Below are 72,089 nucleotides of genomic sequence, written 5' to 3'. Positions count from 1 at the left end.
AAGGTTTTTGAGAAAAAGTTGAAAGTATCAATTTTCCTTGAAAATCAAAGTTTCCAAAAAATATTTTTGGGAAAAAGTTGAAAGTATCAATTTTCCTTAAAAATAAATTTTCAAAAAAAAAAATTTTTGAGGAAAAGTTGAAAGTATCAATTTTCCTCAAAATTAAAATTTCAAAAAAATAAATTTTTGAGAAAAAGTTGAAAGTATCAATTTTTCCTGCACAAAAAGCAATCATTTTTTTCTTTTTTTGAATTTTCCTTAATATCAAATAATCCGACGATGGAGCCTCTGCAAGTGAAACAGTAGTTTTCTTGCATACTCCTGAGGTGAGCGAATTTTTTCAATTTTCTGCTAAAAGTATTAGAGTCAATTGAGAATAATTTTCAATAGTTAATTACTTGGTAAAACTTTAAAGCTTATTGGATAACATAAAATTATGCTGGTACCATTTTTTGATGGGCGTTGTGATGGTGTTATAACCTTTCTCACACTTAACCGAACTCCCAAACTCTGTTCTGGTTAGTAGACCCGAACCTATTCTTTTAAGGACCCTTAAACTTAGGTGTTCCTTGAAAGGATAGATTCCTTAGGTGGCCAATCGCACCTAGATAAAAAAGATTGGTGGCGACTCCTTAAAAGTCAATGTCTAGCGATAGATCTCCGGATTTATACGTTATGACACTTACATGAATATTTTAGCATGATCTAGACATGATATTATTACATTATATTTGATATAATTTATTATATATTTGCATGATAATATTTCATGGTTTGATTTTTTTAATATTTATTTCATGATTGCATGATTGCTTGATATTCTAGATAGAATTTTGTGTATCACCATGTTATGACTTTGATTTGCATGATAAAAACTATATTTAATTAAGGCTTAGGCAAGATAACACAAAATTAATGTAGTACCAATTTTGGGCATAAAAGGATATTAATACATTCCCTGCATGTAACCAACTCTCAAACCTTAGTTCTGATAATGTAGACCAGAATCTATTCTTTTTAAGGACCCTTTGTTTATACTTAGGATAACCTTAAAAAGAATAGATTCACATAGGTGGCCAATCACACCTAACTAAAAAGATTGGTGATGACTCTATGATTTTTGTGTCCAATAGGTAGGTTTTTCCAACCTAGACGTTATGATACATATATGCGAACTTCATTATGCATATTAAACTTGAATACATAAACTCATTATGCTTTGAATTGAAAATATTTCTTGTAATTATTTGCTTTTAAATTTTGCCCTATGTCTTAAATTGATCACCTTTTTGCTATGACAAAAAAAAGAAATATTTTGTGGACAAATTTGCTTACATATACATATATGTGCGTGTTCTTATTAGATATATATGCTTTAACATATATGTATCTTGGATTATGAGTGTTGAATTAGGATGAATAATGCATTAGTTAATGGAGAGTTTTATTAGGAAACATGAATGGTTTAAGGGGAAGTTTTTCAAAATAGTTTTAAAAAATCCTAAATATTTCAAAGAAAAATTTTCATCAAGCAAATTTATCTTTAAATTTTGTTATATCAAAAATGGAAAGATTGTTAGTCTTGAATTGATCCTTATTTTAAAATGATAAAACATTAAACTAAATAAATTTGATTAAAATTTTGAAAAAAAAAATTATTTAGTACATGCTTTTAAGTTTTGTTATTTTTTGTACTAAATAAATAATATGCTTTTCAAAGTGATATTTGATTTGAAAAATATCTTGGTAATTATTCTAAAATATTGGTCTTAATGTTTATATCAAAAATACAAAATTCCAATATTGACAATTCTTTGTAAAGTGTTTTTCAAAGTTAACACAAACTTTTCTTAATGTTTTTGTATTCATCAAATCAAAACTATCTTTAAAAATTATTTATTTGAGCTTAAATGAAAGTCTAATTGTTATTTTAAAGTGAACTTATTCGTCTTGGATTCAATACAATTTTGATAATATTGGTTATGAGAAAAGAATTTACTAAAAGAAAGATGTATTGTGATAACAAAGTTTTTCAACATTGAATTTGTTTTATTATTCTATATTAATTTATAAATTTTTAATATTTGAATTTTACATAGATGAAAAGCCTTTCGAGTCTACTTTCTAAGGATTAAACATAATCTAAATCTAAATTTTCTAAGAAAAGATTTTGAATTTTTACTTAAGATTATGCATTTGTCTAACAATTGCACAAAGGGGTAGTTTTGAAAATTCACTATAATTTTTATACATTGAATTAGATGAAGAATTTTAAATGGATAGAAATTCTCTTAAGTCTAGTTTCTAAATCTTCAAACAGATCTTGATTTGAAATTGTATAACTTAAGACATAGTCAAATTAGTGAGTAGAGTGTAAAATAAGAGACAACCAATGACACTCTTTATCCAGAATCTCCCTGTATGCAAAATCTACAAAAACCAATCAATTGGGTGCCAAAAGGGATCAATCTATTCTATTGTAATAGTCAATTTTTGATTGAAATTCAAGAACCAATTAATCCTTTCGACTAAAAAAGTCTCCAACAGCTAGTTTTTAAGAAATAAACGTTTATTTTCTTCTCTAAACAATTCTTAAAGACTCTAAAAATTGAATTTGAGAATTGTGGAGAAGTTTTTCATTCATTGCACTCATTCATTGCATATGTTTAGAAAGCAGGAAGAAAAACCTAGATGAGGAAATAATTTTAAAAAAAGACATTAGAAGACAATCAATAATGATTTAAATGAGATGCAAAACTTAATTTAAGGTAAGATTTTTTTAAGTTTCAATGCCTCTATTAGGGGCTTTTTCGAAGGTAAGAACAAGCTCATTTTATTTTTTAAAAGTTTCAAAGCCTCAGTTGCACAAGAACATTTTATTTTTAAAAGTTTCAAAGCCTCAGTTGTGGGAGAGTATTTTATTTGCAAAAGTTTCAAAGTCTCAGTTGTGGGTGAGCATTTTATTTTTCAAAAGTTCTAAAGCTTCAGTTATGGGAAAGTGTTTCATTTTAAAAAGTTTCAAAGCCTCAGTTATAGAGGAACATTTTATTTTTCAAATGTTTCAAAACGTCAGTTATGAGGGAACATTTTTCAAAAAAAAAGCTTTAAACCTTTAAGGAGGAGCTGTTGAGATTTTTTTTTATTTTCTTGACCCGAACAAAATAGATGTCTTTTGTCTTTGTACAATTCCTGTTTCATAGAAAATGCACAAAAAAGGATTATTATAGATATCTCATCTTGTCCAAAAATTTTTGAAATTCATTGGGCTTCAAATTTTAATTTTGATTGTGCAATTGAGCCTTAATCGAAAATGTGAATTTTGGCCCAAAGATTAAACTTTAAATTTTATTTGTATTTTAATTTTTTAGTTTAATTTTTTGTTTAGTTTTTATTTTTTTAGTCAAAAAAGTCAAAGTCAATCGGTAAAAAAAGCAAAAAAAGGATAAAAATAAAAAAAAAGGTGAGATTTTGCATGAAAAATCTTGGATTCAATTCAACTCTTAGATTTTATCTCAAATTTTAACTTTAATAATTGAATAATTTTGGAAAGACTTTAGGCTTAATCTATTGAAAAAAAGAAAATTACTAAGAGAATAAAATTAGGAGAGAAATCTTAGATTTGATTGAATTAATTTCTTCTAAATTGAAAGGGATTCAATCCCCATATAAGAACCTTGAATTTGTGATCAAAAGGGGGCTAACAACAATTGACTTCAAAATCAAACAGAGGTCATTGAAAAGAGAAAAAATTTGGACAAAATTTTGAATCAACAAAAAAGAAGCAATCAAACAAAAAAAAATTTTGCAAGAAGATTCAGTTTGAGTCTTTTGAAAGGAAGGCTAAAATTTATAGTAGAAAGTATTAGTTTTTTAAAGGTTAAAATTGTTAAAACCGGTGATCCGTTGGTAATGTTTACTTTTTTTTTGTGATTTTTGCATAATTTTTATAATATTTAATTGCTTAGTCTTATTTTTATATTTCTTGCATGGTATGTATTTTTACATGAATTTTCATGACTAATATTATATTTGCATAATGATTTATTTGCCTAATATATTTGTTTGCATGATTAATATATTTATTTGTGTGATTTATTAATATATTTGCATGATTATTAATATATTTAATTTGATTGCATGATTATTAATATATTTAATTACTTAATTATTAATATATTTATTTGCATGATTATATATTTAATTCTTGTTTATTTGCGTGATTATATATTTATTGCATATTTTGAATGGTTTTTATATTATTATTTACATGATTGCATGATTTATATATTATTGTTTGCATGATTATATATTTAATTGCACATTTATTTGCATGATTATTAATATTATTATTTGTATGATGATATATTTAATTGCACGTCTAATTGCATGATTATTAATTTATTTATTTGTGTGATTGCATGATTATATATTTAATTGTATATTTATTTGCATGATTTATATATTTAATTATATGCTTATTTGCATGATTTACATTATTAATTACATGATTATATATTTAATTGTATATTTATTTGCATGATTTATATATTTAATTATATGCTTATTTGCATGATTTACATTGTTAATTACATGATTATATATTTAATTGCATGATTACTAATTTATTTATTAATGTGATTGAAGTTATTAATATATTTATTTTCATAGTTATTTATTTATTTATTATTATTGAATGATTTTATATTTATTGCATGATGTGATATTATATGTTATTGCATGATTAATATTATATCTGAATGAAATTTAATTGCATGTTTCTATATTTATTGTGTGAATAATTGCATGATTACACATAATATATCTATGTGATTATATTTAATTTCATGATTGTATATTTGCATGAATGGTTATTAAGATATTTGCATGGCAATTTATATTATTGCACGATATTATATATTTACATGACTATTATTATTATTGCATGATAATTAATATATTTGCATTACATTCTTGAATTAATATTTTAGCATGATCTAGACATGATATTATTATATGATATTTGGTATGATTTATAATATTATATTTGCATGATAATTTTTGCGTAATATGATTTAATATTTATTACATGATTGCTTGATGTTCTTGATAGAATTTTTATATCACCATGTGTTGTAAATAAATAAAAAAATTAAAATTAATTAATTTACATGATAAAAATCATTTTTGATAAGGCTTAAATCATATAACATATAATTAACTCGATACCAATTTTGAATATAAAAGAATGCTAATATTTTTTTTACATGTAATTGACTCCTAAATTTAATTTTAATTCTGATAATGTAGGTCAAAACTTATTTTTTTTAAAGACCTTTAGCTTAAGCTTAAGATAATTTTAAAAAAGATAAAGTCACGTAAATGATTAATTACACCTATCTAAAAATGATTGATAATGATTTCATAGTTTTTGTACTCTCTCATCCTGAACGTTATTACAATCATAACACTCAGAGCACAAATAAACCAAATAGCCCTTTTCTCCACCGAAAATCACTCACGCCAACCCCTTATCACCATTTTTGGACCCCCCAACAGAAACCACCCAAAACCATTTACCCATCGAGGCCACACCCCTTTTAAACCCACCATCAATAGCCACTACCATTAGCTTCACACGCCCTGCAATTACCACTGCAAAGCTTGTAGTACACAACAACTCAGTTTTAATAATATAGATCAGAACTTTTTTTTTAGGACTCTTAGCTTAGGTTTAAGATAATTTTAAAAAAAATAGATTCGCATAGATGATCAATCACATCTAACTAAAAATAATTATTAATTACATGATTTATATTGTTAATTACATGATTATATATTTAATTGCATGATTGCTATTTCATTTATTAATGTGATTGTAAGATTATTAATATATTTATTTTCATAGTTATTTATTTATTTATTATTATTGAATGATTTTATATTTATTGCATGATGTGATATTATATGTTATTACATGATTAATATTATATTTAAATGAAATTTAATTACATGTTTCTATATTTATTGTGTGAATAATTGCATGATTACACATAATATGTCTATGTGATTATATTTAATTTCATGATTGTATATTTGCATGAATGGTTATTAAAATATTTGCATGATAATTTATATTATTGTATGATATTATATATTTATATAACTATTATTATTATTATATGATAATTAAAATATTTGTATGACATTTTTGAATGAATATTTTAGCATGATCTAAGCATGATATGATTATATGATATTTAGTATGATTTATAGTATTATACTTGCATGATAATTTTTGTATAATATGATTTAATATTTATTATATGATTACTTGATATTCTTGATAGAATTTTTATATCACAATGTGTTGTAAATAAATAAAAAAATTAAAATTAATTAATTTACATGATAAAAATTATTTTTGATAAGGCTTAAATCATATAACATATAATTAACTCGATACCAATTTTAAATATAAAAAAATACTAATATTTTTTTTACATGTAATCGATTCTTAAATTTAATTTTAATTTTGATAATGTAGGTCAAAACTTATTTTTTTAAAGACCTTTTAACTCAGGCTTAAGATAATTTTGATGATGATTTCATAGTTTTTGTACTCTCTCATCCTGAACGTTATTACACTCATAACACTCAGAGCACCAATAAACCAAATAGCCCTTTTCTCCACCGAAAATCACTCACGCCAACCCCTTATCACCATTTTTGGACCCCCCAACAGAAACCACCCAAAACCATTTACCCATCGAGGCCACCCCCCTTTTAAACCCACCATCAATAGCCACTACCATTAGCTTCACACGCCCTGCCATTACCACTGCAAAGCTTGTGGTACCCAACAACCCAGTTTTTAAAAAAATCCACCCACTTGGCCCCATTCTCCCTATTCACTTAAACAGACCGAAAACTCCTTTGCCAACCAAGAACAACCCTTTGCCACCCTTGTTCACTACCCTCAAACCCATTCCAAACCCAAACAACCACCATCACAACAGTGAACCACCACTGTTAACAACAAAAAAACTCGTCCCCAAAGGGTACCACAATCAACACAAATCAAGAAAACAGCAACCATGACAACACAAAAAGAAAATCCAAATGTGGAAGTGGGGTTTAGTTTTGGGTGTAAAATGGTTTTTATTTTTTTTTATGATATCTTTTGGGGCTTAGATAAAAGGACAGAGAGAAGAAGAGGAGAAGAAAAAGCAGAAGAAAAAAAAAAGAAAGGAAGCTCCGACAGATGACGGCGAGGAAAAATGGTGGCGCAGTGGCAAGACCACTAAGATCTGAAGGGGGCGGCTCGCATTTGTTTGGAAAAGATGAAAAAAAATTTTAAAAAGAAGGAAATGAAATGAATAAAAAATACTTAAGGTTTTATAAGGTAAAAAAAAGAGGATGTCGAGTCAAACCTGACTCGAGTGAAACCAGATCTGAAACCCGCTAAAGCTAACCCAACCGACCTGTGCACCTGGTGGCCCATGACTCAAGCCCAACTCAGCCTGTATTTGGGTCTGATCTACACCTATTGGAGTCCCCTTTTAATCAGGCCACAAACCACGCCCAAGGTTCAACCCACTTGCTGTGGGCTTTTCAATTGAATTAGGTTTGGACCCAACTTGTGATAAATTTATTTTAATTTAACGTAGTTACTTGTTACGTTTCATTCATTTTTTTAATATAGATATATATATATATATATATTTAACTATTTGAAAATGTTGAGAATAAAAAATAAATGTTATTGTTTATTTTAATATATAAAATGGTTAAGATTATAATTTTAATTTAATCTTGTGAAATTATATTTATAAATGTAACAAAATTTAAATTGAATGATAACCCCCGACAATGGAATTTTGGAAAGTTCGAGATCGATTCTTGAGAATTCTGTAGGTGAAAAAATACTTTTGAAAATTGTCAAAGTATTGAATATTTAAAAACTCTTTTCAATACAAAAATTTTCAACTTTCCCTTTAATTTGATATTTTTTAAAAAATAGAGAATAAAATATTTATAAAAATATGCATTTTTAAGAAATAAATTTATTTATGGATAATTATATTATGAACTAAATTTTAAGGTGAAGTAATAATAACAATTTAACAAAAATTTTAGGAATTTTTAATAATGGGATCTTAGAGAAGTCCGAGTAATAATTATTTAGAAATTTTTATATGAAATATTTTTTTTAAAATATTACCAAAGTATTAGAACATTTAAAATAATTTTTCATAAAAATTATTAATCATTTTTATTTAATAATAAATATGAAAATTTTTATAAAAAAGAAATACTACCCAAGTTAAATTATAAACATTATTTTATTATATACATTATAAATTTTGAGTTCAAAAAAAAAAATGAATAACTGACGATGGGATTTTTAAGAAGTCTAAGTAATAGTTCTTAAAAAATCCTTATGTGAGAAAATTTCACTTAATATTACAAAAATATTGAAGTATTTTTTCAAATTTTTCAATATACAATGTTTTTATTTATTTTTCTAGCAAACAACTAAAAAATAATAAACATTTTTTCTACAATAAGAGAAATTATGGAGATTATTTTTAAATATCAAAAGTAAGTCCATTTTCATCAATATTAAGGATAATACATAATTATTTTGTATCGTTTTTAAAATGAGCACTGTGAGATACTAATCATTTCTCACGCATAATTATACTTCTGAATCTTATTTTATTTTTTTAGACAAAAAATTATATTTTTAATAAAGTTTTAATCAATCTGAAGATTTTATTAAAAAAATAAATTTTAATAGGTAACCAATCACTCATAATCAAAAAATTTTTTAATGACTCATTGTGTTTTTAAATTTGTTTAACGGCTTTAAAATCGTTACGATAATCGTTCCAATAAAAAATAAAAATGAAATCTCATTTAAAATTAACATGAGTATCTTTTATTTAAAACATGTGGGTATTCTTTATCTTGCATTTAAACTATATAAGTACACTATAAAACAATTTTCAAGTTTTGGATTTCATTTATTTATTTATTATTATGTGTTTATGTAATATGTGGATATATTTAAATATTAAGCTCTTATTATTACATTCGTAATATATGTTTTCAATATTTTTCATCTTAAATTAATTGATTTTTGTATAATAGTCAATAAAACTAAATGCATACATAATATAATTTTATCATATACAGTAAATATTTAACCAACTTTCACTTTAAATTATTTTTTAATGTATAAATAAGACTTTTTTTAATAAGTTAAATAAGGTCATAGGTCCATAATAACATATAATACTCATAGCTATTTTCTATTTGCATTACAATAATATTTTTTTAATGTTTTCATGTGTCTTATGATATATATATATATATATATATATTTATACACACACACAATAATAGTAATCATCTATAAAATTCCTTAAGAAAATCATTTAGACTAAAATAGGTGAAAAATATTTTTTATAGTTATTTTCTATTTGCAGTACAATAATACTTTTTTAATGTTTTCATATGTCCTATGATATATATATATATATATATATAGAGAGAGAGAGAGAGAGAATAATAGTAATCATCTATAAAATTCCTTAAGAAAATAATTTAGACTAAAATAGGTGAAAAAGTATTTTTTTTTATATAGATGGTGAATTTAAACTTTGGTGTGAGATTAGATTGAAATTATGTAGATAAGAAAATAATAATATATGACAAAACGTTAATTAACCAAATAATTAATTTTTAATTAAAATATTGATAAATTTAAAAAAAAATTAAATTATTGATTTTTTATCATAAATATGCAAAAAAATTATTAAAACAAAAATGTTCTCTTTAAATTTAAAATCACATATATCTTTTCTATTTTTTTCAACTTTCAAATACTTTATTATTAATTTCTTTTTAAATTAAAAAACACATATCACTTTAAGTCTATTAATAATTAATAATATGTACTATGTCATATTTTTTAGTACTAAATTTTCTTTTAAGATTTATATTGTTTTCGTAATTTTATTGTTTATTTTATTTAAATGATTTCTTCTTTTGACATTATTTTTATTCAATTCTTTTTTGTTTGTCACATATTTCTTAATTGATATTTTTAAGTATTTTGGTCAAAATCATAATTTAGTAAAGGTATGTCAATACTTCTTTTATTATTTAATTGATCATTCAATATTTGTGTTCTCCTAAAAAACCAATATTATATTTATATTCTTTTTTTTTTTACTTTTTATCCATACCTAATATCTTTTATTTTTTATATTTATTTTCAACATTTTAATCATAAAAATAATAGTAAAGTTTAATTTTCTTATGACATGTTAATTGAATATATATTTATATTTTATGTGTCGTAAAATTTTAAACTTAGATATAATTGTAAGAAAAATACAAATTTTACATAGTAAACACATATTTAAATAAATAAAATAATCTGTGCATTGCATTGGTTAAAAATTAGTTTTTTAATATCAAAAGCTATTAAAATTTTAAAAGTTAAGTTCAAAAAATATCAAATAAAAAATTTTTTGGTGCATATATCAAATAAAATTTTAAGAATAAAAATCTATATTTAAATTCATACTTAAAAGATAATTTTAAAGATAAAATAAAATAAAATATCAATAATCAAAATGAATAATACTTCATACATATCGGTTTCAATTGTTATTATAGAAATCTATTTTATCTAAGATCATTTGAAAATGATTTGATGTAAATCGTAATCAATCCAATTTCTTTCATGAATTTTCAAGTTTAGTTCACGTTTTTTGAGTTTGTTATTTGATTCAGGTTTAGAGATTTCAATTTTATTTATATTTAATGAAAATTTTGATTTTTTGTCTAAATGAAGATGGGGATTAGTATTAAATTTTTTAGATAAAGATGGGTATGATTTTAAATTTTGCATCAGATACAAGGATAGAGACAAGTAATATAGTACTCACCCCTTATTTGTATCTTATATATATATAGTAAATAGATTCTTATCAAATAATATAAAATTTTTATTTTAGATTAACTAAAACTAATATTTTTATTCAAAAGTATATATTAATATATATTTATATAAAATCACATGATCGTACAAGATAAAAAAAATTAAAAAATATATTTTTATTTTTATTTAAAAAAAATCTAAGGATACTAAGATTACTGATGCGCATTAAATACCCATAGGAATGGGGATAGAGATAAATTTTGGAATATTCATTGTATGTGAATATATGATGGATATAATATAAAAATCTAAGGATAAGGATGAAAAATGTCTTACCCATCTTATATTTTATCTATTGATATCTCTATTCAAATATGAAGCTAAACTCAGTTCTCTTATTTATAATCAAAATATAGTTAATGGAGTTTAGAGTTTAATTTTCGAGTATAAAGTTCAATTTTCTTATTAGGCCTAGGAATCGGAATATTGGTAGGCTTGTACAAAACATTTAACAATTTTTTTTTTTATTTTCATTCATTTTATTTCACATATTTCCCTTATTCTAAATTTACAATAAAATAAAATTACAAAATTCACAAAATTACAAAATAAGGTCGTGTTTGGTTTGAGAAAATGTTTTTTATTTTTATTTTTATTTTCTAGTTTTTGTTTTCTAAAAATGTATTTGGTAGATGAAAAAAATCATTTTCTAAAATGCAAAAATAAGAAAATAAATAAAATATTCAATGATATTATTACTAATGGCATATAATTATAAATATAATACATATTTATTAATTAATGACATTAAAAAGTGTTCAAATATGGTAACTTACAAAACACAAGAAAAAAAAAGTAATGTACAACCTTTATTTTCTCAATTGAAAATATCTTTTTTTTTTGTTTTCATATTTCAATCCATTTTTATTTTTTCTTCTAAAAATTTGTGTTCATTTTTAATTACTAAACACGTTTTTGCTCATATTTTTCATTTTTCAAAAAAATGAAAACAAAAAATAACTTTATGAAACCAAACATTACTTAAATTATTCTGAAAAATAAAAAAATCAATAATAAAATCTTTGAAAAAAGGGAAAAACCATAAAATTTAAAAAAAAAAAATCTTTCACTTCATTTATATATTAACAATTAACCACTTAATTTTCTTCACACCACCAAAAAGAATTGTATATAATGGTTTAAAATTAGACATGGAATTAGATACAACAATCCTTTACTCATCTCTTTCTTTAATGATCCTTCTTTTCCTATGTTTCAATCACTCCCTCCAAGCTTATTTTCTCTTCGCATTCTTGGCCATGCACTTTCACCTCCAAAAATTCACTATCCATTGTCTCTACTAAGGGTGTAATGGAGCTGAGTCAAATAATATAGTGAAAAGCTTGAGCTCGAGCTTAACTCTTAACTCACGACTTGATATTTGACTCGAACACGATCGAGTTTCATTTTTCTAGTTTGAGCTTGATTTGTGATTAAAATCGAGCTACTCGTGCTCGCTCGATTAAGCTCGTTTATCCATAAAAAATAAATTTGATTCCATACTTGATTTTAAGCTTGATTATTAGTACTCGAGTTTGAGCTCAAATTAAGATTTTTCAATACAAATATTTTGTATCAATTAAATTTAATATATTTCAAAATAATATCATAAAAATAAATAAATAACCTAATACAACAATCAATCCAACTTGAATCAGTGAATGAAATATAAAATGATAAAGTTCAAAGTAGCCAAAAGCATAACCCATAAAGCAATCAACTTCCATTCAAATTACATCCAAATAAACCATTATCCAAAAACATAAAAGTGATAAAAGTAGCTATAACAAGGAGATTAGATATGATGAAAATAAAATTAAAAAAAAAAACAGCAATGTGATGAAATGAAACCCTAAGTCAAATTGAAAGAAACGAAAAAAACCCTAAGTCTAAAAAATGGGAAACTGGGGGAACTAATTATGTTAGTTTACAAGGATATGAATAAAAGAAAAAAGAAAGGAGAGATTATGTGTAGGTTTTGATGAGAGGGGCGAGGAGTAGAGTAGCGCTAATCCAATTCTCAAAAATCTTGTAGGAGATCTTTCGAGCAGATCCTTCCATAGATCACTCATTAGCTTCTGTTGCTAGTATTGGGATAAGATTAGGAGAGTGATGTAAGGGTGCTGCTAGGATAGGGAAAAGGATGAAGCAAATATGTTATAAATGTTGGGTTAAAAGATTAGGAATTTAGGGTTTTTAAATATGTATATATATATATATATATATATTTAAGGGTAAAAAAGAAAATTAATAATAAAATATTAAAAATATATATTAAAAATAAAAAACTCAATTAGACGCATGAGCCATTCGAATTCGGTATTAAAATATTTGAATTCGGCTTGTTTGATAACTTAAGCTGCTCAAATTTGAACTTGGCTTGACAACAATCGAATATAATTTAATTTTTTTCTAAATCGAGTCTAAATAGCTTACGAGCATATATGTCCCATTTACACCTCTAGCCTCTACCAAAGTTTTTCGTAGAATAAGTCCAATCTTTTCTTTCAAGCTTGCGGCTAGCCTCATTACTACATAGGTCAAATTATCATATGTTTCCAAGGTAAATTACTTTTAAGGTATCATATAATGAAACCCTTAGATTATGCAGCCCACTTTTGATTCCACATTTTTCATCTAGAAATTGCACTATTTGAGGCTACAATTACAATGTGCCAAGAGAAACAATGGTAAATGGTTAGTGCATGGGCGATTCAAAGGGATCCAAATTTATGGGATGATCCAACAAGTTTTACGCATGAGAGGAAAGGAGGGCTTTTGGTTGATGCCGTTTGTGTTGGAAAGGAGGGCTTGTCCTAGGGCTGGGTTGGCTCAAAGGGTGGTGGGCTTGACTAGTCTAGGATATACCATTGATCCATTGCTTTGGGTGCAAAAGGTTGGGGAGAAAAACTTGATATGAGTGAAGCAGATGGAGCTGCCAAGTGTAAAGGCCTAGGCCATTGGAGGCCATAGGTAAAGCTTGACCCATGGCGAATAAGATCCCTTTATCATTGTATTTTTATTTTATTGAATTTTGTTGATTATTAAATTAAAATATTTTATAGTATTCTGTTAATGTAAATGATATATTTACATCTATTTCATTACTTTTCTATTTATTAAACAAAATTAAAAGTACAATAATAAAATCCAACGAAATTGAACTATGATAACAAATTTAATATTAACCCATAGGATAAAGTTTGAATTTAGTCATTTTATTATTTCAATTATGTCGTTTTAGTAGTCAATTTTAATTAATTTAGTCCATATACTATTATTAAATGAAATTTAAAGACAATTGATAACATAATTAAAAATTTACCTTTAATTTTGATGACAAAAATTTAAATGATTACTTGATATGTTGAGATGGATTAATACGAGAAACATACCAGTTTAAAATCTCTTAAGATTTTACTTTAATTAAATTAAAATTAAAATTTTTAAATTTTTTTAATCAAGATTTTAACAAGTGGTGTGTTCTTTCTAGGAACAAAATTAAAAATATTTTTTTTATTTTTATTAAAAATAAAGTTTTGTTTACACTTATTAGGCCACATGGTTAAAAAAATTAAATTAGCACGTTAATCATTAGGTAAAAATATTACATAGTTGAGTTTTACTACAGAAGTTTAACATTATTATAATTATCCTTAAATCGATTATTTATAAAAATACAAGGATGGAATGCATTAAAATTAGAGTAGAGGAACCAAAATCACATAATTGAAATAGTAGAGAAACTAAATTCAAACTTTGACCTAACCATAGTATAATAACATATTTAACCAAAATCTCAAATTATAATGAGTTGAATAGTTCCATTTAGACCCATAAAATTTTATATTATTTACACATACTACAATTAATTTTATCTCCCTTCAAATTTGGATTATGTAACACAATCCTAATTCAATTTTTTTTTTTCAATAAAATTAAGATTAGTTTGGAAGAAGTCATATTACTTTGGGTAATCTAACTCCCTTTACAAAATTATCAACACATTTTGTATAGTTTTAATTTCTTCGCTTTTGAATCATCTATTTAGAATGAAATATTTATATATTTGATTTAAGGGAATGCAAAATTATCTAATGACATATTTTACTAAATTATTTTTTAAAATGAAAAGTGAAGTTACGTTCAAAGATGATTGATCGATTGTGTAAAAAAATGGCAATAATTGGTCAATTAATTAGCTTAACTTTAATAATTAAATACTTTAGAAAACCATGATATCTTAAAAACTAAAATAGTATTGATTTAGTTTGAATATTTAATCATTTGACATTAACTAAATAAACTTGGATAAAGACCTATTGAATTTGATCAAAGTACATTAAAAATCATTTTGAAGGTTTTAATTTAAAAAGAATAAGTGTGAAGAAGTAAAATGAAGTGAATGGAGGTCAAAGAATTCAAGAAAAACACAAATGAAGCAAAATAAGGAATGAGCATTCAATTAGAGATGATACTGATTCAGATTATATTGGTTTTAATTTGGTTTTTTGAATAATTTATAAGATTATAAATTTTTTAAATTTGATCCAAATTTTAATTATTTTTTTCTTGTAACAAATTAGATATGAACCGAATTTTAATGGTTTGATTTGATTCATCAATTTTTTAAATTTATTTTTTATATATTATTTTAATATAATTTTAATATATTTAAATAGATTTAAATGTAAAATGATTATTTTTGTTTTACAAAAATTTAAAATATATAAACTAATAAAAATATTGGGTTAAATATAAAAATGACTCATGTATTATACATTTTCTTATAGTGGTATTTAAAAATATAAAATTCTCATTTTGATACTCAAATTTCCATTTCATCAAATATCTTGATATTTTAAACTAACACCATTAATCAAGTTATTTACATGACATTAATACCTAAAAAAAAATGGCCCATGGCATAATTTTCTAGTCATGTCACATTATTTATTTTTCACATTATTTTTTTGAATTCTTTTTTATTTAAAAAATTTAGATTTTTTTTTTATTTTTGTTGACGTGGTAATAGTTGACATTGTAATAATTAAATATTTATGACACATGATATAATCTTATTGAGTATTCATGTCATGTCATTCATTTAATTGACAGTAAAAATGCAAGGTACCAAAGTCGTTGATGAAATGAAAATTAAAGCAGTAAAGTGAGAATTTTATTTCTTTAGATACTAAATTTATAGAAAATGAATAGTATATGAGTTATTTTACATATTAACCCAAAAAATTATAATTTAGTTTAGTTTATTTTTTTTAATTTTTTACTTTCTGATTCAAAATTTGATCAAAATATAATATATGCATTTAATATCTAAATTTAATCCAAATTAAATAAAAAATAAATTCAAATCAAATTAAATATTACGATTTTAAATTTATTTTTTATTTTTTGACTTTTTTCTCACGGCATTCAACTATCATATGCATGGCACTCGATTGCCCCGTTTAGAAATGGGTTCTTGGATCAAAAATTTTAAGGCACTAGAAATTTTGCCCGCACCGAAGTGTGGGACAAAAATTTTTATTTTAAAAAGAATTTCTTTTGTATATTTTAATTGATATAATTAATTAAATTTTTTTAGAGTTTACTTGGACAAATAAAATATAATATAAAAAATTAAATTAATACTTAAACATAAATATTAGACCCATTTTTATCTTAAAAAACTCACAATGTAATTCCAAAAGTTCATAATTCATACTCAATACCCATTGAAAGAAAATTTGTATACAAAATAATCTGCACATACAATGTGACAGAAGCCGAAAAATTACTCCAAACTTCTACAAATACTTTTGTATTCTTTACATCATAGCGAAAAACTCCAATGCCTTTACTCGTGGACCTCCAAAGGTGAATTTTTGGGACATGACCCTCCTCCGGCTCTTTAAGCCCAGTCTTTCAACACTCTACTGCAACTATCGCTACTATGAATTCAAATTATTACCGATAAACATATTAAGCAGTCGGAATAATAAACAATGGTTAAATTCAACCAAAGTATTTATAAAATGTTTCCTTACCGTATATAAACCACTGCAAAATAAATTTGCATTTTGCATATACATTCTCAACCTTTTCAAGTGCTATGTACTCACCCTGTGCCAACTTAAATGTCTTTTTCTGTAATGAATTAACAACCATGCTTGTCAAAAGGTTCAGCAGAAAGTTTTAACAATATGGATGAAAACCGTTAAGAGGAGTGAGGTCCAACCGCATTGGTTTTAGTTAATTTAAAGGCTTAATTTTTTTTTTTTTTTTTTTTTATCTTTGACTTAAAAGAGCTTTAATTATATAAAGCCTTAAATAATAAAAAGGGCTGTGTAATAAAAAAACAAAACGTAGTGGCACTGAAACCAAGAGAAAAAAGAAAAGTAAAAAAAAATAGAGAAAAAAGAAAGAAGAGAAAGTTGGTTGAACAAAAGTCAATTCATAATCTGATTAAACTAAAATTTTATCAGTAGATTTATAATTCAAAGTTTTATATTCTAAACGGTGAATATTGGATTTGAAGCTCTCTAGAAACAAATTTATGGTATATTTATTGAATTACCAATTTTATAAGATTTCTCTAATTATTTCTTTAATTGTTGATTAGCCCTAGTTTTAGCTATAGAAGAACTTTATATATCCATTATTTTATAATAGAGATTTTTTTAGTGGTTCGTGATTTTTTCCTTCTACACTAGAAGATTTTTCACATAAATTTTGATGTACTTTATTTTTTTTGTGTTGTTGATTATTGATTGTTGTCTATTATTATGAGTTTATTATGATATATTACTTCTGTGTTATTGTGTTTATTGCTTCAAGCCTAATAAGTGGTATTAGAGCAAGAGTTATTTTGAGATATCGATATAGAAGCAGCCCAAAACAAAAGTAAATTTTGTTTGAGATCATGGAGAGTGATACAAGTTTATTATGATATATTACTTCTGTGTTATTGTGTTTATTGCTTCAAGCCTAATAAGTGGTATTAGAGCAAGAGTTATTTTGAGATATCGATATAGAAGCAGCCCAAAACAAAAGTAAATTTTGTTTGAGATCATGGAGAGTGATACAAGTTTCATGATAAAACTGATAGCATCAAATTATTCAATTTGAAAACTTATGATGGACGACCATTTATACTATAAAGATTTGTATGAATCAATATTGGATGATTTGACTAAACTAGCAAATATAAAAAATGAAAACTAAAAAAAGTTAGGCAAAAAGATGTTGGCTACAATAAAAAAATGAGTTGATATCAGTATGTTTCATCATGTAGTGCAAGAGACAAATACCCACACTGTTTGAAAAAAATTGATAGCATTGTATGAGAAAAAAACAAATATGAATAAAGTTATACTTGTTAAAAAGCTTGCAGCTTTATAATACAAGGATAGACGATCGATTACAAAACATTTGAGTAATTTTTAAGATATATTTAATGAGATTATTACTATGGAGCTTAAGATAGATGATGAAATGAAGGCGTTGTTTCTTTTGAATTCATTACCAGATAGCTAGAATATTCTAGTTGTGACTGTTTTTAATTCAACTCTTGATTGTAAGGTAACATTAGAAATGGTAAAGGACAATATGCTTAATAGAAAAGCAAGGTGAAAGATTTAGACCATGGGAATTAAGCTCTAATCACAAAAAACATGGGTAGAAACATTGACAGAGGTCAGAACTCAAAAGATCATAGTAAGTCTAAACATAGATCCAAGTCTAGAGATAAAGTAAAGTATTTCTATTGTGGTAAAGCAGGCCATATAAAGCGATACTACAAAATCTTGAAGTAATAGTGGAAAGATGAGAAAAGAAAGAGTTTAAATGATAATAATGTTATAGCAGTGAATTCAGATAGTGATTCAGTTATTTTAATTTGTACAAATGGTGATTATAATTATATTGGTGATCCCGGCGTTAAGTGGATAGTTGACATAGGAGCGACTTATCATTATACTTTTAAGAGGGAGTTGTTTACAATTTACAAAGCAGGAGACTTTAGTTGCACTAAGATGAAAAACAAAAGTGTCATAGATTATTAGGATTTGTGATATTATTATACAAACTAGTACATGTTACATGTTGACTTTAAGGGATGTCAAACATATTTTGGATATAAAAATGAACTTGCTTGTTATTAATATCCTTGATAAGAAAGAATATGAGAGTTGATAAAAGAATGGGCATTAAAAGCTTCTTAAAAGATCTATGGTAATTGTAAAGAAAAAACTATACTGCACCATATATAAGATATAGATGTTATTAAACGGCAACCAAATAAATACCGTTGAAGATGATGCTTTAATAAACTTGTGGCACAAAAGGCTAGCACATATGAGTGAAAAGAGGTTACAGGTTTTGGTAAGGTAGTCTCTCATTCCCTTGACTAAAGGTATGTCTTTCGATTCATGTGATTATTGTTTGTGTGGCAAGCATCGTAGAGTTTTTTTTTTAAGTTCTTAGAGAAAAAAATAAATTGAAATTGATTTATTCTGATGTATGTAATCTTATTGAGGTTGAATCATTGGGTGGTAATAGGTATTTTTTACTTTTATTGATAATACTTCACATAAAAACTTGGGTGTATATGTTGAAAACAAAATTCAAGTATTATAATATTTTCAAAAATTTCATACCATTGTATAAAAGATGACAGGGTTACCCTTGAAGTATATTCAGATTGATTGGGAATACACATCTAAAGACTTTAAGAGTGCTATTCAAAACATGAGATAAGGCATGAGATAATAAAACCTGAACCATCGCAACATAATAGGGTAGTTGAAATGATGAACCGTACCATTATGAAAAAAGTTATATGTATGTTGAGGATGGTAAAATTATCAAAGCCATTATAGGATGAAGTAGTCAACACAACTTGTTATTTATTTAATAGATTACCATCAGTTCTTTTGGGCTTTGACATTCTAAAAAAAGTGTGGACAGGGAAAGATATGTCATACTCTCACTTAAAAATTTTCGGGTGTAAAACATTCGTGCATGTGTTAAAAAAGCTGAGGTTAAAACTTAACAGTAAAGTCACACAGTGTGTATTTATAAGATATAGTGATGAAAAATTTATCTATAAGGTGTGAAATCTAGTAAAAAGAAAGATAATTAGAAGTAGAAATGTAGTCTTCCATGAAAAAAAAATCATAATAGACCTCAAGAAAAATGATAAAACTACATGGATTACTATTGAGTGTGATGTTTCAACACTGACAGGGATTTTATAAGAAAAAATCACAAATGATGAAAATGAGCAAGAAACAAAAGTTAAGGATATGAATGAGTTAGCCACAATTAGTGATAAGCTAGATGCAATAAGTTTTGAATAGGAGAAACAATCCTCTCTACCTAAAAGTGTTGAATAGGGTGAACAGTCCTCTTCAACAGAGAATGTTAAGCAAAATGAGCTATTTTTAACATCAGATGATATAGAGTCTCAGCCTATAAGATCTACTAGAGAGCACGGGCCATCTACCAGGTATCCAAGTTTAGATTTTATTTTAGTTACTAATGAAAAATAGTTAAAAAACTTTCAAGATGTACAAATTACTCCAGACAAAGAGTACTGGTTAAAAACAATAAAAAAATAAAATTATTGTGAAAAAATAGTACATATGATCTTGTTAAACTTTCAAAATGGAGAAGACTATTGAAGAATAAATGAATGTTCAAGTTGAAAAAGAATGGTGATAAACTAACAAGGTACAAAGCTCAATTTGTGATAAAAGATTTTTTTCAGAGACCAATCATCGATTTGGATGAGATATTTTTTCTAGTTGTAAAGATAAGTTTCATTTGAGAGGAACTGAGATTAGCAACTAATTTGAATCTTAAACTTGAACAACTTGATGTCAAAATTGCATTCTTGCATGGTGACTTATAAGAGAACATTTATATAAATTAGCTTGAGGTTTTTGAAGTGAAAGGGAAAAAACACTTAGTTTACAAATTAAAAAAAAAAAAAAACTTGTATGGCTCGAAACAAGCTCTGTGATAGTAGTACAAAAAGTTTGATTCTTTTATGGTAAGCCACAACTATAGAAAAAAGGCAACGGATCCTTGTGTGTATGTCAAAAAAATTTTTATTGTAACTTCATTATTGTCTTATTATATGTTGATGATATGTTGATTGTGGGATAAGATACTAGTATGGTTCGTAGGTTAAAAGAAAAATTATCTAAGTCTTTTGACATGAATGATTTAGGTCTAGCAAAGTAGATTCTCGGTGTAGACAATATCTGAGATTAAAAAGCTGAAAAGCTGTAGTTGTCATAAGAAAAGTATGTTGAACATGTGCTTAATAGATTCAATATGCAACATGCTAAATCAATTAGTAGTCCACTTGCCAACCATTTTCATCTACGTAAGAAATCTTGTCCAATGACTAAGAAAGAGCAACTAGCTATGTCTAGTATTTCTTATTCTTCTACAATCAGTTCTTTAATATATTTTATGGTTTGTACATGGCCTAAGCTTGCTCATGCAGCTGGTATAATGAGCAAATTTCTTTTTAATCCAGAAAAGGTTCATTGGGAAGTAGTAAAATAGATTTTCAAATATTTGAAGGGCATTTTAAAAATGTACTTGAGTTATGGAGTTTCACAATCAATTCTAAAAAGGTTTAGTGATGCTGATATAGTAGATGATCTTGATGGTAAGAAATTTATTTCAGGGTATTTATTCATTTTTGTAAGAGGAGCTATTTTTTGACAATCTAAGTTATAGAAGTGTGTTACTTTGTTAACTATAAAAGCTGAGTATATTGCAGCAACCGAAGTAGGTAAAAAAATACTTTGGATGAAATATTTTTTTCTTGAATTAGAGTTAAATAAAAAAAAGTATGTGACGTTTTGTGATAGTCAGAGTGCTTTTAGATTTGAGTAAGAATGCCATGTACCATGTTAGAATGAAACACATTAATGTTATATATCACTGATTACATTTGGTGATTGAAGAACAATAAATGCTATTACAAAAAATTCATACTGATGAAAATGTAATAGATATGTTGATTAAGACACTTCTCAAGGAAAAACTTGAGCTTTGTAGTAACTTGGTCGAAATGGGTTCCTTGGTTAAGGTAAATTCTAAATAAAACTGTTATGGTGATGAATCTTTTCCTAATAGGGCTAGAGGGGGAGATTGTTAGGAAAAATGAGGTCCATCCCTATTGGTTTTGGCCAATTAAATGGCCTAAAGCCTTTTTCTTTTTTTTTTGTCTTTGACCTAAAAGAGCCCTACTTATATAAAGCCTTAAACAATAAAAGATGGGCTTGTGTAATAGAGAAATAAAAGGTGGTGGCATTGAAACCAAGAGAAATAAGAAAAGCTAGGGAAATAGAAAAAAAATGGAGAAGGGAGAGTTGGTTTAACGGAAGTCGATTCGTAGTTCGATTAAGCTAAAATTTTATTAGTAGGTTTATGATTCAAACTTTTATATTCTGAACAATGAAGATTAAATTTGAAACTCTCTAAGAACAAATTCAGAGTATATTTGTTGAATTATCTATTTGGTGAGATTTCTTCAATTATCTCTTTAATTATTGATTAGCTCTAGTTTTAGCTAGAGAAGAATATTGTATATTAATTATTTGATAATAAAAATTTTTTTAGTTATCCGTGATTTTTTTCTTTTACATTGAAAAATTTTTCACGTAAATTTTAATATGCTTTATTTTTCCTGCATTGTTAGTTGGGTTTATTATGATATATTACTCTTACGTTGTTGTATTTATTGCTTTAGGTTCAACAAAAATAATCTATGCAAATGATTCATTACCAAAGATAAAAAATCTTAAGAAAATAAGAACATCATTCTCAAATGTTTGAAAAGGTTCTGAATGCAGCTAACACACCCAAAACACGCACACACATTAAAACCCATTTAAAAGGAAAAAACCCATTAAATTAAACTACTTCCTAAACTGAATTAGTTCAATTAAGAGCATAATCAAAATAAAAATAACTACAATTACAATTACTATTTCACTTCAATCAATAGTAAAACTTCTTGTCACAGAAGTTAAAACCATAAATACCCATCGTTGTCCCAAAAAGCTTCTGGATCTAATAAAGGGTGTTGTTTTGCTAACTACCGTTAACAGTTAAACTTATGTGACAACAATGAAGAAGCATTGAAGCAAACTCAAAACAACAACCAAACTCAATAATTCAAACCCAAAGAAAAGTAAAGAGGGAAGAGAGAGAGTGAGAGATTAAAGTTCGAACCTGTACAGGCAGCATAAAGGAGAGGTGAATCAAGACTTGTTCTTGCTTCCTTCTTCTGTTTCCCTTTCTTTTTCCCATTGCATGAGTCAGAGACTGGCATTGTTACTGGAGCTGGAGATAGGGTTTGAAGTTGAGAAAGTGATGCGTTAAAGAGAGAAATTGAAAGCAAAAGGAAGGTGAAGGTGAAGATGATGATGGGATGGAGTTTGTCAACTGCCTTAGCCATGGTTGATGGGTTATGTAAGAGAAATTTGTTGAAATGGGGTTCGAGAGTTGGTATTTTTAAGGAGATGAGTTTAAATAAATGGCAATGGTGAAATTGTTAGAATAAAAGCAAATGAAGTTTATGGAAAAACTTTTTTTAAGTCAAAATTTATCTTTTAATTTTTTCTTTTCACGTTGCTAGGCTGTCTTTTTAATACAAATAGGGAACATCTCTTGTATTAGGTCATAGATTTGACTGCATCATCAAGCCATTCTGCCATGAAGAATTTTTAAGCAGAATAAAAAAACCTATAAGGCATTCGTCTATCCACCTCCTGACATTCAACTGCCCATGAAAATTTTCAAACAGAATTAAAATGTCTGCCGGGCATGTGAACAAAATTCATGCAAAGGTATAGGCTCTCGTAACATGCTTTCCATTGTTTAATTTGGTTCAAAGTCTGAACCATCTACGTCTCTTTATCCTATTCTGAGACACAAACCATCAACAGCAAACATGCAGATGTGCAGCATTCGGTTTGGTTAAGAACAGTGCACACAACTTCATTAAAAACCCAATATAACGAAAACGGCACAAAATAAGTTCTAAACCCATAAATTCCCCACGAAAACAATCCAAATAAAGCTAAGAACACATAGAATCGATATATAGAGACAATGGCAGAACAAAATCATTGTTTGGGGAACAAGCTTCTGTCAAATCCTTTACTCAACCCCTACGCTCTAGATTTGTTTCTAAACGCAAACCCCACCCCCTTTTTTTTTCCCCTAAGATTCTCTTTACTTATTAGGCATCATCTAGTTCAATTATATTTTAGTATTTTTTTTGCCAGATTATATTTTGGTTTTTTTTTTTTTGGCCAGATTATATTTTAGTACTTCAGTAAACCAATTTTTTATTAATCCATCAAAAATCTTGATTATAGAAACAAATTGTGTTGAAAAATAAGGCCAAAGACACGATTTATTGACAGGTTTGCTTATGGAAACAGATAAGATTTTATTCTCATAATGTTATTACCAAAATGAAATCAGATTAATAAAAAAAATTACTCTCTTTACAAATAAAACTAATTCCAAATACAAATTCAGATTATAATCGTTATAAATAGAGTTAAATAAAAAAAATTAAAGATAAAAAATAAAAGATAAATCGATTGGTGTCTAATGGGTACCTTTACACTTGTCACGTATACAAGCGCTTAGAACCTCCTCATCTATAGCAACATTCTCAATTTTATTTTACTCAACGGAAACCCATTTCCCAGCAGAAGGCAGAAAACAAATAAAAAAAAAATGGCGACAGCCACAGCTCTGTCTTCCTCATTCAAGCTCCACTTAGCCTTGGGCCTTCGATTCCCTCAAAGCTGCCGTAATGGAGCCAGAATATCAAGTTTTAGAAGCTTCACAGTTACAATGGCGGCCATGTCCACAACTCCTCTTGAAGTCTGCGTCAAAGCTTCTGTTACCACTCCCAACAAAGTCGGAGACTGTAAAATATCTTTCTCTGTTTTGGGTTTTCTTTCTTTTTTCTTTCCATGACTCGAACTTAGGATTTCTACTTAAACCTTACTGTTCTGTCTGTTTGCTTACTGAGAAAATGTGAAGAAAATAAAGAAGTTACAATTTGTTTTTAATTAAGTTCAATTCTTTTTTTATTGTTGTTGTAATCTTGCATTTGTTTCAAATAAAGAAGAACTATTAATAGATTTAGGTATTTTTTCCTCTTTTTTTTTTTTGAGAAAATTTGGAAGGGGAAGAATGTGAACATTTTCAAATGAAAGAAATAAACTTTGTGTGTATTTAGTTTTAGCTTTATTGAATCTGCAGAATCCACAAATCAAATATAAGTGAATATTTATTACCTATTTGTAATGTCAGAAGTAGGAAAAGTTGATTCTTTACAAGTGAGTAGTATGGTATGTTTGGGTGTTGTGGTGGAATATGTATTACCTGTTTGTGAATTGTGTGGTTCAGGTCCCTTTTGCCAAAGGGTATTGCTAACTATGGAAGAAAAGCATCTTTCTTATGAGATGAAGTTGGTAGATTTGGCAAACAAGCCAGAATGGTAATTGTTTTGAAAGTCACCCCTTTGGATTATTATTTATGTAGTATTCATTTGCCCAACGAATCCATCAGATTAGCTCAGTAGACTTTAATGTGCTACCTTTTGACTTGTTGGTTTTATAATGAAATCTATTTTAACAATGCATTGGTCTAATTCAGGTTCTTACAAATCAGTCCAGAAGGGAAGGTTCCGGTTGCAAAACTTGATGAGAAGTGGGTTCCTGACTCTGATGTCATCACGCAGTCACTGGAAGAAAAGTACCCTGATCCACCATTGGTAACCCCTCCGGAGAAAGCATCAGTGTATGTCTTTGTGCTCACTGCCGTATGCCTTAATCTAGACATAAAAGTTGACTGAATACTAGTTAGTGGTAGACTGCAGAATATCTTGAATAAACCCCTATTTATTTTTTAAGCTAGGGGGAGGCTAAAGGGGATTCAGTTACCTTTTCGTGTTGGTTGTGTAGTAAGTTATTGGCCTGGCTTATTTTGATATTTTCTTGACCTTCCAACATTTAGTATTTTAATTTTGTGCTTTGAGTGATTGGAGTGCACATTCTCAAGACCTTAAAAAGACACTGTTAACATGTCTCACCACGTATAAACACTAGGCATTTTATTTTGAGAGAACCTTTTAGCTAGACAGTTAACAAATAATATGAAACACTTTCCTCATGGTCACAGTCATTTTATTAGCCATTAGTGCATAAATTTCTATCCATTGACATATGTAAGAAATAATAGGAGATGCTATTATGTTTTGTTTGAATAGTTGAAACATCATTTTATCCTCAAGAAGGACCACAAATTGCAGATTTTATTGATAAAAAATTTATGATTTGATATTTGGCATGACTATTTCATAATTGCTTAAACATTATATCAGTTTTTGAGCATCATCAATAAGAACATTCTGAAAGTTTTTGAATTATCAATTGAGAATTTATGCCTAGCTTTTGGTTTTCTCCTGCAGTGGTTCAAAGATCTTCTCTACATTTATCGGTTTTCTTAAAAGCAAAGATCCCAGTGATGGAACAGATCAGGCATTGCTCAATGAGTTAAGCTTATTCAATGATTATATCAAAGAAAATGTGAGGCTTCTATCTTGATTTGCTTACGATGGTTCACAATTGCTCGTGGTTAGGCTGAACAGTTTATACATCTTAATGTAAATAACTGATTTATCTGGTTCGATTGACAATAGCTGTTCTTTTATGATGATGGGATAAATTGTTGATGACAAAGAAATAACTTATTTTGTTAATTTGATCATGGCAACCGGTCATCTGCTGCATAATTGATTTATTCTTTTCCTTAAAGGGCCCTTTTATCAATGGGGAGAAGATTTCTGCAGCAGACTTGTCTCTGGGACCAAAGCTATACCATCTTGAGATTGCTTTGGGGCATTATAAGAAATGGTCTGTTCCAGCTTCACTTCCCTATGCGAAATCTTACATGAAGGTATGCTGTTTATGCTCCAAATATCTATCTGTCATCTTGCTTCTGTAAGCAACACTTAGAGCACATGAAAAAGCAGATATGAGAACAACTGATGACAACTATCTCTCGCTCCCTCTTACATCTTAATGTGCGCTTATTTGCACAAATCTTGATTTTTGGTTCTTGAGTTCAAAATACACTAGAACCTAGGCTCGAGATCATAGAATTAAATGTATAACTGAATGTGTAACTTTTATTTATCGTTTTGTTTTCCTTAAATCTCAATTGCTCTTGCTTGTTATATATATATATGGTGATTTTCTCCTGATCTTAATTTCTCATGGACAGACAATTTTCTCAATGGAGTCATTTGTTAACACACGTGCAAGTCCTGATGATGTAGTTGCTGGTTGGCGTCCAAAAGTAATGGGTTAATTCTTTCTATTGTACTGGTATATTCATTTTCATTGGAGTTTTAAAGGTATCTACCCTTATCCCCAAAATTTGATGTAAAGAGGTATAATATTACAAGATATGCTACCCTTGTTTACATGCAAATGAGATCAAAGACCTAATTTTGTTATCCTTGTTATCAGATGAGAGTACATGATTGTTTACAAGATATAGTTCTTAAAGTTAATAACTTATTCCATGTAAAGCAATTTGCTGTTTGTTGCATGCTTTGACCTTTCCAAGAAATGAATTCCCTCTCATGCTATGAGTAATAATCATATTTTTATGCACTGCCGGCATAAAGACCAGGGAGATTACACTTCTAGTCCTTTCAAGTATGAGGATCTTTTATCGGCACTCTTAGCTTGTATTAGGCAATTATTTTTGCATGAAAGTTTTAGATTGAAACTAAGGCTTATATCAAAATAATGCTATCAGTTGGTGATATGTAGAGCATCGAAAAGCTCATAATAAGTTTTAGCTGGCAGGGCATCATGAATTTGGCAAACTCTACATCTTTCTGAAATCTCACCTTTCATACCTGCTAAGACCTGTCAACCCTGGGCTCGAGGCTAATGGCGAGGAGACTTGCTTTTGCAAAATTGATTGAAAAGAGCTAGGGTGTGCAATTGTTGGTGGTTGGAGTGACAACTTGAGTGAGAGTTAATTGTGCCATGCATGTTTTATCATTTCTCTAATGTCATTTGCAAATCACTTGGATTATATCAGTTCTATTCATTACCAGAGTATAAGAAAGGTTTGAGAACTGATCCTTTTTAAACTTTAGGTTTTGTGTTCAAGCTGGTAAATTTATGGTTTGACGTGTAACAACCACCAAATATAAAGGAACCATTAAAGCTTTAGCGTAAGTTCCTTTGATATCACCAAAACAAATATCCCAATGGAATCTGAAAGTTACCCAAATTCAGGTTTAGTTACCTTAGAGGGCTAGGAGTCTGGGAGCTACTGTAATGCAATGGAGGCAGTTTTTCCTTTTATTTTCCAACAAATCAAATAAATATGGCCAATTTTCTTGATTAGCGATATAGTATGCTAAATGATATAATGGCGCAGCAGCTTGAAACATCAACTTAGAGGCAAAATTTTTTGTCTTATCGATGCCCATCAGCTTCGGATAGGTTGCCTTATTGCTAACCAAGTACTTCCCTGCAGTCTTCCCTAGCCCCTCAGAGTACTTGGGCACAACCAAAATATCATCCACCACTTGAAACAACAGCCCTATGCTCCTTGCATATTTCCTAACCCTTTCAATATCAATGTCATTTCCTCCTATTATGGCACCACAAACAACACATGCCTCTAAAAGCTTTTGCAGCTTTATGCACATGAATGTAACCTAAATCATTCAAGGTCACTTCTTTTCCCTCACTCCCAAGATCACTTGACCTGCCACAAGTCCTTGGACCCTATTGCTAAGCTTAGCTCAGCAAAAGCTTGAACCACAAGGTCAGGCACAACATTTCTTGTCTTGGAAGCAATATGCTCACCAAAAACTTTATGTTTTGTACTTGTCCATACAAGGAAGATCATGGATCAACGATGCAGTCTGTATCATCTATGGCGCAAGCCATTGGCATTGCCAAGTGCTCAGCTCCAATTAGTTCACATGAAACAATACAAAGAATAATACCGTTGTGATGAAGATCAGGGCGGTGTTCTTGAGAGTAGTTGATTTGATATTGGTTGAAGAGAAGGCCATCGAATTGCACTTTTTTTGTTTTTTGTTATCCTTATGTATATACACTAAGCTAATTTTGTTTGTGTGTTTTTTTTTTAATTTATTTGGTGATCGAATTAATAATTTTAAATATGATATGGTAATATTATGCAAAAATAATATTAAAAAATATAAAAATAATATAATTTAAAATTTTTAAAAAATTGTATATGAATTTAAAAAAACAAAAAATATCTTTTATATTTGTGTCTAGATAAATTTAACATAATATTTATTTTGTATTTTATACATATTTCAATTGAAGAAAATAATTTTAGAAAGAAGAGTATTGGAGAGATGAAAAACGATTTGAGTTATTTACGGAAACACCGTAACGATATGTTTGGGATGGAAGAATAAAAAAAAGAAACAAAAAAAAAAAAAAAAACGAAAGAAAGAAAGATGACCCTACTCAAATCTGAATAGTTGGGTTTCCACTTACCAACTTACCATATTTGGGTCTACCCAAAAATTATGAATTATAATTTCATTTATTATGTTAGGTTTATATTTTCTTTATTTTTATTTTTTGGATTGCAGTATAGAAATAAGATATTTCCTTTATTTGTATATTTGTTGATTTTAAATAGAAAGAGATTCATATATAATTAAAACAAAAAAAATTGTTCAGTCTATTAAATGAAAGAATCAATTATAATATTCAAAACTTTTAATGTAATGATTAAAAATATTTAAAAAGATATCTAAGATCTGATTTTAAATTAAATTTTTTTATTTGTATTAAAATTTTATTCTTTTAATATAATAAAAAAATCAATTATAATGATAAAAATATAATATAATAATTGTTAAAAAATTTCTTAATAATGAATTTTTAAAAAATTGAGAGAATATACTTTTTTTAATATGTTTTTATTTTTAAATTAGAAAAATTGAAGGCCAGATTTTTAAATAATAATATTATTGCACATGATAAAATTTAACAAAACATTAAAATAAATAATATTATTACACAGTCTTCGTATAGTTGCCTATTTTTCTTTTTTCTTTTTTTTCGAAAAATTGCTTTGCTATATCCATCTGTCCAATCTCCGTTATCCCTAATCTTCTACTTTTCCTCCTTTTTATCAGTAGGAGCGAAAATTAGAACCCCGCCACAATTTACAAAAATAATTAAAAAATAAAAAGCTCTTAAAAAGAAATTTCAATCTTCTCTGAGGAATGAGTCTCCATCAAATGGCTGTCTCTCCTCCTTTTCTTTTATCTTCTCGTTCTGCTTACAGTCTCAACCCTCTTCTCTTCTCCAAACGCTGTCGTTTTTTTCTTCCCCGCTCTCAATCTCGTTTCACTTTCATAAAGCGTCGGAGCTTTGCTGGTAAAAGAAATTGCATATTTGCTTTCTCTCTATTTTTTTTTTGTTTGTTTGGTTGCTGAGAAAGTGGAGGAAAATTAAATTAAATTGCGCATGTGCTCGAGTTAATTTCTTTTGTTTTCTTCGAAAATTCAGCGTTAGAAAATGAGCTTAAAAAGTCAAACATTTTCTGTGAAAATTTGGATGAATTTAGGGGCAGAAAGCCTAAAATATGAGAAAAACTAGGTAAAATTTTTTAATAACAGGATGCATTTTTTTTTTTTTACTTTTATATGGAAAAAATTATGTTTGAATGTGTGTTTCATATTAGTTAATTGTTTATTTTCATTAAAGGTAATTTAATTTTGCATTTTACGCTTTTCAGTAAGGAAAAATCAGTAATGAAAGTATTAGTTAAACGCATTAATGAATGAAATTAGGGGATAAATATTTCTAAGATCTTTAGTGTATTCATTTTAGAGGTTAATTATTTGAGTTGCATATGAATTCAGTTTCTTGTTGTATTTTCAGTTGCTGCATCTGAGAATGGCGTTTTCACTTCTCCAGAGTTGGCAAAGTCATTTGATTTTACTTCAGAGGAACGGATATACAATTGGTATTTTATTCTTGAATCTGATAATTTGTTCTTTATTTTATCTCTTTTTTATTAAAGATTCCTCTTTCAAATTGAATTTTGAGGTTTTATGTTGTTTGGTCCTTACTTTTGACCAAATAAAAGTTTTCATTATAATGAAGTCAAATTGTATGTGATTGAATGTAATAATGTAAGGGAAGAGGCTATTTTAATTAACTTATCTTTAAGTCCTAAGTTCTTGCTTTTGGTTGTTATCTTTATGATAATAAGGAAAACCCTTATTCTCTTGTCATTTCAAGTTTTTTTTTTTGTGTAAAACGCTAGCATGACTAAAGACATCAAATCACTTTTCGCATTAGAATTTTACCAAATATTGATCTTCAAGATTTCATTTATACAAGTCCTATAATTTATGTATGTTTCTAAAGATTGTATTCGTTTAATTTATTCGAGGAAAATTAGGAGTAGTTTGAATTGAGGAAAAGATGAGAGAGGATCGTTTGAGATGGTTTGGACATGTGAAATGTAGGCCTATCTGTGTACCAGGTTGGAGCAATGAGTTTTTGGATTTGGGAGAGATCAAAACTTATAGAGATAGACCATGAAAGATGTAGATGCAAGTAATAAGAAATGATATGAGGGTTAAGGAAGTAGATGAAAAGGTTGTTTTAGATAGAAATGAGTGGCGCAAAAAGATTCAAAACTATGACCTAACATGATTCTCTTTTTGGCCTTTCATACAGCCAACCTTAAAGTTATGGGATTCAAGGCTTAGTTTGTTATTGTTGTTCTAGTCTAGGAAGGGGTGTGTGTCTCTAAATGCTGTTTTGCGCTATCGTTCTACAGTTTTGAACTAACTGTTGAAAAAGTTGTTTGTGAAACTGCTGCATTTGTGGATTCACCTTGTTTAGATATGGTTATATGTTCATTACTTGTAGCAGACTTTCTTAACATATATTTCTATTGAGATGATGTATTTATGTAATTCTTGGATGTCAGGTGGCAGTCTCAAGGCTATTTCAGACCCAAGTTTGACAGGGGAAGTGATCCTTTTGTCATATCAATGCCACCTCCTAACGTTACTGGCTCTCTGCACATGGGACATGCAATGTTTGTGACTCTTGAGGTTGTGAGAATGATTTTAGAATTCTTCAAAAAGACAGTTCTTTTTACTTGTTTCATTGGTAATGTTGTACATGTAAGGATGCATTTGTCAGGCATTACTGATGCTACATTTATTGTAGTTTTCCGAATGTATTTATGAAAAAGTGCACATAATTACATTTTGGGCAGCCGTTGCATCTCACCATAGATGAATGTTTCATATAACATATTCAGTAACTTTGATTTTATTTATGTATGCACTTGAGTCTATGGTGGTAAAAGTAATTTCTTAACCTCAGGAAAAGGTTTTCTTAGTGAAAAAGATCACACATCCTTAATTGCATGTGGTTAGTGACTTTGGTATGCAACAAGATGAAGCTGTGGAGGAGGGAGAGATATCAAGATATAAGGATCCTTCTAATTCTGACAGATTCCAACCTTTATTTTTTAGACATTGCAATTTTTAAAATTTTATTGGCACTAAAATCTATTGGTCTTGTCATGCTTATTTATTTATTTATTTTTGTATTTGTCTCCTTTGGTGGTCTTTTTTAGGATATCATGGTTAGGTACCATCGCATGAGGGGAAGACCAACACTTTGGCTTCCCGGAACTGATCATGCTGGTATTGCAACTCAGGTTAGTCTCTTGATGATCATGATTTCTGCTCCTCTGATCTCCAAAATAGAAAGAAAAAAAAAATATTCTGCAATATTCAAATTCTATCACCTCCAATGAGGATTAAGCTATTTTATTTTACCATTTTTACTTATGTTTTCTGGAAAAATTTTGATCATTTGGATTATATTATTTTTAATTAATCTTTTGCTAATATATATTAAACATATTTTTTTCTGATTTATATTCTTTGCATTCACTGGCCTTGTCATACATAATGTTCCATGTAGAAAATGAGTTATTTGATTGTTGTATCTTGTTGAATTAAAATATATTATTGAAGCTATTTTACTTTTCTTTTCCCAGCTGGTTGTGGAAAGAATGTTGGCATCCGAAGGAATAAAAAGGGTAGAACTGGGCAGAGATGAATTTGCAAAACGAGTTTGGGAGTGGAAAGAGAAGTATATTTTCCCTTAAATTACTTGCATACTTTGTTCTTTCTGCTGTTCTGTGCCGATATAGAATCTGTTGCTTGGTGCATATCTGCTATGGTGTTTTTGTTGTTTTGGAAGGGGGGTGTACACAACCTATACTTCAATAAATTCTACTTCTCCCTCCAAACACTGATACTTATGGGGTTTTATTACTTTTGCCCTGTTGTCTAATTTCTGGTACTTATGATTCATATTTGACCATTAAGGTCGCATTGAGATAAGTACATTTATTCTGTATCTTTTATTTATTTCTTCTTCTTTTTTGTTCATTACTTGGTTTTACTGTATCAGGTATGGTGGCACCATTACAAATCAGATTAAGAGACTTGGAGCTTCTTGTGATTGGACTAGAGAACATTTCACCCTTGATGAGCAGCTAAGTCGTAAGACCAGTTTTCTATCTAGTAGAAGTGGATTCTAGCCTGTCTTCAAAGTCTTTTAAAATTATGTGTAAAGTTTACCATCCTTGTATTGTTATTTGTAACATAATTTGTAATCTTGCAGCATATGTGTGGTGGTAATAATAGTAGTGATAGTGATAATAATAACAACAATAATAAGGCACTTACATATGTTCAAATATTAGTAGGCTAAGTTTATGTGTTCTAAACCTTGCCTTCCTATTGCAGGAGCTGTTATTGAGGCATTTGTTAGACTTCATGAAAAAGGATTAATCTACCAAGGTACATGCCAAAATTACATTGATTACCATCATGTTGCATTTTGCTAACAGAAATTACCATATGTGAACAAAGTCTTTTAGCATGTTTATTTTCACCTTATCTCAACATTTGACCATAACATACCATTCCTGCTCTTCCTTTCCATTGGTGGCCTTTAGTAATTCAAAAGAAGATAATATTAACATTATCTTTTCCTTCACTAAAAAGCTAAAAGAAATTATGATACAAATGGAAAACAACAAAGAAAGACTAATATTAGCACTTAAAAATGATTTTCAATATTTTTTCCCCTTGGAATGCATTGATATGGGAGTACATATATGCTTCGGTTTGACCTCTATTCCAAGTAATGGTCATTTACTGGTCCCACTTGGGTGACATGGAATTGATGTTGGTGGACTTGTCTGTATTTTCATTTTTGTACATACACATATAGAATGTCTGGTCTGAAAATAGCTCAATAAAAGACTGAAGGGAAGGATGCTTTAAACTTAGAAGCTCCATTTTGTACTTTGGGAACGGTTATTATTCATGGTGACTTAAATAGATTCTTTGATGGTTGGTGGTAGGATTTGGAAGCTACTTTCTTTTTGTTTGTTTTTTTTGTTTTTATTATTACATATTCAACCACAGAACTCAGCTCAGATTTTTCTAATTTTAATTGGCTCCATTGATGTTTTCTTTTAGGTTCTTACATGGTTAACTGGTCTCCCAAGTTGCAGACTGCTGTTTCAGACTTGGTATGAATGTCTGTTTTCATGGGAATATTGCTTTTTTTTTTTTTTTTTCTGCATTTTGCTTTACATTCTTTACATTCAATGTTTCGTTTGCATTTTTTCTTAGGAAGTAGATTATTCTGAAGAACCTGGTACCCTCTATTATATTAAGTATCGTGTAGCTGGAGGTTCAAGGTATTTACTCCACACGGACTTGCTTTGTTAGGTGTTTGTCTGTGTGTGTGCTTTACTTTTTCTGGAGCATGAATGGACTTACGTAACTGAAAGGGGAAAATGTAGTAAGAATGCACGGTTGGATTCATAATTGCCAGAGTAAAAGATACAAGAATGTGAGGCAGGGAATATTATATTACCTTTTGAGCTTCAAAATTTTATTCTTATTGGAATGTAAAATGGAGTAGCTAACTGGTAGATATTCCATTATTCTTATACATATGTGAATTTTATTTTAGATGGTAATATAAAATTTACATATGCTTTCAATTCCTATGGACATAGATGTCCTCAAGTAGATCAATGTGCATCTTCTTTTGAGTATTGCCACCAATTGTGACTGATACTTTGATGTTTGTTCTCTATGTAGGAGTGATTTCTTGACAATAGCAACGACAAGACCCGAAACTTTGTTTGGTGATGTAGCTGTTGCTGTTCATCCTCAGGTATAACACCTTTATTCTTATTGAAGTAATAGTAAAGAATGGATGGTCCAGATGGTTGGTAGTTACTTCTGGTAATGGACATGGTCTTCAAATTTTATTATAGATATGATGCAAAGGTCTTATTGTTCAATGTTGCTTTCTATGCTCGTGTTTGAGAGGTGGTCTCTTTGTTTTCTGCAGTGTCTATTTGATTATTTTCATCAATTTAGATTAAAGAGTCATGTGCTTCTGCTTTTCTTTTTTTCCTTTTAATGTTACTTGACTAAAGCAGGTACATAATGGGTTAGAATTTGTTTTACTTCCTGCATTTGTTTCAATTTTTTATGGGTTTAACTTCTTGAGCATGTTTTGGAATGCGATAGAATCGCATACAATGTTGGAAGAAGAATAGAAGTGATTGAAAAATATGAATCTTTGGATGCAGCATTGATGAAATATTATAATAAACGTAAAGGCCGATGGTGTTCATAGTCACTCACAGAAGCTTATGAATGCAGTAATACGATAAAGACATAAAAAGTAGAGGAAATATTGACAAAATGATGTACATTGATGAAGCAAGTAAAATATGTTAAAAGCTATCTTTTATGGATAATTCTAGTCAAAGCCTGCTCATTATTTATGTTTTTTTTGGGCCAATCTCACTTATATGCGTTCAATGGTCTAATTTGATAATTGTCCAAGATTTTTAAACTAGATACAGTTGAATCATCCAATTTTTTTATTAAACATAAATTCATGACCGCTATTATATAATTTTGATTGCAATATAGTGAAAGGTCCTATAGAACATTTTTATTTAATATTTCCAGTGTGTTTTCATTATTTTGGGGTAAATTTTTTGTGTTATGAACAATTTCCTTCATCCAATGGCTCGTTGCATCTATTAAGTAGAGCCTGCTACCTGGTGGGCCGAATGCAGTGCGGTCTCAGAAATTATTATCATGATGATAGGTCTATTCATTAAATTAAATAGAAAGTGAAGGTTGTTTAAATAAAAGAGCTTTTCACTGCTTATATGATTTAAAAGATTTCTTGAGGCATTCTTTATTATTTTCACTTTTCCCCTATACATTATATTGGGTGCAGAATGGATAAAGCACTAATGATTGGTTAACTTGGAAAAGATCTTTCTTTTAAATAACAAACATAGTGGTTAAGTTTAGCAACTTAACTCAAAATGATTCAATCGAAGTAACTTTAGATGCAGCATGGAAAAAATATCTTTGTTTTTAATAAGAAAGCACAGTGGCCTTTTTCTTTCGCAATGATTGGTTTCATAAATATTCTTCCATTCCTTATACCCATTGTCCTGTCTTCCTTGTAATAGACCCAGGAGACTAACTTCAGATTTTGTTTGAATTGAGGTGCGATAATGCTGTGGCCTATGGTAGCCAGCAAAACTTGCATGTTAAGTGATAACTCACAACTCTATTTTTTTTTTTTTATGAGTGTGACATCACATTGATGCCATATTTGATTACTTGTTATGCAGGATGAGCGATATTCCAAGTATGTTGGTCAAATGGCAATTGTTCCTATGACATATGGTCGTCATGTTCCCATTATATCTGACAAGGTGAAAGCACCTGATTTTTTTTACTTAAATATTTTTGCTTTCTCCAATTGTTTCATCAGTGTAATAATGCTATTTTTTCCTCAAACTTCGTCACCCAAATTGGTAGGAATGCACATGACAGAGGAATTTAAATGCAATTTAAAAAAAAAACAAAAAGTATTTTTTATTGTTTTTTTTTTTTTTGTGGTGTGGGGGGTGGTGGTGGTGGTGTTAATATAGGTATATTAGGATTGATTGATAAAGCAGAGAGCCCAAGATATTTCCTCTAAATCCTAAGATTTGACTATAGCATTTGTCTGTATTATCATGTATAACCCAACCATATGTCTAGATCGAGCGTAGTAATGAGGATGTAAAAGTTTAAAGGGGTTTCATATATAATTGTGGAAAAACTAAGAAATAAAATTGTATGAAAAACTAAGAGTAAAACTCAATGTGTATTGAAAAATTGCTAATGAAGAATTATACAAGCACCTTAGGTTTATATACAACTAACTAATGGGTAAACTAGGAAACTAAATCTTCCTAAAACTGATCCTATAATTGAGGTATTGTATATCCTAATTTTTTGTCCTTAATTCTAGGGATACAAATATTTAATTTTAAAGATACAAATATAAATATACAGATTACAAGATTACAACTAGCTGTAAATAAGTATTTTCCCACACTCTCCCTTAAGATGGTTAATAGGTGTTTTCCATTCCCAGCTTGGAAATAATTTCTTGAAATGTTGCATTGCTAAGAGCTTTAGTCAATACATCTGCAAGTTGAGCCTTGGTTGATACATACGGTGTACAAATCAACCCACTATCTAGTTTTTCCTTTATGAAATGCTGGTCTACTTCAATGTGTTTTGTTCTGTTATATTGCACAGGATTATGTGCAATGCTTATTGCAAACTTGTTGTCACAGTAGAGTCTCATTGGTCCATCCCACTTGATCTTCAAGTCTTCTAGGATAATCTTTAATTATAGTAGTTCACAAATTCCTTGAACCATTGCTCTAAACTTTGCTTCAACACTTGATCTTGCCATCACATTCTATTTTTTACTCCTCTAAGTCACAAGATTACCACCTAGGAAAGTGCAATAGCCTGAGGCGGATCTTTTATCAGTTATTAAACCTGTATAATCAGCATTTGTATATGCCTCTAGAACCAGCCCTGAATTTCTTTTGAATAAGATACCTATCCCAGGATTGGCCTTCAAATAGTGCAATACATGGTAGAGAGCCTATAGGTGCACTTCTTTAGGACTATGCATAAATTGACTTATCACACTCACAGCATATGCTATATCAGGTCTAGTATGTGAGAGATAAATGAGTCTTCCAAGTAATCTTTGGTTCATCTCTCTATCTACAGTAGCATCTTCATTGACTTCTTCAAGTTTATGATTAGGATTTATAGGGGTATTTGCAGGTTTACATGCGAGTTTCCCAGTTTCCTTCAAAAGATTCATCACATATTTTTGTTGTGAGATGCAAATATCATGCCGTGAGTGAGCTACTTCAATTCCTAGAAAGTACTTCAATCTCCCTAGCTTTTTTATCTCAAATTCTCTAGCCAAACACTGTTTTAGAGATTCTTTCTTTTTTTCATCATCTCCAGTTACAGTTATCTCATCAACATATATTAATAGAATTCTGACTTTCCTTCAATCAGAGTGCTTGTTAAACAATGTGTGATCTCCTTGACTCTGTTTATATCCCATTACTAGCATCACTTTGGCAAACCTCCCAAACCAAGCCCTAGGAGACTGTTTAAGGTCATATAAAGCCTTTTTCAGCTTGCATACTTTGTTTGCTTCTAGATGACCTCTAAATCCCAGTGGAACCTTCATATATGTTTCTTCTTGCAAATCACCATGTAGAAAAGCATTCTTTGCATCAAATTGTTGAAGTTGCCAATGATAACAAAATCCTAACTGCATTCATTTTGGCAACCGAGGCAAAAGTTTCCTGATAATCCACTCCATAAGTTTGAGTGTAGCCTTTAGCAATCAACTTGGCTTTATACCTTTCAATAATACCATCTGCCTTTTATTTTACAGTGAAAACCCATTTACACCCAACTAGATATTTTCCTTTAGGCAACTTTACCAATTCCCATGTCTTATTTTTCTCTAAGGCTTTCATTTCTATTTTCATGGCTTGCTTCCATTTCTCACTGGATAATGCTTCGGATAATGAAGTTGGAACAGAAATGGTGTTTAGACTCACAAGAAAATTTTTTGTGGGATGGTGAGAATTTTTCAAAAAACACAATTAGAGATTGAGTATCGTGGATGATTAGTACATTCTTTGGTTTATTTCCTAATGGCACTAGACAGATCATAGTCACTAGTTATAGTTTTAGGAGATTCATGCTCATTTTGAGAAACAGGGTCAAAGACTGTAGTTACCTCATTTTTAGAGTTAGGATCAGGTTCTTGGACTTGCACTGGTTCAGGATTTGGAACTTTCCTTCTTGAGTACACCTGTAATTCCTTCGTAGAATCAAGAACAATATTATCCTTTATCACATCTTTTATGTTTGGAATGGGTTCAGACTTAAATTCAGTGTTTGACTTGGACTCAGAAGAAATAAGTTTCGATTTAGAAGAATTAATGGGTATAAATGTTGAAGAGGAGGACCAATCAAGCAAAAAGAAGTCTTTATCCTTATCTTCCATGAATGAAGTCTCTCCCTGAAGATAAGGTTGAGTAAAAAATGGTTTACTTTTTTCAAAAGTGACATTTGCAAACACATAGAATTTTTTGTAGGAGGATGATAACACTTATACCTGTCTTGAGTTGATGAATATCTCACAAAAATGTACTTAATTGCTCTAGGATCCAACTTCCCCCAATTGTGACTGTGAACATAAACAAATGATGTACAACCAAATATCCTAGGTGTGAGGTTGTTTGTGGTATTAAAGTTGGGATAGAATTGTGAGAGTAGTTCCATAGGAGTTTTAAATCCCAAAACCCTTGAAGGTAACCTATTTATAATATGTGTGGCAGTGAGAACAACTTCCCTCTAGTAGGATTTGGGTATGTTTGCTTGAAATAGTAAAGCTCGGGTTGTGGCTAGTAAATGATTGTTTTTCCTCTTTACCACTCCATTTTGCTGTGGAGTATTAACACAAGATGACTCATGGATCCCTTTTTTCGGAAATAGGTAGATAAACTCTAGTTGAAATAATTTCTTGCATTATCAGACCTAAATCTCTTGATTTTCACTCTAAATTGATTTTGGATCATGTTTTGGAAGTTAAAAACACACTATTCACATCTGATTTGGATTTAAGTAAAAATATCTAAGAGACCCTGGTACAATCATCTATTAAGAAACAAACTATCTTGAACCAAAAATATTAGGAATTATAAAGGGACCCCATATATCACTATGAATCAAGTAAAAAGGAGTAGAACTTTTTTTATTGCTAATTGGAAAAGACACACTATGAATCAAGTAAAAAGGAGTAGAACTTTTTTTATTGCTAATTGGAAAAAACACACGTCCATGCTTTGCAAGTTCACAAACATCACAATGAAAATTTTCAGCATTTAATCCTTTGAACAAAGAAGGAAACATGTTTTTCAAAGTTCCAAAAGAAGGATGTTCAAGACGAAAATGATAAAGCCAGATTTTGTCTTTATTGGGAGATTTTTTAGAAAGAAATGACAAGGGTAAACTATTCTTGATATTACTCGTGTTGTTTGATGTCTCAAGATAGTAGAGTCCATCCTTCTTCTTAGCAAATCCAATACTCTTCCTCGAAATCTGGTCCTAAAATTCACAATGAGAGGGATAAAAAGTCATTTTGTAGTTCATGTCTCTGGTATGTTTTTGTATAGATATAAGATTAGTAAACAATCCAGGAACAAGAAGAACATTTTTAAGAACAAATGAGGGGTTAATTTTAACATCTCCTAATCTTGCTGCTGTAGTAAGTGAATCATCTGCAACAACAATTTTCTTATTACTAGGACATAGGGTATATGTACTAAATTTCTGTGAAAAATGTGTCATAAATTTGTGGCTCCTGAGTCAATTACCCAAGAATTCGCAATAGGCTTAACCAAGACATTTAATTCATGAGAACCAGAAGCCTTACCTGAACTAGAGACCTTACCCTAAGAACATACGCCAGGAGGCTTTTCGAGAGTTTTTAATAGGCTTCTTAGTTTCTCAATCTCTTCTCTGTCCAACTCTCTCTGTTCCCGAGACTTTTATAGTACTTCGGTGGTTTTACTAGTTATCACTTCCTCAAATCAAGTAGTAGTGGCAAATTCTGCTATCTTTGGCATGGTTATCTTACTTAGAACTGAAACAAGTATTGATAGTAAAGGTTTAACTAGAGATGATTCTAGGCAATGAAGGCCAATGAAGGAAAAAAATAAGATTGAAAGATTTAACAAGATTTGGCTATGAAGGCCTGAAATAGAAGTCAGCAATGAAGGTTGAAAAAATTTTCTTCCCAAAGGAGCCTAAAGCTTTGATAGCATGTGGAAAAACTAAAAAATAAAATTGTTTGAAAAACTAAGAGTAAAATTGAATGTATATTGAAAAACTGCTTATGAAGAATTATACAATCACTTTAGGTTTATATACAAGTAACTAATGGGTAAACTAGGAAACTAAATCTTTCTAAAACTGATCTTATAATTGAGGGATTGTATATCTTAATTTTTGTCTTTAATTCTAAGGATAAAAATACTTAATTCTAGAGATACAAATATAAATATAAAGATTACAACCAGCTGTGAGTGTTTTCCCACAATAATCATTACCTTAGTAATCTCTCTATAGGGAGTCACTTTATATTCCTCTAAGACCTTTCTTTGGAAGAACCTCAATTGACAATTTACTTTATAACCTGGTGTTCCAAACCTAGATTTAGTTCTTCTTTTAAGCTTAAATACTTTCACCCATTATAATTGCCATTCTGATTTCACCCATTATAATTGCCATTCTGATTTCCAGATACATAAAAATGCATTTGGTTTTTTCTTGTTGTTGAATCTCTTTCTCAATCATTTGGTGTCATTACATAGTCTGTCAAGGCTTTTGGGAAGAGGGCTAATCGTTTGTATGAGCATCAAGGTTTTAAAAAGAAAAAGTGTAAGATGAGACATTTTACCCGTTGTAAGGCAAGGTGGAAGCCTTTTGATTTTTTGTTTTTGATTAAAATGAAATGAATAGTTAAATATAACTAAACAAGAAAAGAGCTATTGAAAAGAAGCATAGAGATGTGAAGTCTGTCTTGTAAAAGCTTAAACACTTGATGTTATTCAAGATATAAAAGAAAAAAAAAGTTTTAATACTAGTAATTGAGGAACTAAATGTGAAAAATAATAATTCAATAGAAAAACATTAGATTATAAAGAGAGGAGCTAATACATGTGAAACTTGATTGGCTTAGCATGATAAAATAATATCATATGGTTCATCAAGGGTGTGTGCAATTCAGAGTCTCTAATATCCATGACATTCTCTATCTTCATGGCTCATAGAAGTAAGATATTGATCATGCAATCTACAATCCTCACTCCTCAGACAATGCTTTGTTTTTTCATAGTTTTACTTATTTGTGTTTGTTAGTGGAACTTGATGATAGCCAGCCTTTTTAGTTGAGGTGTTGGAAGAAAATTGATAGTTGGTAGGCAACTGGCATCATGATTATTGTTTAAGCATTTTACATATGGATGAGGGCATTTTGCATTTCTCTTTGTAGTTAGAGTCCTTTTCAGATGCAATACCTTTTGCAACTTGTGGGATATTTTTCTTGTCTTTATCATGAGGTCTTGTTGGGCTTCATGATGAGTTTGTGCTTCAAATTTTGGGTGTATGTTATTCCTTACATGACCTATGGCTTCTTTATTGTGGGTATCCACCTCCAGTTTTAGAATGAATGGTCTGCTTGACCCACATTAAGGATCTAATAGAAATTTAAGTTAGTAGAAGACTCTGGTTTTAAAACTCCAATATTTAACTTGACAGTCTGCTCTCACCTTCTTATACATCCTTATAAAATATTCGAGGTGTAATATGTTTCTTAGGTAACAATTTATATTGCACTTCTTTTCCCTTCTTCGATTCTCTCGCTTTGTGGGGTTGGTGGAGGTGGCAAGTGTTTTAACTGTGTCCATTAAATTAAGAAATTTCAGGTTAACAATCTCACTTCTGCTTTGTTGATTATGTCAATGGTGGCAGTATGTTGATAAAGACTTTGGGACAGGTGTGCTTAAGATAAGCCCTGGACATGATCATAATGATTATCTTCTAGCTCGAAAGCTTGGTCTGCCCATTCTTAATGTTATGAACAAGGATGGGACACTAAATGAGGTTGCAGGACTGTACTGGTAATATTTGTATAGGACTTGCTGAACAAATGCTAAATTGAAGTTGTCTTTTTTTGCCTAACCTATGGCGGTGGCTGTGAATTATTAGTGGCCTTGATCGGTTTGAGGCACGGAAGAAATTGTGGTCTGATCTTGAGGAGACTGACTTAGCTGTGAAGAAGGAGCCCCACACTTTACGAGTACCAAGATCTCAGCGTGGAGGGGAGGTGTTCATGTTGTCTTTCAATTATATATATTTATTTATTTATTTTTGAAGTTAAGGTGTTGATACTTACTCTGTCGGTAATTCTTTCTAATATTGTTTCCTTTTTTGGTTCTTTTATTAGGTAATAGAGCCATTAGTAAGCAAGCAGTGGTTTGTAACAATGGAGCCCTTAGCTGAAAAGGCCCTTCGTGCAGTTGAAAAGGGAGAACTGACCATTATGCCTGAAAGATTCGAGAAGGTATTCGTCATTGTTCAACACCCCTCAGCACATGCCATTGTCATCTGGAACCTATCTGCCTGTTTATCTCTATTTTGCATTTAAGGTTATTTCTGTTGGCTATTATGTGCCTCTGCTTATGTGCATTTATTTTGATAACAGATTTATAATCATTGGCTATCAAATATTAAGGATTGGTGCATAAGCAGACAGCTGTGGTGGGGACACCGCATACCTGTTTGGTATATTGTTGGAAAAGACTGTGAAGAGGAATATATAGTTGCTAGGAATTCTGAGGAAGCTCTTATGAAGGCTCGTGATAAATACGGAAAAGAGGTAGAAATATATCAGGATCCAGATGTTCTTGACACTTGGTTCTCAAGGTTGGTTATTCAATTTCTTACTCCGTCAACTCTGATATCTTCTTTTTAGGATGGAAAGCCATTTTTTACCTTAGCTTTTCTCCCTTCTTTTATGTTTTGGTACATAATTAGCTTTTATTTTTATTTTTTGCAAAATCCTTCTTGCCTAAGAAAATCTAATTGGCTGGATGGGGGATATTATGTTATAAGTCAAGTCCATAAGATTGTGCATTCAAAGACCAAAGCCAGTCTTTGTCAATTCTAGTTTTGCTGTCACTTTGGTTTTACTTTCTTATAAGTTGTGTTTATTTCTGTTATTATCTCTCCGAGTCTATAAATGACCTTCAAATAGAAAATTCGATTAAACCTCAGATGGTATTTGGAAAGTAATCTTAAACGTAATTTAGTAAACACTGTACTTAAATGATGCGTCATGATTTTCAAACTATCAATCAAATAAGTACATTCTATTTTTTTTTTCTTCCTGAAATGAATTCTTGATTAGATATGAAAAATTATGCTAACAAATCTGTTGACACTTCCTCAAAATAAAAAAAGGATCAAATATGTTTGAGGTCATGTTACAAAAAGCAAGTAATTTTTTATAAGAGTTAATTTCATTTTTGGTACCTGAACTTTGAGAAAATGTACAAATTGGTACCTAAAGAAATAAAATATATAATTAAAGTTTCAAATTATGTATCATATTAACCCAAATTCTAATCCCGCTAACTGTATCAGTTTATATATATGGCGTTTGACAAATATTATCAAATTATGTGTTCATTACATTCTGTCAACATCTGTTTTTCAATATAAATTAAAAAATATTTTTTTACTTGAACCATAAAAATATTTGTCCAGGGTGGGTTAATTATTGTTTGTCAAATGGCATCTACATGAAGTTTTTGCAAAATATTTAACACTTTATTCAACAAATTATAGGCTTATTACAAAATTAAAATGGTACATTATTTAAAAGTTCAAGGTGCAAATTGTACTTTTTATTTCTTTAGGTATCATTTTGTACATTTTCCTAAAGTTCAAGCACCAAAAGTGTAATTAACTCTTTTTTAAATTGTCATCCAATTGAAGCTATTATATTCATATTCTCCTTAAACTTTCTTGCATAATTAAATTAGTTTTTAATTCTCTGGGAGTGATTATATTTTCTGTCAGTTCAATCTTTAAGTTGAAATGTCACTTAAATCCTGAAGTATTAGTACCAAGTGGGGAAGTGCTAAAGTTTGTTTGAGTCTAAATATTTTTTATGTCTTAATTCTGGTGTTAAAAAAAAAAAAAAATTGAGGCAACTATGTTGATTTTTTGAAATAGTTTGTGTAGGGTGTTTGAAATCACTTTATTATGGTACACTCCAAAGGAGTTCACTTGCTGGACTTTGAGTAATACAATAACCGGTAGAAAATCGAATAGATTTCATTTTTTCAGCCTTAGTGTTCAACTTAAGTTCTTAAATTTTAGTTCATCTAACTTTTAAAGGTTTGGGTAAGGTTCTCCTGTGCTTTGGATATGAAACTTGACACACACTCGTTAATCTTGGCTTGTGTAATAAATGCGATATATATTTTGACTGTACGTGAACTGATACTTTTCTTTTCAGTGCACTATGGCCTTTCAGTACTCTTGGGTGGCCAGATGTGTCAGCAGAGGATTTTAAAAGCTTTTATCCAACAACAATGCTTGAAACAGGGTATGAACCCCTTTGTTTAACTCGTATTTCTTATATGCTGTGCCCTATTCTTTTCTGTAAGTGAGTGCTTCTATTACATTATTGAATAACTAATTATATAGGTTTATAGCATATTTGGTCTCAGGAATTTCCAGTTAATCTACTTTTCTACATTTTGATTGTGGGCATTAATACTTCACTTTGGACAGGCATGATATATTGTTCTTTTGGGTCGCAAGAATGGTCATGATGGGAATTGAATTCACAGGAACTGTTCCATTTTCATATGTATATCTTCATGGACTAATCCGTGACTCACAAGTAAGTAGAATGTTTGAATTAGGCTACTAGTTAGGTACCCATTTTGAAGTCCAAAAATTTGTTTTCTGTTCCCTTTCATCTGCATGTCTCAGTGCTGAAAATTTTTCTATAATTTCTCATGTTGCCCATGGAAGAGCTTTTGGTATTCAACTGATATAAAAAGGTTCTACTGTTGTATCTTCATAGTTCATACACCAATTTATCCCAAGTGTAAAGTAATTGTCTTCTGATACCTGTACATTTGATCACACCAACCTGCTTCCCCCTCTTTTTTTTTCTCCCGTTTTCTTTTTTGGAAAATTTTACTAAGGATGTCACATCAGGTTTTTAAGTGGCCATGAATAATTCGATTTGTTAATTGGCATCTTATATATTTAATGAAGGGGGCAGAAACAGAGCAAACAAGGAGAAAAAAATTCAAACATCTATACTCTTGTAATTACTATTTCTTTTCCTAATAACATCGGGTCTGTTCTGTTGCTCACAAGGCCCAAGAAAATATCTGCCTAACATGTAAACTGTTTCAGGGGCGTAAAATGTCTAAAACACTTGGCAATGTTATTGATCCAATTGATACTATCAAGGAGTTTGGCACTGATGCTTTGCGATTCACTCTTGCTTTAGGAACTGCTGGTCAGGTTTGTCTTTGTACTATATACAATGTGTTGATAATTCAATAATGCAAAGTTGTGGTAGAATGTTTACCATTTCTGCCTTTGGATGGTTTGTAGCTTATAATAGTTTATATCTAATTATCCAATTTCCCTTGAATTCGCTGTAGGATCTTAATTTATCTACTGAAAGGCTAACAGCAAACAAGGCCTTCACAAACAAATTATGGAATGCTGGCAAGTTTGTGCTGCAGAATCTGCCTAATCAGGATGATGTTTCTGGTTGGCAGAATATACAGGCTTGTGAGGTTTGTTTCTCTTTGCTCAGATTGGTGAGATAGCTGTTAGATCACTATTGTGACCTTGTCTTGGGACAACACTATGCATTTGCTACCATACTATTGCTTACGAAAATCAGAAAGATCAAGTATATTGATATTATTAATTATTACCAGTTGTAGGATGATGGGGAAGGTGGAGCATTCATTGTGTTTGTTGGTTGTACTATGAACAGTATTGTTCTGATTTTGCTTGCATACGTAACTGTTATTATGGCATGGGATGTAACTTATTTGTGCTTTTGACGAAATCACAATGTCCAGTTCTTAAGAACATGAACAATATATCCTAATCAGTAAACTGAAACAATTTATTTCTTTTTCAGTTTGACACAGAGGAGTCTCTTCTAAGGCTTCCTCTTCCTGAATGTTGGGTGGTAAGAAAATAATACGATGCATAGTCTTTGCTGCCATTCTTTTTATTTTTACCCTTGAACCAAGTTAGCTACATTCATTTATAACTGATTATTCCTTCTTTAAATGCTACAGAGAAAAGTTACTTGAATGCTGTTTTTTCATTTTCAGGTCTCAAAACTGCATATGCTTATTCATGCTGTCACTGAGAGTTATAACAAGTTTTTCTTTGGGGATGTTGCGAGAGAAACATATGATTTCTTTTGGGGTGATTTTGCTGATTGGTATGTTGAATGCCTTTATAAGCAGCTTTATGCCAACAGATTTATGTTCTATGATTTTATGCCATTAAGGTCTAGATTACGTCATTTACAGATCATTGAAACTAAAATGTTAGGACTGTGTCGGATGTGAAAACTGAAAACAAGCAAAGTTCATGTTTTCGTAATATACATAGTGAGCTTTTTTCTTAGGTTCAAGTGGTAAATTCAATTGGTGGATCATGTATGTTATTTGTTGGTATCATTATAAGAATTATAATGTAAGTTGGTTTATAATTTGTCAGTGTGTGCTGACACATACATGAAATACTTGTCGTTTTCTGATATATTTTGGCAAAAATATTTGGAATAATTTTTACTTTATTAACTGTTAGTTATTTTCTGTCTGTTACATGACTAGTTTTTAGATCTTCTCCCCATGCTTGGGGTTTATTGGTTTTCTCATTTTCTTAGGTATATTGAAGCCAGTAAAGCTCACCTTTACCACTCTGGAGATGATTCAGTTGCTTTAATAGCACAGGCAGTTCTACTCTATGTTTTTGAGAATATACTGAAATTATTACATCCATTCATGCCATTTGTAACTGAGGAACTGTGGCAAGTATGGGCTTTGTAACGTTTCACACTTTCACTGCATTCTTGTTGATAAAATTTTTCTAGTTCACACTAATTCAGTTTACTGTCTTCGCAAATGTGCTCATTCATGTTAATATTAAGTCTTTATGAGATCCTGTGGAATACAATTTCCATTGACAAACAGTTGTAGGTCATATGAACATCTACCACATTCTTTTTTTTTTTTTTAACCCTACCATGTTCTTATGATAAAGCATGCATTGGCCCCTTATATTTATGCTGGTTGTATCAGGTGCACATCTTGTTGCACACATGCACTCATGTGGATAACTTTTGGGTCCACATTCTGGCATGCATGAGTAGTGCGGCAAACAAGAAATGATCTTTTTCCATAGTGTACTGTTTTAGGCATTCCCTAAGATTTCCAATTTGAGGTTTTCTGCAGATGCAACTTAAAACACGATGCTTATGTCGATTTTTTTTTTCGTTTTATTTATTTCCAGGCACTTCCCTATCGGAAAGAAGCTCTTATAATATCTACTTGGCCACAAAATTCTCTTCCCAGGAACACTAATTTGGTAAAAAGATTTGAAAATTTACAAGCTATGGTGAGTTAATAGATGTGTTCTTTTTCCCTCTACACCTCCCGAGATGCCACTATTACAATCTCCAAGCCATAAGTACTAAGGTAAGGAAATCACTAACCTCTGCTAATTTATGTGCTAGACCCGAGCAATCCGGAATGCTAGAGCTGAGTACTCTGTTGAGCCAGCAAAGCGTTTATCTGCTTCTATTGTTGCCAGTGAAGAAGTCATTCAGTATATATCTGTAAGTATAGTTTATTTCTTTAGAGATTGTCTTATTAGTGAAAAAAAAAATGGCATCTTTTTGTTCATTCTTCTTGCTCCATAATTCCATACATGTAATATCATAATCCTTTGATCTTGATTATGCTGTCTTTCAACCATTTGTATAATGTATACTAATACTTATACTACCTCTTGGCTGTTGTAAAGTCGGGTGGCAAAAGGAATGGTTTAATGAATGACACCAATGTCTCAAGTATCTGCACTCTTAGCACATGTCTGCAAATCTGTGCTGATAGGTTGTATCCTCTTGATGCAGGAAGAGAAGGAGGTTTTGGCTCTCTTATCCAGGCTAGATGTAGACAACATCCATTTCACTGATTCTCCTCCAGGCATGTTTACTTTGAACCATGTATTCCTTGGTCCTAGGATGAAGAAATGCTTTGCATGTTCATTTCACTAATGGTACTTGTTTTATCAACTGACATATTTGATATATGAAATGTTGGGCATCTAAATGTAATTATTCTTACAGGGGATGCAAAACAGTCAGTTCACCTTGTTGCAAGTGAAGGACTAGAGGCATATCTTCCCCTTGCTGATATGGTTGATATTTCTGCTGAAGTTCAACGCCTTACCAAGCGCCTATCTAAGATGGAAACAGAGTACGAGGGACTTAAAGCTCGCCTCACATCCCCTAAAGTATGAACTTTACTCAGTCATAATGGTAGATGCACTAATATCATGCATTTTTTTATAGCACAAATGGTATTTAACATTTTTAACAGAATAACAAAGCATATGGTTATTGGGCCATTTATGAGTAAGATTTACAGCTTACTGGCCACCGTGCTGAACCTTTGCAAACCTTGCCTAGTGTATGTATTAAAATGAGGATAAAAGCAGGGTACCGAACTTATAAAATGGCACTAGTTTATAGTAGTCAGATTTGTAGTTGTATCCTGAGAACCGGTCATTGAATATGCTAAAAATTGCTATGGAAGCTATTGTAAGTTTACTAGCACAGCTGTTCATAGGATGTGTTAGCTGATGGGCTGTTTTTTCTCAGATGAGTGTCGTGTTCTTCTATGCTTATTGATGCCTGCATTTACTTATTAGCTGCTTACAATATCTACAATCTGTGTTCTCTGCAGTTCATAGAGAAAGCTCCTGAGGATATTGTCCGTGGTGTTCAGGAAAAAGCAGCAGAAGCAGAAGAGAAGATCAATCTGACCAAAAACCGTTTGGCTTTCCTCAAATCGACTGTTTTAGTTTCACAATAGACTCCATCAGTGATTTGGTCATTTTTTTGGTCCCTAGAAGCTCTAGACATACTACTGGAATGATCGTCAGTTTTTTTATTTTTTTATGTCACAACTAGCTCCACTTCTGCATATTCAACCTTTTGGGGACTTGGAGTTTATCCGTTTTAATCCACAACTGTATATCTACAGTCTGCCTTCTTCCAAAATAGACATGGTCCAAAAAGTTCTGCACAGTTCACAATATTCAGAAGCAATGGACTGATTGTTGATTATAAGAGCAATATTCTTCCCGTACAATTTTTCACTGATCTTCAAGAGATTCAGATTGTGGTAACTAAATTCATTCGTATTGAAAATAATTCTTGACTAGAAAAAGGTATGAATGATTTTAAATTGGATTATTATTTCATGCATTGTTCTTGGAGTTCTTAAGTTTTACTCAAGGAGTTTAAAGGTTATAATTTTTTTTTAATTATGAGTTATTATTTGATATATTATTGATAAAATTTTGAATTTTACAATTGGGATTAAAATATTTATGCATATCTTATTTTTTTTAATTAGTTTACAAAATTTTATTTTTTTAATATTTTTATTTTTGAAAATATATCTTAAAGAATGTCTTACTTTTTGAAATGCTGTTGACGGAATACTACACCGATCGAATTAAGTAGCATTATTACTTTTTTAAATCCGGTTGAAGGAATACTAGATCGATTGAATTAAATAGCATAAATTGTACCGTACAAAAGAAAAAATATATATAAAAATTAGTCATTTAATTGTGTTATTGTTTTTAAAATAGTGATTTAATTATTATTGTTTTATCGTGTGACTAATAATATATGTTTACCCAAAAAAAAAAGAAATACATAATGAAAATAATGGCTTCTTTCCATGGACAGCCTCCTTTTCTCTTATGAAAAGATATAGTTAAAGAAAGTGTTTTTTTTTTTTCCATTAAAAGGAAAAAAAATGTGTGGATACCAAAGTAAAATTATTTTTAAATAATTAAACATTTTTTTTCAAAGGCAGTTAAAATAAAATATGATTTTACTTCAATGTGTTTTATATTTGAATTAAGGATTTTACAAGTAATGACAATTAAAAATAACCAAAGAGCTTTAACTTAATTCTTTTGATAAAAAAAACCTCATATTTCCACCATTAAAAATAATCGTATACCCTTTCGATATATAATAAAAACAAAAAAGATACAATAAAAAAGTTTTTTATTTAATAAAATTTTTTTTTAACTTTATCCTATGCATTCCTTTTTTACATCAATCTAAATAAATTTATCTGAATAACATCTAAAACATTCATAAAAAAATATTTTTTAACCTTTTAATGAATTTAAAATATAAAATAAATTCTCTTTAAAGCATAAGCCAACATCCATCCATCCATAATAAAAAAGTTTGCTTTAGAATCATTTAATTAATACGGCTTAGGATGGATGAAATAATAATGGTTTTTCCTTCACTAAAAAGGAAAATAAGAACGTGATAAAATTTTTTCTGATATTTGCCAACAACCCTAGGGCATTTATTGCTGGCGGCGTTAAATACCCACGTTATATTCCGTCTCTACCCGACTTTTCCATTGTCTTTTGCGCCTCTTTTTTCACCCACACCAATCCCAAGTCAAAAGGTAAATAAATAAAATATTCGTGCTTTCTTTTTCTCTAATCCATGGCTCTATTTTCTTTTTTCTTATATTGTTTTCATGTTTTTAAGTATAATCTTGTTGCTCATGTTTGAAACATTTTTCTTTGTTTTTTTTTTTTTTTTCATAAGACCCTTTTATTTTATTAATTTTTATATTTGTAAAACCCAAGATTTAATATGCATCATTGTTTTTGGTTTTTTTCTTTTACTTTGGAACAATAACAATGTTAAAGCATTAATGATTTTATATTCAATAGAACAAGCTTGTACACTTGTTAAATTGATATGGGATAATTTTTTTTTTTATAAAAAAGATTGCAGTGAAAAGGGTTGAAGAAGAATTTACAAATATTAAAATTTAAATTTCGGTTCGATATCACATTTTAAATTGATTACATAACAAATTAAACTAAATTTTAGATTAAATCATTTTCATATTGAGTGTAATTGTGATCATAAATTTCATCATCAATAAATATACATATATAGAAAGCCAAGCTAAGCTTCTGGCTTTTTTTTTTCTTTAGGCATCATGGTTGAAATTATTTTAAATGTTCCATAATCAACTGATGGTAATTTGATATAACTAGTTCTGTTTTTCTATATATTTTCAATTAACCCAATTAGGTGCCAAATTAAAGAATGTTAGTTGATTACCAACATGAAGCTTTTATCATCTTTGAGCAAGATTTTATGAATGAAAAGCTAATAATAACTGTAGTACTTTTTTCTTTTTTCTTTTTCATATTTGATGAATGGATATTCTCTGTTTTACTGCACAAAATTCGGTTATACTTGATCATTCCTAAGTTGATGCAAGGATTATTCAAAAGGGGTATAACTAATATCTCATTGTTAGTTAGATGGGCGATTTTTTTCACTTTCTATATGTTAATTTTTTGTTTGGATTGTCAGGTCTTGACTTCAAAGGAGAAGCTGCTGAAAATGGATTCAGGAGTGAAGAATGCAACAGTGACCAGGGTGATAGGCAGGACTGGGTCAAGAGGGCAAGTAACCCAGGTAAGAGTGCGGTTTATTGATGATACCAGGGAGATCACAAGGAATGTGAAGGGACCAGTCAGGGTTGGGGACATTCTCACCCTTCTTGAGTCTGAGAGGGAAGCAAGGAGGCTACGCTGATGCCACCGATCTTGGGTCATGTTTTGGTTGGAATATTCATAGATTTTTCATTTGCATTAATAATTTGTAGGTTGAACAAAAAATAGTCTTTTCAGCAACTGCGGACAGTATCCATGTCATGTTTAATTATCTCTAGACTAATTGAGCTTTCCTTTGCTCACCTTAGAAGGTAACACTCTTTGCAGTCTGGAATGTGTCTTATTTTGCCAGTCTTCCTCTCTTACCTTGTTAAAATAGCTATGAGATATGCAGTTGTTTATTATGATTGTTATTTTCACCAAGGTTCCACACACTCCTCACAATTCAAATATCCATGCCTTGTCTATTTAAAATTATGTAAAACATGTATAAAATAATAAATTTTTATGTCATAATTCATATTAATTTGTCAAATACAAAATATAATTTTGTTTTATCAAATATTTTTGTTAAAATTTTAAATTATCACTTGTTTTTTTCATATTATTTTTATATTTTTATCACCATGTCTTATTTAAAATTAACTGGTCTTGTTCTACATAAGAAAACCTTTGTTACTCAGTCTCACTTATTTTGTTCAACTGACTCGATCAAGCGATACTCAAGGACTTGTTGGACAAGAACTAGAATACGAATCAGGGAATTTGGTTCTAGTTCTTGGTCTTTAGTGAGCCAGCAGAAAGAGTTGAGACCAAATTTTTTATGTTGTTTCGTCTGTGTTACTTGTTCGATGAGGAAGTGAATATGTCCCAATGATGAGCATAAATAAATTAGAAATGGCTCTTCATTAATGATTGCGTCGTTTTTGTTTGGTTTGGCTGAAAGAATCAAGTTTTGAGGTTAATTCAACTTATATATGCTGATATAAGAATGAGAAATAAATAGAAGTGGATCAAAGATATAGAAAAATGGATATATCAATGTATGTTGGTATAAATGACAAGGAATTTTGTTTCTTTTAAATAAAATTTCGATTTCGAATTTTATGAATGAAAAAATAAATTTAAGAGGATTTATCTCCCTTATGTGATTAAATTTGACTCGATTCCGAATTAATTGAAATTTAAAGTAATTATCGAATACCGAAAAATTTAAAAAAAAAAAAAAAGATACTCTTCAAAAATTAAAAAATTAAAAAAAAAATTCTCTCCACATTACAAAATTTTCGTCAATAAAATTATTTATTAAATTTGACAATAAAACTTATATATATATATACACACATTATAAGTAGATATTTTTGAAAAATTTTTTGAATCCCCCACTAAATATAGAATTAGAAAGGTGGATGAAGTTGACTAAGCTGAATCCTCATCCAGGAGCTAAGAATTAGTAACGAGCTCAGCAACCTCTTTGAATATGTTGGTATACTTTTGCCTACCTTGGTTCGTTTATGACTTTCTTGGCTTATTTGAGGCATTTGAGGCTTTCTTGGTATATTTATGATTATCGTGCAGTAATATCTAACATTTGCTATGAGATCAATTCGTTTGAAACTTTCTAGGTTTTGTTAAAGGTCAAAATATTAAAAAATTTTCTTTAAATCATTTTTAAAAATAAATTCTTATATTATTATTGTATTTAAATAAGTTATTTTAGTTTAATTTATATTCAAATAAATTTTTATTTTAGATAAAATAATAATTTATATTAAAATTTATTTAACTACAAATTAAAAATTTATATAGATTCAAGATTATTTTTCAAAAGTACCCATTTATTACGGTAAGTATTTATTGGATGCTCAGTGTTAATTAGCTATAAAATGTAATTAGGTATTAAATAATAATTAATGATTTTGTCTTTGTTTTTCAAATATTTGAAGTGTTTATGCAAATTTTACTTTTGCATTTGCATTAGTTATTAACATTTTTTAACGAACGACCGTTAATAAGATTACGAGAGTTGATTTTAAAAATTTTTTTTTAGAGAAAATTAAGAATTTATTTTAGAAAAATTTAAATATATTATTGTTAAAACTTTGAGGCATAAGATGTTAAAATGAAATTATAATAGTAAAAAGAATTAAAATAATTCAAAAACCCATTAATTTTGCAAATATATATCATATATATATATATATATAAATTTTCTCAATAGCCTCCTTTACGAACCAAAATCCAATCAGTTAAAAAGTGTGCACAAAAAGGTTGAAGCAAAGGGATCCAAAGAAGAATGGTCAACGAGCTACCTGTCACATCTTGGGTACAGCGCTCCATCTGTAATAATTTGCAGTTTGTTGCAAAAGGATGGTGCCCATTTTCTCCTTTTTGGACTTTCATGATTATGCCCATTTTTTATCCCAATCGATTAACTCTAGTGTGGAATTTATCCGATAGATTTTTTAAAATTTTAATTATAATTAAATATTATATGTATATAATTAATTATTATATTATTAAATAAATAATTAATAAATTATAATTTAATTAAATAATTAAACTCGCATAAATTTGAATCTAAAATTTTAAAATTCTAAAAATTTTTCTTTACTATTAAATTAAAATTTCATTGGCTTAAAATACAATGCAAGAAAGGGATGAATGTCATTAATAAAACAAACTCATAATCTTTGTATACTCAGCAAGTCATGGGCAACTTTTATTTAATATATAAAAATATTTTAACTGGATTTTGTATGATGAATTGAAAATATTCAATACCGAAATTTTTTATCTATAAAATTTAACTATTAAATTTATGATATAAAATATTACTTGGTATACTAAACTTTTAATCATTTATTGTAAAGAGATATAATTTTATAAGTATTTTAAATCAAGAAAAAAATTTAAAAAAAAGTTAAAAAAGGAATATCATTAATATAATTAAATAAAAAATTTAAATAAAATTGACTGTACAACATGTGATTTTTACTGTCTTTTTTTTAAAATATATTGTCTTATTCTAAGGAAAAAAACAAGAGAATTGGTTTTTTTTTTTTTTTTTTGATCTTTTCCTTGTTGGCAACTTTATAAAGAGAAAATGTACTTCAAATGTCCTGTATTGCACCCTGTTTCACATGCAGTAGAAGAAGGTTGTTCACTTCCCAACCGCCCCCATGGATTTGAGCAAACATTTCAAAATTCCATTGAATCTTTAAGCCACTATCTTCCACAACATGCAAACAAAAGAAAAATATCTTAAATAAAGAAAAAAAACAAAAGTTTTTTGCCTTTTTGTTACATAAAAATCTTCCTTTCCCACCTTTGTCTCCTTTGGCAGCTACTATTGCTTTTTATATCATCTCTCAATACACAAATCTATATGTATTGTTTAAATGTTGACATAAAATAGAATACATTTTCATAATATCTTTTTTATTCCTTTTATATTATAAAAAATTACAAATTATTTTTCATGCACATTCATTATACTTAAATCAATTTTACAGTATCCTTGATTTAAATCTAACTCCTAACATTATGCTTGATAGGATAAAAAAAGAAAGAATTTTTTTAAAAAAAGATAGTTTTTACTTTTTTTAGTAGGAAAATAGAAAGAAAGAAAAAAATGAATATATTTATATATTTTTTTCCTTTTAAATTGAGACAAAAAACAATTTTACTTAAATTAAATATTTTATATATAATTTTATCCTTAGTATCTTTCTTTCTCTTTATTTTTCAATCCATCAAACACAAATAAAAAAAAGGCTTTATTTCATTCTTTTGTTGTTTTTTCTCAAAAATTTTTTATTTTCCTTCCTTCATACTAAATATAGTATAAATTCGTAGCACATTCCATGCATTGATGTAGATCTAATGCGATAATTTGATTTATGTGTATTTTTATTATTTAATAAATATATTAAATTTAAATTACATTCAACACTAAATGCATTTATTCACAATTAATTGCACTTATTAATATCATAAATTTATAAATAATTAAATTCGTAAATAGTTAAATTCATTAAATTTGAATTTGATTCATAATTAATGAATAATAAATAAAAATTTAGATTGAAAACTTAAAAATATGAAATACACTTATTCACGATTAATTAAGTTTAAAATATCAAAAATTTATGAATATCTACGATAATGTATGGTTAAGTACATTTATTCATTTGTACAAAAAAAAAAAATACATTCATCATAATTAATATTAGGTTTATTGTACCACAAATTCAGGAATATCGAAATATAATAAATATGAATCTAGGGATAAATTTTAAATGTTGCAAAACATGAATTACATATATTCATAATTAATTAAATTTATGAATGTTTAATGAATAAATAAATTTATGTAATTTAAAATAAAAAATAAAAACATTAATAAAAAAAATTAAAAAGTCACGTGACGGTATTTTAACAACTTACTGATAAAAATAGTATGTATATATAAGATATAAAAGCCTTGTAGTAACTATTAAATCAAATTTGGTTTATTTACGTCTATTAATACTTAATGCATACAATTTACATTATTTTATTATACAAAGGAAAAATGTTATGCTGAGAAATTTTTTTCAAAAAATAAAATTTTAAATACATAAAATTGATATAAAAAATTACGTTCTTAAAATCATTTTAAAAAATAAATTTAAATAAAACTAAAAATACTTTTGATCATATTATTAAAAAATTGTTTCAAACTTAAATGGTCATCGTGAATACGACCCTTGTATCATTGATTTAAATGAAGTAAAATATAATGAGTTGTGTGTTTGAAATTAATTTTTTATAAAAAAAAATATGTTTTTCAAAGAAAAAGAGAGATTAATATCTTCCATTGATTTTGTGCATATCACTTTCACGAACTACCTCCCTCTCCATATTCTTCAAAATAATCTATAATAAGTTTTAATCAGTACCCACTTATTAGCCCTTGATTTTAAGAGATGACATCATGATTTGGAGATCGGACGGTTGTTAGGCCGATTTGGATTTTGTAATCAGATAAAGTTCTGTGGGTCCCACTAGTTAATATGTTGATTCAAAATCTAATGAAGTATTTACCGACTATAACCTAGAGGTGTAAATGATGTATTTACTGACTATAACCTCGATAAATGATATTTACCAACTGTAAGATTTGGGTGCAGTGAGATAAAGTTCTGTGGGTCCCACTAGTTAATATGGTGATTCAAAATCCAATGAAGTATTTATCAATTACAATTTAAAGATGTAAATAATATATTAGTATTTATAAATTATTTGAGATTTATTCAAATAAAATTTAAATTTAATTTGATTATTATCAAATCGAATTTAAATTCGAATAATTTGATTTATCGATCGAATCGAATTTAAATATTTTTATATTCAATTTAAATAGTTAATGAATTTAATAAAATTTTTATATTTTAATATATTTTAATTAATAAAATATTTTGAATTTAAATTTGAATTGTAATACAAATAATTTAATTTTATTGAATATAAAAATTAAACTTATTTTTATATATAAATTAAGTTTAATTGAATTATTTCAAGTAATTCAACTTTTATTTTCAATCAAACTTAAATTAAAAAAATAAATTTTGATTAAATTTAAATCAAATTTAATTTAAATTTAATATTATATTAATTCAAATTCGATCTATTACATTCTTATTATAACCTTTCATATTTGTAAACCAATTAAAATTATGTTTCTATCTTAATCTACATGTTTCAAAATCGCTTATATCTTATTTCCAAAAATTTAACTTTTTAATTTAAAAATTTAAATTTTTAATTTAAATAAAAAACTTCTCAACTATTTTTACAATAAAATAATGCATTTGAATAAAAATTATTTTATTATCTTTATATTTTTAATAATTTATTATTATATATTTTAAATATTTTAATTTCTCATGATTATTTTATAATTATATCAAAATTTTAAAATTTTTAATCATATTTTTTAAACAAATATTTTTTCAACTCAAACTTTTTTTTAACCATGATAGCAATACTAATTTAATCCTTAAACTTGATTTGAACGTATGATTGGAGCTTCTCTCCACCCTTGAAACACAACTCCAGCGCAATGGAAGGCATTCGCCGTGTATCGATATCAAGTCTTAAAAATTAATTCTGACAATAAGAAAAAAGAAAAAAAGAAAAACCAAATCTCCAATCACAAACGGATAATGGAATCCTGTAATAACCTTAATTCAGAAATGTGAAATCAGGCTTAAGAAAAAACAAACATAGAAATCCACGTGTCCATTTTGACAAAGAGTCCTTTTCTCTGTCTTCTGCCTTCTTCCCTTCAAAACCCGCCTTCTCTCCCCTCTTCTTTCTTCTCCCCCATCTCTCTGGTCGTTAAACACAGTCCTTTTTGACCAAAACTCCGTCGTTTTAATCCACCACCCAAAAATTAAAAAAAAAGTATTTTGGTTTTCATTTTAAATAATGATGGACGAAAATTCTGCTACTATTGAGCAAATTCTCGGAGAAGTTGAAAACGATAACGGCAAAAAAGATGACGTTAACGGATGGAAAACGGTGTCCTATTCGAAACGGAATCGGAAACCATCTAAACTTCCTCCGCCGGAGAGTTTTTCTCTTGATCGTTCCAATGACAGAGTCTCCTCCTCCGTCTTCAGCTCGATCGAGAAACATTCTGAGGATCGCCGTCGTCGCGCCGCTGAGGCTGCGGAGGCAGCAGCAGCGGCAGCGGCTTCTTCCGCCGTCGCTAAGGGATCGAAGTCTGACGAGGAAGATGATAGTGACACCGGTGGTTCTGCCGAGAACGGTGCTGTGGAGATTAAGAAGGTGAAGCCGAAGAGGCCAAAGAAACCGAAGGTGACTGTGGCGGAAGCTGCTTCGAAGATTGATGCTGGTGATCTTAGCGCTTTTCTTATTGATATAACTGTGAGTAATAAGTACAATTAAAAAATAATGAAAATTTAATTTTAAATTTACATTTACATTTTTTTTTTGTGTTTTAAATTTGAGTGATCTGAATCTGATTCTTAATTTTTTTTTTTAATTTTTAAAAAATTTAAAAATTTCAGAGTTCTTATGAGACGCAGCAAGAAATACAATTAATGAGATTTGCAGATTACTTTGGAAGAGCATTTGCTTCAGTGAATGTAGCGCAATTCCCTTGGTTAAAGATTTTCAAAGAATCCACTGTTTCGAAATTGGTTGATGTAAGTTTTCTTCTTTAATTTTTTATTTCTTTTTTATATTTTTGGAAAAGGCCATGATTTTGTTCCGTTATTGTTTGTTAAGCTGTAGTACATGCATCAATAGAATTTTGTTAGCTTGATGTTGGATTTATTGTTGTTATTTTGTTTTGAATAGATTCCGCTTTCAAATGTTCCAGAAGATGTTTATAAGACATCGGTTGATTGGTTGAACCAGCGATCTTTGGATGCGCTAGTATCTTTTGTTTTATGGTCATTGGACAGCATTCTGGCTGACCTAGCCAGTCATCAAGCAGTTACTAAGGGATCGAAGAAAGTCTCTCAGCAATCATCATTGAAGTCTCTGGTAATTTTTAACCTTATTTCTTAGTATGCTCTTGGAAAATCTTTGTGCTGCATCTTAAAGAATGGTCTAAAATGGAAGGAGATGCACTTAGTCGAAAAGAATGGTAGTGTATATGTTTATGTATCAAGCATAGAATTTCCGGACTAGGTTGTCATCTTTTGCATCCACTTAGCTGGTCAAATTGCTAATGATGTTTCAAAATTTGTGATACTGACAGACCTAAAATGATATCCATTCTCCTGCTATCCCTTTCATGCATCATATTTTTTTTAGGGGTGAAATCTTATGCATGTTAGACTATCGTTGTTAAACTAGATGAAATACTTTGAACTTTGGATCATGCATGGTTTCATCTTATAGTCAAATAATTTTCTTCTTTAAAATACTTATTTATAGTTGAAAGTATCAGCAAAGATCCAATCTAAATAAAATAGATTGTCAATTTATTATGTAACTAGATCAAAGTATGATCATTATGATGAGAATCATAAAATTGGTGTAGTTTCTTTTTTGACCTCCTTGTATAATTTTTATTAAACAACCAAGAATCTCTCCTGATGTCCATAAGTGACCTGTTTCGTTCCAAAATATGTGTAATTTGGTTCTTTTCAAAACGTTTCTATTTAATCTAAGTTCTGCTTAACTGATTTCAATTTCAAAGTCTATACCTGAATGCTAAACAACATTGTTTGAATACCGTTACGTAGTTCTCTATTGCTGATGTTAGCAACTGGTCAGATAATTAATTCATGTTTAATGAACCAATCTGGAATTGCAGGTTGCTATATTTGTGGTTTTGGCAATGGCACTGAGAAGAAAACCTGATGTTTTGATCAGTTTGGCACCGACAATGAGGGAAAATCCAAAATACCAGGGACAGGATAAACTTCCTATCACTGTGTGGATGATTGCTCAGGTGGCCATTGACAACCTTAAGAATATAATGTTTCTTCATGTACAAATCACTCTTTAGGGTATGAATCTCAACCATTAATTTGTTTTCACAGGCCACCCAAGGAGATTTAGCAGTAGGGCTGTCCCTGTGGGTACATGTTCTGTTGCCTATGCTGAGTGGCAAGTCAAGTTGTAATCCTCAGTCTAGAGACTTGATTTTACAGTTGGTAGAGAGGTGGATGCCATTTACTTTTGATAAATTTATTGCATTTTTAAATCTTTGGGCTTGTGATTTGGGAAGTCATTTGCTTTGGATAAATTTATTGCATTTTTAAATCTTTGGGCTTGTGATTTGGGAAGTATCTTACAGACTAATTCTAGGTCTATATATAATATATGTTTTCTGCTTTATGCCAACACTTCTATTTTTCCTCCTCCAATCCTTGTGATTCTGTTTTTTTCTTTTGTTGAGATCAGAATAATTTCCTTTCCAAAAGCTCGTCCTATTTTAGTAAATGCTGCTGTCAGAAAGGGAGATCGGCTGGTGCCACCTTCTGCTCTTGATATTTTGATGAGAATCACCTTTCCAGCACCCTCAGCTCGAGTTAAGGTAGGTTTTGTGCTGGATCTTTTGCATGATTTCTTTTGACTCAGTCTAGGGTTTCCACAAATTTGGGATCTGATTCATTTCTAATCTATTAATCATTTAGGCAACTGAGAGGTTTGAAGCTATTTATCCTACCCTGAAGGAGGTTGCCCTTGCTGGTTCTCCTGGAGGCAAAGCAATGAAACAAGTTGCCCAGCAGATACTGAAGTATGCTGTAAAAGCTGCTGGAGAAGGTAAAACTATATTCTTACAGACTGCTTTCCTGTGGCATCTTAAACCTACCCTAGTTAATTGGCACAGGAAATTAGCTCTATCCATTTGTAACATATTTGATTTTTTTTTGTCATTATTGCAGGTGATTCAGAACTATCAAAGGAAGCGAGTGATATTTTTATTTGGTGTTTAACTCAAAATCCTGAGTGTTATAAGCAATGGGTGAGCAGTTTCTGGTCTATTTGAAGATTTTTCATCCACTTACATATTGATTGTGCTTTCTACTTTTCTTTCTGGTTAATATTTTCCCTCAGATCTTTGATTGTATTTTCTTCACTTATGTTGACTATTGATAAATTTCTGTTGGCTCTTTTCAATATCTTTGGTAACAGGATGGGCTTTATCTTGATAACCTTGAAGCAAGTGTTGCTGTTTTGAGAAACCTTGCTAATGAATGGAAGGAGCATTCTGTGAAACATTCCACACTTGATCCTTTGAGGGAAACTTTAAAAAGTTTCAGGCAGAAGGTAACGCATTCTTAAATTTTGGATAACATGTTAGATTAATTTAATGATGGTAATCCCTCATAGAATACTGTCCTTGTTCATTGGGAGAACTCCTGAGCTGCATTCAAACTTGTCATTTAGTGTGTGTAACTTAGTTTTTATAATATTTTCTTAAACTCTATGTATTGATCATAAACTTTGCTTGCCACAAGAGGGATGTGGGAACATTTCACTTACAATTTTTTTTTTTTACCATAATCCTATAATTGTCCAATTAAAATAAAGAATTATATAGGCGTCCACCACTTATTTGTGTGTGTTTTATATAAAATTTTGATTGACCACACACAAATTCTAAATTGTGATTGGTTAATTATATTACAATAATTGTAAGTGATATGCTCTCAATAGATGTAGGTCTTTACAATTTCATTTCACCACAAGTCTTCATGGGTTTTGTTTGTGTAATTGGAACCACAATATTTGAAATCGTTCACTGTCCTATACCCTTACTGATATCATCATAGATATTATATTTCACATACAATTGGACCTCAAGAAACCAACACTGAGTGCATCTTGTTTTTGTTCTACACTTCTACATTTATGGTTTTCTACAAAGCAGAGCTGAGACTGAATTTGTATCTAACTTTTCCATTTGGTTTGCAAATAGAATGAGGAAGCAGAAGATGATGCAAGTGCATCATTGAAGGAGGCAGACAAGTACTGCAAGTTGATTTTGGGACGTTTGTCGAAAGGACATGGATGCTTGAAGGGTGTTTTGTTCGCCTCGATTGCACTAGTTGCAGGTGCCGCTGTCATGTCTCGAAATGTCCAATCTTTGGACTTAGGTAAGCTGTCCGCAATGTTTAATCTATCTTAGAGGCATGAGGTTATTCTTGACCAGAGTTCAGCTGCCATAGGTTTAATTATGTTCACAATAAGACACATGTTTAAGATTTGAGCAGAGGCTTGAGTGTTTTCTTTCCCGTTTAACTTTTGAATTCTTTTGGGTTTTTACTGAAACTAAAAATCACAACTCCGGCTGGCAAAATGTGGGTTGACAACCTAGTATTCCTCAATCTGGTTTCTGGTGTTTTAAGTTGTTATCCTTTAATAATGACTAATTTATAGTGGTTTGGTTTTTTTGGTTAAATTGTCGACATTACAAAACATTTATACATAATCGGGATTTAGTTTAGTTGGTTAATATAATAACCTTTAAATGATAGCATTCAAAAATTTTGAAATTTAAATCCCAATGTTTGGAACTTCTTTTCTTTGTCTTTAGACTGCCTTTTAAAAAAAAAAAAAAAAGTTAATACATAATGAAAAAGAATGGGGGAATACATAAGTGTGGAAAGGGAAATAAGTCCCATAATTTCGTTTATTTATCTGTTTATTTATTATTAGTACTTTCTCCTAGTTTTTTCTGACAGCAAAATGTCAGAAGTATTAAAAGAATTTCCATTATATTGATATATTACAGTTTGGGTAAAAATTTTATAAACAGTTTGATGTAATCTATTATTTGGGGTTTTACCAAAATCCAATTCATGTAATTGAAAATGGACATCTGAATAGAAGTGAGCTGGAGTAATGAGAAAATCAGTAGCATGATTATCCATTTTTGTAAGCCTATTATATACCCTCAGCACGAGTTCATTTTTTTTTAAACAATACTTTCAAATTCTTACTTCTTCAGTGAGATCCTTGTAATTGATTAAATCGTTTTAGATAAAAACCTCAGGTTAAATTTCACTCCAGATTTTATACCAAAAATAAAATTTGCCAGTGGATGAGTTTCATCTCAGTTAGGGCTCATCAATCTGTATGTTTTAGGCCACCAAACTTTTTAAACCTATATTAAAATCAGTTGTAATAACTGTTAATCAGGTTTGATTTTGTGAGAAGCATTTCGAAAATAAAAGCTTGAATGTCATAACAATGTGAGAGAATGTACTTTTAAGTCACTCAAAGAAGAGATTAGACCTTAAATAAAAGGGAATATTTCCTTGATTACCTTTTCAAAGTGGCTCTTGCAGTATTTTTTTAAGGATTGGCAAACGACTAGGTAGCTATTTTGCTAATTTTTCTGCAATACAAAGTTACCAAGCCATGATCACATGGGGCGTTGAACAAAGGATCAGACACCATATGAAAAAACTATACATAACAAAAATAGAATACGACTAGGTCCAATATGCATAAGAAAATTTTGATAACACGGTGTTAGATTGAATTTCGATTATTCAAGTGAGAATTTTTCATGATTTTGCAGAAATTCTCTGACTACCCAATGATAAATTAAAACTATTTTCCATAAGTTATTCATCCTTTGTGGAGATACAAATTTGGATGAGAAATTTTGAAAAATTATATACATAACTAACTTGTAATGAAGTTATTTATTAATCTATTAATTTCAAAAGTAACATTTCTATTTATACTTCACAATAACTGCTCTACAAGTTTTACGTCATACAATATACTAAATAGCTAATCAAAGCCTATTTTTGCAAAATATAATATTCTGACCCAACTTATGACAAATAAATGAAACAATTGTAATCAAATTTCCTTACTAAAGACCTTATTCACGATGGGGCGAGCTTTACACATAGCCACTAATGGGTAAGCTTTAGGCATGGTGGTTCCCTTTCCTTCACTCATGTCTATTTCCTTCCCATCAATCCTTTCCCACTCAAAGCATTGAATCAATGAACCTAGAGTTAATCCCACCACTCGGTGGGCTAAGCTAGCTCCTGGACATGCCCTCCTTCCTAACCCAAATGGCATTAGATTGTGAGAATATTCACCTAATTTCTCATCATTTTCAAATCTCTCTGGCTTGAAACTTGTTGGATCATCCCATAGTTCTGGGTCCCTATGAATGGCCCATGCATTCACCAATACGATGGCACCGCGTGGGATGTTGTATCCGCCTATGGTACAATCTCTAGATGGCATGTGTGGAAGCAGAAGAGGAGCTGCAGGGTATAATCGAAGTGTCTCGAGTATAATACTTTGAAGGTAATGTAGTTTGGAAACATCTGCTTCATCAATCAGGTTTTCTTGGCCAATTTGACTGTCTATTTCAGCTCTAGCCTTCTTCAATACTTCTGGGTAGTTAAGCAAATTGGACATTGCCCACTCTATTGTGACTGCTGATGTATCAGTTCCTGCAACTATCATCACCTGCACAACAATTTTAATTTCTTAATCGAGGATACATGTTTCAAGTTTCATGTTCATTTTTCAAATAGCTTTTTTGTTTTTGTCTACATGAGATGTTACATATTTGAATCTTTTAGATGAAATGGTGGGTTCACGTAATTCAAAGCCAAAAGTCCTCTATTAAAAATATTAAAAAGCACTAATAGCTATGCAGTCGGTTGGTAAAGTAGAAAGAAGAAAGGAAATTCAACTAACCAAAATGAATCCTTTGATAATTTCGTCAGTGTAGTAATGAGGCTCATATTCTTGCAAGGAAAGAAGGTGATCAATCATAGTGTTTTCCCGCCTCTTACTTCGGTGGTCGTCAATCAGCTTTTGCAAAAACTCGTCCATCCTTTTTCCAAGCTTCTTCACCTTCTTTTCAAACCCACCAAACCAGTTCAATATAGGCAAGAAATCTGCTGGATTTGCAGTTCCACTATTCTTAAATAAATCTGCTAAAAGGTCCTTAAACTCCCTTGCTTCTGCTTCAGTCGTCATTTCATCACCATAGTACCGCTTCCCTGCTACCATCCTCATGATGTTATTGAACGTCAAGTCAGCAAGCATGGATTTCAGCTCCACTTTAGCAAAGTCTCGACGTGAATCACACGACAATTTCAGCAACAAGCGCCTTACTTCGTCTTTTCGAACACTTATGAAGGTGTTTAGACGAGATGATGAGAAGATTTCAGTGGTACCAATTCGACGTAGGTTGCGCCAATGATCACCATAGGACGAAGCTGTAATAACGGTATGGTTGTAGCCTATGTGCTTCCCCCCGATAAACTTGGGTCGATTGGCAAAAACTATATCATTCTGGATCAAGCAATCCTTGGCTGCGGTTGAAGATGACACTACAACAAGAAGCCGAGAACCGAGGTGGAGGGAGAAGATTGGACCATATTTTAGTGAAAGACTATGGTACAAACGATGGATGGGGGGTTTCAGGAGGTGAAGGTGGCCAATTATGGGAAGTGAAGGTGGGCTTGGAGGGAGGTTTTTGGGGTGTTTTCTTGATTGAAACATCAAGTTCAAACAAATGAGGAGAAAGATAAAGGAAAGAAATGAGTAAAGAACTGTTGCTTCTTCCATTGTTGGTTTGCTTTTGGTATAACTGTGCCCTCCTACTTTGATTTGATGAAGGCTTATTTATGGTGTAAAGAAATGAAAAGAACTTGTTTATATAGAGGGAGTAATATAGTTTGCAACGATGATGTTTTCTTACCTGTTGAATGCTTGTGATGAATCTTCAAGAAATAAGGTCAAAATTTTGAAAACACATTTTTCAATGGGTGGAGTTTTCCAAAGTTAAAACTTTTAACATGCATGATAATCACATGCTTTCTTTGCTTATTTCCCCTTCTGTTTTTATTCTAGACTAGATCATTTTGATCAATCCAACTTTATTTTGGTCAACAATTTTCGACTTTGATCTTTATTTTTTAAAATGTTTTAATTAATTAAACTTACAAGATATATATAATACTTCTTTTAATCTTTTTTAATTTTTTATCAATTATAAATATAAAATAATTGTTCCAAAAAAAAAAAAAAAAAGCACTATCTGAAGACAATTTATTTGCCTCCAACAAAGATGAAAATAATATTATGGAAACCAAAATTATTAATCATATTCTTTCTTTCTTTCCAAGATAAAATGTTTTAATACATTTAAACGTTTGACTCGAGGATAAAGGTACGTAATCTGTTCTAAAAGCCAAATCAAAATCCTCTTCCTATAAAATCAAAAGACCACCCAAAAAAAAAAAAAAAAGACTTCTCTAAAATGCAAAAAATTGAAGTTTATCCCACGTGCTTAGGAAAAACTTTTATAGTTTTTTTTATAATAATGTTAAAAAATATCATTTATAACAAATTAAATATATTCTTCAAACAAGTTTTATTTTATTTTTTTATATAGACTTATAAATCAACTCATATTAATTATTTTCTTTCAATTTTATCTCTATCTGAATATTTGTTTATCTTGACTGTTGACTTTACTAATATGATCTTGGAGAATAATCTTTTCAATCATAATAGTAATGTAATCACCAAGATAGTCCTATAATTAAGGTGATCTTATCATTTGTGTTTGGTATTAATAAAAATTCAAATATTATTTTATTTAAAAGTATAAAATAAACATTCTTATTGTAATAGTTATGCAAATTAATGATTTAAATGTTGTTTAAAGATAATAATTCATAAAATATAGTAATATTTTATTTATTTTATAATAAATATAATTAAATTATTTAATTAATAAATATATTTATTTATTAAGTAAACTAACTTTTACAATATAAATTATGTAAAAAAAAATTGAATGAGAAAATAAAACTAATTTATTAAAATCATAATAAAAAAAACAAAGTCATTATATTATATATAAAACATTAAAAAAATTTTAAAAATACACATTATTTTTGAACTTATTATAATAAATATTAGTTTGAAAATATAAAATTTATAATATAAAAGAATTACAATTTTAAAAACAATCAAAATTTTAATTTACATATTAAATGGTTAATATTGATTATTATCAATTTTTCATATGACTTCACCTCGTAATAAAAATTATTCATCTTTTTGAATGGAAATTAGATTATCCTTTTAAAATAGTGATTTGATCACTTTTAGTAATTCAAAATCATTGTTATATAAAATTATCAAATGTTTACTAAATATAATGATCTAATCACCGTATATAAATTACAAAAATTTATTAAAATGATCACTTTATACTAAACATTACTTAAAATATTAGGCAAGATTACTCAATCGATTGAATTTCTTTTCCATAAATATAATTTGGAATTTTCATAAATGATTTTCAGTCTGCATGTACCAAAAAAAAAAAATTAATGCTCGCTATCATTGTACCATTGCGTCTTTTTATCTATTAAAAATTATAATACGAACTATAAATACTATTTTTAAAATTACAATTTTATATGTCGATTGTGAGATCTTTTAATTCGATAAATCATAATAAAAAATTAACAAATGTAATAAACAATGTTTGATATAAATTTTTGAATTCGACTTATAAAGATTAAAAATTACATTACTAATATGATAAAATAATCTTTATTTTTATTTAATTAAACAATCATATAAATTCAATGACACTAATAATAATAATAATAATAATAATCATAGCACTGTCACTAGTTTTTGTTTTGATATGAAAATTATAAGATGTTATTTTCAATTTCAGCGACAAAATTAAAGTGAAGCCAAAGTTAATTTGAAAATTTCAAATTTCGCGTTCGTTGGTATCTAACCTCAACCACTCGTGGCTAATCGTCTCATCAATTGCGTCGCTGTAAACGTGAATGTGATACTCTTTTTAGCAAGGCTTAGAGCCTTAGACTGCTGGACGATGACACCATTGTCTGATCTGGTGACTTGCTGCATGTTGATTCATTGCTTAGATTATATAATATAATATATAATTTAGTCTTAATATCATTTTATATTTTTTATACGATTTATATTTATTAATTAATCATTAAATTTTATGTCCTATTCATATATATTATTCATTATAAATTTTAAGTTAATTAAAAATTGTTTAACTATTTATTCAGTAATGATAAAAGTTTAACTGTTAATATATAATAATAAAAATATTATTATCTATCGAAATAATACAAAAGTCAAAATAAATGATCAAATCTAACGGTTATATGTAAAAATATTACTGTACGAGAAGTTATAAAAGAATATAAAACAAAATTTAGTATTAGATACATTATTAGGATAAATTTTTAATTTTACAAATAGTGTTAAGAGACTAATACATGTACCATTTCTATTTTTAATTAAATTTTTTTATTTTTTAAATATATTTTAAGAAATATGTATTACTTTTTTAATTTGCTTGTGAAATTTAAAAACTTTATTGTTAGTACATTTGATAATTTTCTTATAAAATAAATTATTTTTACATTGATGTGATATAATTTTAAATTATGTTTACGTTGACGCAACTTAATTTTCTCTATCTCTCTGCATACATATTTATATACATATAAATATATACATACATACATATATATGAGAAGGGATCAACTTACATAGTATAAAGTTAAAAAAATTTTATACATTTTTTTAATATTTGATGTTAATAAATTCAAAATATGAGAAAAAAAGCAAAAATAAAATACAAAATGATTTAATCTAATCTTTAAATCTATTAAAATCAATAAAAAAAAAGTGTAACCAATGCAAATTGGATTTCCAACATCCCAAATTTATCTCAAAGATAAAAATTCCGTCTAATCATTACTTTTATTACTTGTTTTTTTCTACTTAAGAAAAAAAAATGTTTTGCGGATCATAATAGAAAAACATGATTGGAGTGAAATAAGTTTGGTGGATTTTGTTCTAGGTCAACATTCATGTTCACGGTCATTTGGTTCAAAGTCTTCTTTCGTTTGACTATTTTTGTCATGCTCATTTTCATATTTGAAATATACCTTGGATCTATTTGGTTCAATTTATTTAGAATTTGAATTGTTTAAACTTTTAATAAAATAGGCAATCAAGTGTATCGACCATATATGATTCTTTTTCATTAATAAATTTATTCTGTCACTCGATTATATTTAACAAATTTAAATTCAAATATCAATATTTATAATTTTTTTTATTTTTAAGCTTAGATTTTTTTATAAAAAAAATCATCATTAGCATGTGGTTAACAATAGCACATTTAATTAATTTCCAAAAGTACTAAATAAAGACTTTATGCATGGAAAATGAGCTCATTAAAATTTTGCTAAGATAATTATAGCTATAAGTAATTGACAGCTATGCAATTATAAGAAAATTACCCTTAATTATAAGAGAATCAATCGTCAAACAAAATTTAGATTAATACAGTAAAAATATAATACTAGATAGGTAATTAAAGCCTATATTTGCAACAAACAAATTAAACAATTTTAATCAAATTATTTCCTTATAAAAAACCTTATTCACGATTGGGCGAGCTTTACACATAGCCTCCAATGGGTGAGCTTCAGGCATGGTGCTTCCGTTTCCTTCAGTCATATCAATTTCCTTCCCATCAACCCTTTCCCACTCAAAGCATTGAATCAATGAACCTAGAGTTAATGCCACCACTCGCTGAGCTAGGCCTGCTCCTGGACATGCCCTCCTTCCTAACCCAAATGGCATTAGCTTGTGAGAATGTTCACCTAATTTCTCATCATTTTCAAACCTCTCTGGCTTAAAACTTGTTGGATCGTCCTATAGTTCTGGGTCCCTATGAATGGCCCATGAATTCACCAATACGATGGCACCACGTGGGATGTTGTATCCACCTATGGTACAATCACTAGATGGCATGTGTGGAACCAGAAGGGGAAGTGCAGGGTATAATCGAAGTGTCTCAAATATAATACTTTGAAGGTAATGAAGCTTGGATACATCGGGTTCATCATAGCATTGTTTTTATCAAAATGTATATAAGTTTGCTTCAACGAATCTTGTATTTGTGCAGCTTAATGATGGGTTAATATAATGAGTAATGATCTAATGCAATCTTCTGATATTTTTTAAATAAAGATTTTGTAATTTAAAAATAAAATAAAAAATTATAAGTATCATATTTTAATCTAAATAAGACTTTATAATTGTTAAATACCATTTTTTAAAGTTATTAGGTGAATCAAAGCATTTAAAACCCGAACCTCTTATGCTTTGGATTTGCTATAAAATGATTCAAGACAATTTATTACACGTTTTTTGTCCTTTAATAACTCACGCAACTCCAGCTTGTCGCTGCCAGGCGGCCGTTGAATTGGTCTGACCTTGGACTTTCAAATAAGGTTTCAACATTTTTTCTGTAGAAAATCAGGGGCCTGGCATCTGTCTTAAGTCTTTCCATGCTTTTGCTTTCTCAGCAACGGCCTATAGTTCCTGTAAGGTAGCTTTAATTTTTTACCTTAAATTATTTACTCTCGTCCTTTTGATCTACTCTCAAACTTTCTTTCTCTGTAATTGCCAGTATTCAAGAATGAGTCTTTTGCCATTTCTTACTTCGTTTCA

General features: G+C 29.2%; 4 protein-coding genes and 3 pseudogenes across 7 annotated transcripts; 4 read left to right on the top strand and 3 right to left on the bottom strand.

Annotated features, from left to right (window-relative positions):
• Window positions 1–24,726: 24,726 nt before the first annotated feature.
• Window positions 24,727–27,587, top strand: DHAR3 (dehydroascorbate reductase 1). Its single transcript, XM_022914259.2, has 6 exons — window positions 24,727–24,989; window positions 25,475–25,565; window positions 25,724–25,867; window positions 26,538–26,655; window positions 26,885–27,025; window positions 27,353–27,587. The coding sequence occupies exons 1-6, from the start codon at window positions 24,794–24,796 to the stop codon at window positions 27,437–27,439; spliced, it is 777 nt and encodes a 258-aa protein (XP_022769994.2). The 5' UTR covers window positions 24,727–24,793; the 3' UTR covers window positions 27,440–27,587.
• A 722-nt stretch (window positions 27,588–28,309) lies between these two features.
• Window positions 28,310–29,190, bottom strand: LOC111313179 (geranylgeranyl pyrophosphate synthase, chloroplastic-like; annotated as a pseudogene).
• A 1,119-nt stretch (window positions 29,191–30,309) lies between these two features.
• Window positions 30,310–50,778, top strand: EMB2247 (protein EMBRYO DEFECTIVE 2247). Of its 3 annotated transcripts, none has more exons than XM_089752969.1 (27): window positions 30,310–30,531; window positions 31,039–31,123; window positions 32,102–32,228; window positions 32,762–32,845; window positions 33,191–33,285; window positions 33,610–33,693; window positions 33,948–34,001; window positions 34,689–34,741; window positions 34,845–34,912; window positions 35,322–35,397; window positions 36,893–36,976; window positions 43,182–43,330; window positions 43,419–43,536; window positions 43,657–43,773; window positions 43,915–44,135; window positions 45,736–45,825; window positions 46,014–46,125; window positions 46,653–46,763; window positions 46,907–47,044; window positions 47,401–47,451; window positions 47,600–47,712; window positions 48,163–48,310; window positions 48,789–48,893; window positions 49,012–49,113; window positions 49,411–49,483; window positions 49,627–49,793; window positions 50,246–50,778. In XM_089752969.1, the coding sequence occupies exons 5-27, from the start codon at window positions 33,249–33,251 to the stop codon at window positions 50,372–50,374; spliced, it is 2,400 nt and encodes a 799-aa protein (XP_089609095.1). In that variant the 5' UTR covers window positions 30,310–30,531; window positions 31,039–31,123; window positions 32,102–32,228; window positions 32,762–32,845; window positions 33,191–33,248; the 3' UTR covers window positions 50,375–50,778. The 3 variants fall into 3 exon arrangements, with proteins under 3 accessions (XP_089609095.1, XP_022771922.1, XP_022771924.1); XM_022916187.2 differs by having other exon boundaries at window positions 33,610–33,701; XM_022916189.2 differs by lacking the exon at window positions 47,401–47,451 and having other exon boundaries at window positions 33,610–33,701.
• A 1,053-nt stretch (window positions 50,779–51,831) lies between these two features.
• LOC111313583 (small ribosomal subunit protein eS28z/eS28y pseudogene) lies at window positions 51,832–53,375 on the top strand (annotated as a pseudogene). Its single transcript, XR_016332582.1, has 2 exons — window positions 51,832–52,009; window positions 52,942–53,375. The product of XR_016332582.1 is annotated as a small ribosomal subunit protein eS28z/eS28y pseudogene (transcript).
• Window positions 53,376–59,279: 5,904 nt separating this feature from the next.
• On the top strand, window positions 59,280–63,960 carry LOC111314634 (uncharacterized). The gene is made up of 10 exons (XM_022916185.2): window positions 59,280–59,960; window positions 60,104–60,241; window positions 60,396–60,584; window positions 61,363–61,500; window positions 61,592–61,713; window positions 61,956–62,088; window positions 62,189–62,318; window positions 62,441–62,520; window positions 62,691–62,825; window positions 63,478–63,960. The coding sequence occupies exons 1-10, from the start codon at window positions 59,499–59,501 to the stop codon at window positions 63,685–63,687; spliced, it is 1,737 nt and encodes a 578-aa protein (XP_022771920.1). The 5' UTR covers window positions 59,280–59,498; the 3' UTR covers window positions 63,688–63,960.
• A 1,267-nt stretch (window positions 63,961–65,227) lies between these two features.
• Window positions 65,228–67,181, bottom strand: LOC111314635 (cytochrome P450 81Q32-like). The gene is made up of 2 exons (XM_022916186.2): window positions 66,237–67,181; window positions 65,228–66,002 (listed from the first exon to the last, which is right to left on the bottom strand). The coding sequence occupies exons 1-2, from the start codon at window positions 67,113–67,115 to the stop codon at window positions 65,376–65,378; spliced, it is 1,506 nt and encodes a 501-aa protein (XP_022771921.2). The 5' UTR covers window positions 67,116–67,181; the 3' UTR covers window positions 65,228–65,375.
• A 3,697-nt stretch (window positions 67,182–70,878) lies between these two features.
• LOC149512206 (cytochrome P450 81D1 pseudogene) lies at window positions 70,879–71,928 on the bottom strand (annotated as a pseudogene).
• Between the last annotated feature and the right edge of the window lie 161 nt (window positions 71,929–72,089).

Source organism: Durio zibethinus, chromosome 23 (assembly GCF_047325235.1).
Source record: "Durio zibethinus cultivar Kanyao isolate XHJ-2024 chromosome 23, ASM4732523v1, whole genome shotgun sequence".
NCBI classification, from domain to species: Eukaryota; Viridiplantae; Streptophyta; class Magnoliopsida; order Malvales; family Malvaceae; genus Durio; species Durio zibethinus.
Note: the sequence above shows the minus strand (reverse complement) of the source record. Positions and strands in the feature narration are given on the sequence as shown.

Bases quoted from the DNA above. Each gene is read 5' to 3' on its own strand.
- DHAR3 (XM_022914259.2), top strand. From the start codon at position 24,794: ATGGCGACAGCCACAGCTCTGTCTTCCTCATTCAAGCTCCACTTAGCC. The intron at 24,990-25,474 runs GTAAAATATCTT...TGTGTGGTTCAG, and splicing joins TCCCAACAAAGTCGGAGACT to GTCCCTTTTGCCAAAGGGTA. The intron at 27,026-27,352 runs GTATGCTGTTTA...TCTCATGGACAG, and splicing joins ATGCGAAATCTTACATGAAG to ACAATTTTCTCAATGGAGTC.
- EMB2247 (XM_022916187.2), top strand. From the start codon at position 30,378: ATGAGTCTCCATCAAATGGCTGTCTCTCCTCCTTTTCTTTTATCTTCT. The intron at 33,286-33,609 runs GTATATTTTCCC...TTACTGTATCAG, and splicing joins GTTTGGGAGTGGAAAGAGAA to GTATGGTGGCACCATTACAA. The intron at 45,826-46,013 runs GTATGAACCCCT...CACTTTGGACAG, and splicing joins ACAACAATGCTTGAAACAGG to GCATGATATATTGTTCTTTT.
- LOC111314634 (XM_022916185.2), top strand. From the start codon at position 59,499: ATGATGGACGAAAATTCTGCTACTATTGAGCAAATTCTCGGAGAAGTT. The intron at 61,501-61,591 runs GTGGCCATTGAC...TTGTTTTCACAG, and splicing joins CTGTGTGGATGATTGCTCAG to GCCACCCAAGGAGATTTAGC. The intron at 62,521-62,690 runs GTGAGCAGTTTC...CTTTGGTAACAG, and splicing joins CTGAGTGTTATAAGCAATGG to GATGGGCTTTATCTTGATAA.
- LOC111314635 (XM_022916186.2), bottom strand. From the start codon at position 67,115: ATGGAAGAAGCAACAGTTCTTTACTCATTTCTTTCCTTTATCTTTCTC. The intron at 66,003-66,236 runs GTTAGTTGAATT...ATTGTTGTGCAG, and splicing joins TTATCAAAGGATTCATTTTG to GTGATGATAGTTGCAGGAAC.